Source organism: Molothrus ater, chromosome 1 (assembly GCF_012460135.2).
Source record: "Molothrus ater isolate BHLD 08-10-18 breed brown headed cowbird chromosome 1, BPBGC_Mater_1.1, whole genome shotgun sequence".
Classification (NCBI taxonomy): domain Eukaryota; kingdom Metazoa; phylum Chordata; class Aves; order Passeriformes; family Icteridae; genus Molothrus; species Molothrus ater.
This window is the reverse complement of record NC_050478.2, coordinates 124,190,625-124,262,049: the sequence shown is the minus strand read 5'-3', so window position 1 is coordinate 124,262,049 and position 71,425 is coordinate 124,190,625. Positions and strand designations below refer to the sequence as shown.

At 42.2% G+C, this 71,425-nt stretch overlaps 1 protein-coding gene across 5 annotated transcripts; it reads left to right on the top strand.

Moving 5' to 3' along the window:
* Positions 1 to 16,147: 16,147 nt before the first annotated feature.
* TPD52 (tumor protein D52) lies at positions 16,148 to 57,035 on the top strand. 5 transcript variants are annotated; one of them, XM_036406091.2, is made up of 9 exons: positions 16,194 to 16,268; positions 24,619 to 24,700; positions 44,800 to 44,915; positions 46,525 to 46,673; positions 47,567 to 47,668; positions 48,699 to 48,725; positions 52,993 to 53,034; positions 54,383 to 54,431; positions 55,579 to 57,035. In XM_036406091.2, exons 2-9 carry the CDS (start codon positions 24,694 to 24,696, stop codon positions 55,693 to 55,695), a joined length of 609 nt encoding a protein of 202 aa, XP_036261984.1. In that variant the 5' UTR covers positions 16,194 to 16,268; positions 24,619 to 24,693; the 3' UTR covers positions 55,696 to 57,035. The 5 variants fall into 5 exon arrangements, with proteins under 5 accessions (XP_036261977.1, XP_036261984.1, XP_054371214.1 ...); XM_036406084.2 differs by lacking the exon at positions 24,619 to 24,700 and having other exon boundaries at positions 16,148 to 16,268; XM_054515239.1 differs by lacking the exons at positions 16,194 to 16,268; positions 24,619 to 24,700 and adding an exon at positions 39,699 to 39,822.
* Positions 57,036 to 71,425: the final 14,390 nt, after the last annotated feature.

Here is a 71,425-nt window from a genome sequence, read left to right as displayed (position 1 = left end):
CCCACGCACTTTGTCCCTGCTGCTTTCACTGATGTGAAGCAAAGCCTTCTCATCAGATGAGCGCAGTTGCTGTGGTTGAGATATGCCCAGAGCAATTCATCATTTATTGATTGGTACCTCTGTGAAATAGTTCCTTTGTGCACACTGTGTTGCAGGAGCTCCTGTGTTCACCTTCCCCAGAGGAGGAGGAAAGCCTTTTAAAGATGCATGGTAGTTTGTCCAGCCTGGGCACCATGTGGGAAGCTGATCTGTCCTCCTCCAGGTGGACACAGCCTACACCCTACACAAACTGAAATAAATTCTGTACGTTTATCTTGTACTTGCACAAAGATGATTGCTGCTCTCAGTGTTTTCTTCTGATTCCTCACATATTGCAGGAAACATCCAGGAACAGTTCTCAGAGCAAGGCAGTGTTTTCTGACAGTATAATTCTGTCTGAAGACCCAGTCACTTACTTACATGTTGCCTTGTCATAGCACAGTTCCAGAATCTGAGCAGGCATCTAGAAGAACAGGTTTTGCACACTTTTCTGAGATCCTCACGTGATCTCTGGGCCAGTTTGCCATGTCTGTAGATACACCTTGCTTGAAATCAGAGGGAAAACAAACTCCTGTTCAAGACATGAAAAGTATGAATCCTCACAGAAAGTACCTAACCTAAATAGGGAACAACTCAAGGATAATTCACATTGCCTAAATGTAAATGTTTAATGCTCCTAGAGGGGTGAGCCAACTGATACATGGCAGAAAACTAATCCAGGAAGAAACAAAACTCCTGATAAAAATGCTGGTTTCTGGCCATTTGTGTGTTGAATGGCAAAGGGAAGGCTTAATCACTCTGCATACCAATGCAGCATAGATTTATACAAACCAAAACCAATCAAACAAAATATGCTTTCTCTTTTTGACTCAGTGTTATCACTTACAAAGGGGCTGGCCAAAGATTCTGAACCACTTCCTTTATCTCATCCTGATAAATTCTTAGAGAATAGATACTTAAAATAGTTTATTTACCAAACTTCCTCTCTCTCAATTTTGTTCCTACCTTTTCTCTGAAAGACTGCTAGTGGGCTGACATGATATTTTAACATGGAAAATGTGTGAGCTTTTTAAACCAGCATGTAAAAGTTCTTTCATATTTGAACCTCCTGATCTAACTCTGCTTGCTTGCTAGGACAGAGCAATCTACAGCTGTTGCTACACACTTGCCTTTGTCATGATTTATACACCAGATTAAGGTGAGGGATATAAATTAACAAAGTGTAGCTCCATAGTGCATGATCCTCGGTGGTTTAAATTAGAACTGTCTCTGGTGGGTACAAGAGTGATCAGAGCAGAATTTTGCCCTACAGGCATATTTTTCACCACCTCATCTGTTGCCCCAGATACTAGGGATAGAAATGCCCATTTTGTTAATTTTTCTTATCTTTTCTTTCTTGAGACTGTTCCAAATGACATAGGAAAACAAACAACATTTAAACCAGGACACAGCAGTGGAATGCATGCTACAAGCCAGAACAGCATAAAATATTCAGAGAAGGAATACATGTGTATTCAGGTCAAGTAAAGAGAGGGATTCCTGCAGTCAGGAATCATTTCAGTGGCTTGAACAAATTAGTAATCATTTGCCAAGGATGCCCCCTTCTTTTAGCTCTCTTCAACTGAAGAGCTGGTGGCCTGACATTTGGTCCCTGGAGCCTTTCCATGAGATTTGCCTTCATCCCATGTCAATCCTCTTTTCAAGAGCTTGAAGAAGCAACTTTATCTTCCTGTAACCCAGAGTAGGGAATGCAGGACACCCAGAATAGAAGAGGTCAAGTTCAAAGCATGAGATTATCCCCCTGAATTTAATCAAGAGCTGGTTTCTTTGGGATTCCTCATGAGTTAGTCAAAGTGAACTCTTAGCCAGATTAGCTCTGAGAGTTTTGGAGAGAAGTATACACCTGCAAGCCAGAGCAGTATCTACATCAGCTTTGCTTTTCTCTTTACCTTTTTTCTCACTTCAGGACCATTATTTCCTGCTATGAGCTAGAAAAACATCTGTTCTGAGTGAAGATGGAAACATGAGACACTATTATTGTGAATTATTTGCCTTTTACTAAATCCATTTGGTTCTCCATTTTGGCAAATTCAGGGCCAATAGTCTATTTCAAGGTCTCCTAATTGTGAAAAATTCCCTCCACACATTCTTTTGCCTTTTTTTTTTCTTCACATATTCTGTATGTGATATTGCAGCAGTGACAAGCTTCTTTGCCATACTTGGATCTTGCTTAGAGTAACCAATATGTGGGAGTTCAGAAAAGTTCAAGCTGCTCATTTCCCACAGCAATTTAGCAATTAATGGGATGAAAATTGCTAGATCAATAAATAAACATAGTCAGATTTTTAGGCTTTGCACATAGAAATACAGGCCTAATTCTGTAAGTGTTCAAAGCTGAATGATTGGACACTCTTGCATTCATAATTTCACATAACTTTCCAAATATTTATTCCTGGAATACTCCTGAGCTGTATTACTTTACAGCTAAAACTTTGTAGTTCCCTCCTGCACCATGGAAAAAGCCAGCATGTTCCAAATACTCATCTTGACTGACAGAGATCAGTCAAGGATCCCTGGAGGTGCTGAACACTGACCAGCAGCATCCAGGCTTCAGGTTGTACCAGCTGCTGCTGAGAAAGAGCTTCTTTGGGGGTCTCTTGTTAGATCTTTGCAATTTGTTGAATGAAGATGGGGTAAAATATCCCTGGTTTTTGTGATCTCCCATTTCATCACAAATGATATCTTCACTGCTGTCTCTAGAAAAGAAGAGCCCTGGACATTCAGTCATTTCTAGTCCAAGTTATCTGACAGTGGTTGCTTCAACACTGCTGCTTTCTGGTGGGATCTGGTCCCTGTAAATGTCTCTTTCCATCCTCAGAAGCAGATAAGTGATAGCATATTCCTGTGGTCCAGCAGGGAATTGCTGGCTGCCACAAGCAGCTCCCTCTTCCCAAGGCAGACACTGGGGAGTTACTCCACCAGTGAGGAGTCCTATGAAACATCAGAATTAACCTCTGGGTCAGGATTTCCCTGTCTGATTCTGCACACTCTCTAATTTTCCCTTTCTTTAAACCTAACATATGCTCCACCTCCGACATGTGACTGCTCACCTCCAAATATTTAAGCAATATGACAAGCACTGAAAAGTTTGTGTATATAATACTGTAATTGGTCCACATGTCCCCTCTCTGGCTCTCCATGTGCTTGTTGCCTTCTCCATTGCTGCTTCTTATCACCACACATATCTGTGCCTGTACATTGCATGAAATTAATAAAATGAAAGCAACCACACTGATCAGACTTTTCTCTTTCAGAGGCATCAGCATTTGTATAGAAGAATGAGGAAGGAGAGCTTGCTCCATGTGCACTTTTGTCTGCTGTTGCTGGGTCCAGACCCAGAACTGCTGTGCAGAGCTGTTCCTGGCAAGGGAAGCTGCCAGGCTGCCCATCTGCTTCAAGCCTAATAGACATTAATAGACATTAATAGACATTTAATAGACATTAAAGCCACATTTACAGCATGATCTCCCCAAGTGGTAGATGTGCTTAGTAGTGGGAGCATGAGTAGCAATAACATGTATTTAGTGTGGCTTTTCACCAGGGATGGACCAGTTCCTCTAAATGGATTATTTTATTTACAGGGATAACTTCCCCTAATTTTCATACTCCCTGCAAAGAGCAAGCAGTATGTTAAGAAGCTCTTCCTCTATCTAAACCTGTCTTCTAATCCCCCAGATGTATTCTTAAAATGAAAATACACTTGCTTTCTTCTTTTATTGTGAAGTCACTCAACAATTAGCCTGCTGAAGATTTTTTAATTTTGTGAAATTTTTAATTCATACTAATGAGATGCAGTTTTGACTGACATCTATCAAAGAGAGTAGGAGAAGGTGGAGAAAATTATATTCCTAAACAGGGATGGAAAAATGGAACCTCCTTGCCAAGATCCTGGGCAAATCCCTTCTGGAGCATAGCTGGCTATATCCAAGGCCAGCCAAGCTCCACTGATTAGGGCTGTTGTGAAGACACACAGAAGCACAGGCCTGCCCTCCTGGGAGCTGTTTTTAGCTGAGGTTTTTACCCCTGGCCCCACCTGTGCTGCTGTGCTGCAGTGGTGCCTGTGCCCTGGGTGGTGCTGTTGTGATTGTGACCCTGGCCCAGCTCCTCCAGATCAGCTTCCTGACCTGCCCTGGTTGTTAAAGACTTGCTTGGTGAGCACCCACCTGTGTCTGATGCCTGTTGCTGCCCTGGAGCTGATCCTGTCCTGGCTTCTCAGCACCCCAGCTCCTTGTTGGGGAGGGCTCAGCTTTGCTGGCTGTGCTGCCAGGGAGCAGCACTGTGCTCCTCACAGCACCCTGACTTGTTTTTGGGCTTTCCAGAGAACAATTTAACCACATTCTCTAAAATTGCCTTCAATTAAAAATCCAAGTGAAACTGAATTGCCTTGTGCTGCTACATGCTGAAGCTGTTTCTGCCCAACTCATTATTTCCAATGAATAATAGCAGATTTGTCAATATTTATATTGTATCCTCAGTAGAAGTCAGCTTGTCTAAGCTGAAGTCAATATCAACTATGCTGATTCATGCTGGTTGAAAAATCTGTTCACATTTTCTAAACACTTCAGTTGAGTTAAAACCCTTGCACCTTTAGAACAAGAAATATCTTGTGTTAATATCTCCATGTTAATGTTTTCCCATTATGTAGATCACAGGCTTGAGGAATGACATTAGCACTTTCCTTCAGCACATTTATAGCTTTTGACAGCTTCCTGACATTGATAAAGAGTGTTATGAAAAGCAGAGTCAGCAGGCTGAAGACACTGACTGGGTTATGTTTTTATTAAAAGCATTATTCAGCTGTCACATAATGTCACATGTAAATTTCCTCATGACATTCCAGCAAAGCAATGTCATAATAGCAAAAGGTCTCTGTTTCCCCTGTTGTCTCTGCTGGAAGAATATCACACCAGCTGTAAGAGAAGGGAATGGGGGCCCTGAAGCTCAAATCCACCCCTCCTGGTTTGTGGGCATTCCTGAGTGCCTGGGCACAGGACACATGAATTCTCAAGCTATATGAGAGAGGTGTTACCTTCCAGATAGATACCTCACAATCTAAAGAAATATTTACAACCACCATTTTAACTCCATTTTTCATGTGAACAAGTGCTGTCAGATTGATCTGCATTATAAACTCAGCTCTGAACTCAATCGTGATGTACTCTGTGGAGATTATCACCTCTGAACTCAGCTGTAATATACCCTGTGGAGATTATTTGGACTACTCCCACTGCAGTGTGTACCCTAGGACAAGCAAAGACCCCTCTTTGCATACTGGACTCATCACTAAAGCCATGTCTTGTGGACTATACCCTGACTAGTTCAGGACCTGATTATGTAGCTGGGTAAGCCCAGGGCTCACCTGCAGTCCATATTTCTGCTGCCCACAGCTAGATTACAACCTGCAATTCAATTTCTTGCTCTAGAGCTGCATTACTGAAAATCCCAGGGTAAGGTACTGCAGAGCTGGCCTGGAGTGGCTGCAGTGGTTGGCACAGCAGGTCCTTCTGCCTGCCTTGACACAACAGGGTGAGGGACAGCAAGAGAGTTCCACAGAACCATGGAACAGGATCACAGAATCATTTAGATTGGAAAAGACCCTTAAGATCATCACCAATAATTAACCTAACATCACCAAGCTCACCACTAAATCCTGTCCTCAAGTGCTACATCTGTGCATCTTTTAAATACCTCCAGGGATAATGAATCAGTCACTTTCCTGGGCAGCCTGCTCCAATGCTTTATTTCCCTTTCAGTGAAGCAATTTTTCCTAACAACTAATCCAAACCTCTCCAGGTGCATCTTGAGGCCACTTCCTACTCTCCTGTCACTTGTTACTTGGGAGAAGACACTCACTACCACCTCCTTTCTAGCAGTGAGAGTAGAGAGTGATAAGATCCTTTCTGAGCCTCCTTTTCTCCAGGCTAAACAACCTCAGTTTCCTCAGCTGCTCCTCATGAGAGCTTTATGTAAGAATATATACATATACTAATAAAAATTAACAATAAGCAAATACGCCTCTGTTTATTACAGCCTCACAACTAAAGATGCAATGCAATTGACTGGGCCCACAAAATCCATTTCTGTTTGAATTTGGCATTGTTTTGCAAGTAATAAGCTTGTAGGAGTGATATAAAAATAGTAACTAGTGGTTTGGAAAATGACTTCTGAGCACAAGACACCAGATTTGTGGTGAGCAAGTCTTGCAGCTTGATGTAAGCATAATATTTGGGGTTTTTTGCCCAAGTTTCATTGTCTCCCAGTTCTTGATTATGTATGGCATTCACCTCCATTTTTCTTCTTTTCTTTATGGAGTAGCATTAATTAAGCTGTTTTGACCCAAATTTGCACATGACCTAGATGAAGGCGTGCACTGTGTTAGAACTGCCCAGAAGGCAGAGAGATGAGTCTGAGGGCATGAAGATCCCTCAAGGCTCTTGATGGGAAAAGAAAGTTAAAATAACCAGAATTATATCAAATGCCATTTTAAAACCATTTTCATGATTTTGAAGACTTTATCTTGTCTTCAGCAGTGGCAATAAGGAGGCTGGAGTCTGGCCACTTACCACTGCTTACATGTCCAGCACACATACCTCATTAAGGCTGTAAAAGGGTACATTCCTGCCCAATCCTTTTAGTATTTCTATTTCTGTTGACTATAAATAAGAAAAGACAAGGTAAATAAGGACAAGCAATGTAAGAAGTTTCATGAGAAAGGAGGGCTGTTGGAGCTTTGTCTTTTTTTTGTCTCTGGCAATGCCTCCTAGGAATGTCTTCCTCCAGCTGCTGTCTTAAGGGCTGTTTTTGCTCTTTGGCCTGCTGGTCTCTCCTTTCCTCCTGTTTTGATGGGGGTGGGGGAATCCATGGGGCTTACAGGCTGGGAAGCTGCAAGCAATGCATGGAGAAGCAAGGAGGGAATTCACTGTCAGCAGACCAGACTGCTGAACTCCAGCCCCTGTAAAAATGCATCGCACAGAGCCTGGAGGTGCTCTGGGGGAAGCTCATAAACATCACATGGGGGGTGCTGGCATTTTCCCTGGCCTGATAAATAATTACAGGCACCTTCCAAATGTTGTCTGAGGACAGTGAGACAGTGCAGTGGCAGTGAGGTGGCAGCTGCCACAGAAATGGGTCGCTGGAAGAGTCACGCAGCTAAGGCAAGTAAAAGCCAAGAAATCATCCATGTGAAAATGATTTAAACATCCCCACCTTCTCTTATTGTGTGCATGTTTGTGCAGAGAGATGGAGCATGTGAATAGGTGGAGTACTTATCATCAGCCAGTTTAGGAGGATTGTTGCTCTGGTTTTATTTGGAGCGGGGGTGGTGGGCAGGGCTGAGTGGAAGTAGTGTACATCTTCTTTAAATATGAAAGAAATGACCACTTAGAGCTTTTCTAAAAGCTCTGTCTTCCCCTGCCCTTATTTATTATTTAGTTCTTCAGCTAACATATTTAATACTGCAAGGCACTTGGAGACTCTAGGTTGACAGAAATACTCTGCACAAAATCAAGCTTCCTCACAGGAGCAGGATACATCCTCAAATGTTAATTATGTTTTCACCATTAGTCAAACCTCTTTTTTACTGCTTTACTCAATAAGGAAAAAGAATGTGCAGCATGTCTTTAATTTCTTCAGGGTGCATGCTAAACTCCCCTTCCATTTTCTGTTTTGATAACAGTGAAAACTGCACACCAGTGAGTTGACTCTGACTGTGTCTTGGTACACAGAAGAGAATTAGCTGTATTATCTGTGATATTTCCTCTTAATGCTGAAACTGGCTGGAGACACAGAGCCACATAGTGATTTACTTTATTAACCCTAAGGATAAACCATATAAGAGCTGCAAAAGAAACTATGGGCCTTGTCATAGGCTGCTTTATGTTGACAGCAGTAGATAAAACATTAAGTCAAATGCACACTGAAGATACCATCATGTACCATTTTCACAAGAGAAATAAAAATAGAGAGTTCAGTGTTCTGAGACAACAGCCACAAATATTAGTTTTTCACACAGAAAAGAAGGGTCTGGCTCCAGGCTGAGCAACAAAACCCTTCACACGCTTGTTTCCTTCAGCAAACCAACATATTGTTCATAAAACTTCTCTGAATCCCTTGATTAAATGATTAATTATCATGAACCTGTGAATTGCAGGACATGCTGCCTTACAGCATTTGAACTTACACACTCTTTTTGCCTTTGAACTACAGCACCTAGAGATGTCTGTGGGTGTAGGGGGGCTGTCATGCATTGATTTCTGGTTTTGAGTGAAAGGGAATACATTCAAGTACTTTCAGCATAAGAAGAAAGAACAGGCAATCAGCTGTTTCCTCAGACCCCCTCTTGTGTTTTGCATTCTCCCAGGGCTTTACAGAATGGGTTAGGAGTTTACCCTTGTAGCACCCCTGATTGCAGTGCAAAGTGAGTGTCATTATTTGTAGCATGTCCCTACTTCGAGGCAGGAGCTCAATGGACCCACCTGTAGGAGATTTAAAAGCACAAGGCTGTGACCAAAACTCTGGGTTGCTTTGTGGGGTCCTGCCCTGCAGTGGGGTAGGTACATCCACGTGCTTGGAATGACTTTCCCCCAAAGTAACAAAGGAAAGCTGCCTTGCCAAGTGCACAGTCAACAGCCTCTGCTGCCATGAAGGAAACAGAATCTGTACTGAAACCAAGTCTAGCTGTTAGTCAAATTCATATGAGAAACTCAGACTATTTATCTAGTGAAGTAATGGGAATGAAGAATGTGAAATGAAAAAATACAGTTTTGAGAGAGTAGGGGGAATTTCTCTGACACAGGAGCTTCACAGTCATTCACCCAGTTCACGTCTATATATTGATCTGGAGAGTTGCTGCTGCTGCAGTGAGGACTGAGACTGAAAGTCTCAAAGCATGAACTGAGGACAACCTGAGGCCAAGAAGGAGCTGAGAGATACAAATTCAGAATGAAGGGAAAAACATCCATATGTGGCCCAGCTAGTGCTGTAGGAGGGCAGGGTACTGCTTTAAGAGACATAAATTCTCCTTTGGCTTAGTGGGCAGGTGACTGCATGTGCACTGCTTGCCATTAGCCTGCAGTGTGGCTTTGTCACTGCTTACAAGCACAAACCTCAGTGAACGCACAGACAAACAAGAATGCCTTCCTGCTTGCATTTAGCACATGCAGCAATGTATAATTCAGACACAAAACCTACAGGCTATTGCAAATTAAATGAGTATTGTCATTTTCTCTTTGAAGGGGAAAAAATAAAACCGGAACCTGCTTGGGCTGGGGGCTGACTGGTGGCTGACTTCGCAGAACCACCTCTGTGCCTCCTTGCTGCTGATGGGCAGGGAAGTGGCTGCCCCATTTTTGAAAAGTTCTGGGGGTGGTTTAGGCTCTCTGGGAAACTGGATAAACTCTGTGCTTCTTTTAAACAAATAGATATGGTGTGGGAAAAGAAGGGAGGAGACTTGCTTTATCTGTTTTGTTGTGACTGAAATTGGAAGTATGATCTGTCTTTCGGGAAATTTCAAGGCATGATTCTTGCAAGGAGTTTCAAAGCGAGCTTTATAAGATCAGGTAGTAACTATGTTAAGACATGTAGCATAGTTGGCTTCACAACAGTCTGGAGGAAAGACTGACTTATATGAGTTATATCTGATTTGTGCATCTCTTACTGGAAGCATTTCAAAGTGAGACTGTGATGGAGCTGCCTACTCACTATAATAATGGCAGCAGGGAGTAGACAGTGTTACTAGTAAAATATTAATGAGATGAATGAAAGTTTAATCTCAGTGTTTATAGTCTAATTTGTTGCTCTTATTTTCACTTTACATTATCTAGCTTAATGGTATGCCTGTCAATGAAAACAGCTATGTACTTAGAAGCCTGAAACACAGATTTTGTCTCTTCAACAGGCTAGATGTTACATTATCGAGGAGCTATGAGCCTTGACTTCTTGTTTGTAAAACGGATAAGGAAAAAATGTCTGAAGGAATTCAAAATGCCGGAGTCCTACAGCTTCTGTTATGTAAGCAAGCAGGCTTTCCCGTTAGTCTTCTTCTGCCTGTAAAATACATAAACAATTTTCAGCAATTTTAGTTAATTGGATCATTGCTTTTTTTCTCCCTTGTAACCTTGTAATTACACTCCTACATATTTCTTCTGGCCCCAGTTCTGCTTTTTTTTTTTGTCTGCTTCTAAAAAATATTAAATAATACTTGTGTTTTGGCTTGCCAGTAGTAAAGTGGCCCTGGTAGTACATAGTTATCTCACAAGAGCATACTGAAAGTTAACTACAATTTAAACCTAGATCCTCTGGTTCTTAATTATCATGTTGTCACTGTACAAAACTGCAACCTTAAAAATAATTAGTAATGAGTTACTGAAGATGTGACCTCATTTTATTCCCAGTATCAATTTTAGAATGATAAAATGTTCCATTTCATCTATTTTCTGAAATAGAATAATTGTGTCTAACTAATTAGCAGCAGTTAATTGACATGGATTTAGTTTAGCTAAGGCTTTACCTACAGGATATTTACTACAGCAATAAAGCTTGCTGTAGATGATGACACATGGTGAAAAGACAAGACTGTGCTCTCCAATCAATATATTTATGTCATAACTGGAAACAGCTAGAAGGCTTGAGAACAGTTTATCACATCATTCCTGGAGCTATAATTGAGCAAATGCTATCAAAGACAGTTGTGGTACAAGATAAATAGGTAATAAGAAGTTAGAAACATTTCTTCTGCTCACAAGATAAAGTAGCAGGGGTGGGGAGAGGGAGGAAAGAGAAATATGAGGTATTCCTAGATACACATTTACAGCATTCATGCATCTGTGTGCTCATCTATGCTCAATTTCTTGTATGGATCTCATGGAAAATAAGATCTGTGTGGAGATTTGGGCACTTAATTAAAATAGACATATAGGTACTCTTCCTTTGTTGGGAAATAATGAAATAACCAGGAGACACGCAAATTCCAAACTCATGCGGTGCTCTAGCCCTCCCTCTAGTGCCCCTGTAGCAGATTTAACACAGGATTAGAATTGTTTACTTATTTATTTATTTAAAATGTTTACTTCCCACCCCAAGCCCTTTTACCCCACATCTGCTAGCAGCTGTACACAGAGGGTGCCAAAAGCAGCTATAGGCAGGGGGTGCAAACTCCCAGTTAACAGCCTTTTGCATGCACCCAGTCAGATTAGTTCCAGGAAACAAGCTCATGTAGGCACTTGAAGCTTGGTCCTTTGATGGAAGGCTTAGTTCCTGTAAGGATTTTGGGATTTGGCCCTGACAATAACAGTCTCACAGCCAGCTGACCGCTGTGCAGTGCTCGTGGAGGCTTCTCTATGGTGGTCTACTCAGCTGAAGACCTTTAAGATCTTTTGGAGGCATCTCCAACAGCCCCGGCCTCAATGTGTTCTCACTCAAATGCTAAGAACTGCAGGGTGTTCAGCATTTAACCAGTTCAGTAGTGGTTTCAAAAGAGCCTTGGACTTGGAGACACTTGGCCATTTAAAGAGGTGGAAAGGCACCCACAGATATTTTCAGCAACATGAAGCACTTTGCTTGTGGTGAGGTGGGAGCCTATGGGATTTTAGAATCCTACCAGGCATCTGCTTATCTATCCCAGTGGGTACCATGGTATGATCTTGACCTGTAGTCACTAAGAGGTATGAAGAATTTATTTTCCACAAAAGAGTTTTAGCAAGACAAACATAATTAAAAACTATAAACTCTTTGACTTGTGAGTCAGATGATACCAGCCTAAAAAGGCTCTTACACATTCAATTTTTTTTTTTTGATTGTAGAGTTGGTTTGGCATAGGCAGATCTGATTTTAGGGACTTTAAATGCTTCCTCAGGAGGGACATATTGCATAGCATTTCTGATCCAATGTATGCCCCTCTTTGGCTGCCAGGACCTTGATCCAGTTAAGTGCTTTCAGGGTTCTGCTTGGTGCATCAGGCAATAATGTAGAGGGAGTGTGCTTGCTTGTCTGTTTTCCTTCCACTAATATCCCAGTGATATTCACCTGGCATATGGTAAATACAGGATCCTTACAGTTTTTATTTACCTGTTATACTGGTGGTTCAGAATGTACATGTGTCCTCTGCTACAGGGGTTTTGAATTTTTATTTTGCAAGAGAGTGCCCAAGCCAGAGGTTATGAGGAAGGGGCTACGAGGTGAGCCAGAAATTGTTGTGCTTAGCTACATCACAATGAATATTTATAAATGTCCTTAGCAGAACACAGCTGAGCAACAAGGTTCTTCTCTCACTAAAACTGAATGTCACACTCTTTTGGTGCTGTGAACTTTTTTTATATGCACTGGAACCATTTCCATTGGAGGTTCTGAACATGACCCTAAACATGAACCCTGGATGTTCTGCCACATGATCCTGAGGCAGAGTACTTCCTCTTGAGCCTGGGACAGGTTTAAGGGAGCTAAGGGCGTCATTCTCTACCTAGAAGAGGTAGTTGAACAGAGGTTTAGCTTAATAAAATCATTCCAGGCTTTGAAAGAAGCTAAGCCAATGGTGCCCTTTTGCTGCATTTTGAAACAAAATGTAAGTAAGTTGTGGCTGTCAAGGCAGTCACAACACAAAGCAGAAGACCACAAGCAGTCTCAGTTGGCAACACTTTATTATTGAACATGGCTGACTTTTATACACTTTCCAATTGTTTATGCTTCTTTTATCTTTACTATTGGCCACAATAAGTCAACATAATACTATTGGTGAGAAGTTATAGTGACTTCAACTAACTTTCTAAAAATGCTTCGTCCAGCTGCATGGTTCTCTTATCTTTCTTCTCTCGGGTCTCCTTGGTTACAGCCTTGGAGAGAGCTCCTTATCAGCTTCTTCTTACTTCTCAGCTTCTTCTCACTCCTTTAGCTAACAGGCCTGCTGTTAGCCTCTTCCACAGTAAGTTACTCTTAAATGTATATTCTTCAATATACATTCACTTTAGCAGTATTAATTCTTTGACACCTTGGTCTTTATTCACTTCTGACTGCCTTGCCAGTTATTTTCAATAAACAGCTGATCTAGGGGGAATATATTTTAAAACTGGGCTCTGACACCACCACCAGTGGTGACACTGACACTCACCAGTGGGAGACCAAGCCTATCAGTAGGGCAGAATGCTGGGAAGGCTCCAGAGTCGTGAGTGGGAAATGAAATGTGACATGCAGCCATAATGTCAGGTGTTTCTGTGTTTGCTGCTCTACTCATATTCCCTGGCAATAAACATTCCTTGCACGGGACAGGCCCAATACCACTCAGGACTAAGTATTTTCAAGTCCTGTATTTAGGTGATTCAAAGTTCTAATAGGCTTGCCTTCTAGAGAATCCTAAAACAGCTTGGCATGGAAGGGACCTTAAAGATCATCTAGTTCCAACCCCACTAAAGCAGACAAGGACACCTTCCACTAGACCAGGCTGCTATACATGCATGTGTTTGTTTTTATTTGTTATAAGTGATTGGAGAAAACAAGAAACTGAGCTCGGTACACCCCCAGTCCCATTGTCCTACACCTCTGTCCTTTTTCATAGACACAACAGAACCTTCAGGACAGATGCAGTCTTTTCTTCTAAGTTCATGGGTTTATGTCCTGTGCTCATAATTGGAGCCTGTAGGCAACATTCATATACCTTCTAACAGGCTTCAGTTTGAGTAATAGATGCTTGTTACAATTCCATCTCCTTGCTACTCAGGACAATGAGTAAAAAGGCAATACATCATTGTATTTGCAGATGGTGGGTTTGACTGTGTCTCTTGTATCTAAATTTTTTCTGGGCAGGACAGCTGGGGACCTACTTAGGATCTAGTATCACATGTAGTCCCATTGCTACTGTGAGAGGGCCACAGCTGCTGGGGAAATTGAGCAGCACAGTATCCAGCAGGACTGGGAAGAGAATATTTCTAAGCTTAGACACTGAGTTCAGCCAACTGGGAGCAAAACCATTCGTTCAGGCTGCACTTGCATTGAACAGGGTGTTCCTCAGCTGGGTGGGTGGTGAGTGACTCAGCAGTGCTCTGCTCTACCCAGACTGAGGTGGGATGGTGGGAGTGCCACTACCAGAGGGTACTGAATCAGCTCTCCAGGTAGCAGTCCTTTCCTGATGGCTAGCTCTTGCTTTTATGGACATGCTAATGAAATGTCCCTTCCCCTACAAGAGGCAGTGAGATGCTGACAGCTTCACTGCTCTGCAAGTTGGTTCTTCATAGGCATTTCAGAGCTGCCAAGCCTGCTGATAGTGAAAGTCCCTGCAAAGGAGGGCAAATTTTATTTGTACTGATATTCTTCCATTGTGATTACAGATAATGTATCACATATCAGCTGGTCAGTGGGAAAGCTTAGGACTTCAAGTGGAGTACTGTAGGGGAAAAACATCTGGGTTTTTTGTTTGTTTTGTTTTGTTTTGTTTTTTTTAATAGAAGCAGATGTAGTCTCTCAAATATCTATTTGAATTTATTTTTTGAAACTGCCATAAAACATATCTGAGATATGTGGGATGAATTTCTGTTGAGTCATATATCTGGGGAAAAAATATAAACATGCAGGGTACATTCTGAATGACTCCCTATTTTCACAGCATCACTCTAACAACCTCCTGCTGCAACTATGCATATCCTAGAATATAAACATGCTTTCCTTTTCCCTAGGAAAAGCTCACATTCCTCAGCTGCCTTGTGGATCGAAAACTACCTGGATTTGCTGCCGCTGTTTGTTATCCAAAGCAAGGACATTCTGAGTTGGCACCTCATGACTCTCTATTGTGCTCTGCTTTAGCATGTGACTGTGCTTGCTGAACCGCTGGGGACAATTTGGCTATTCACACAGCCCTGCCATGGAGGCCTTGCTGCTCATTCTGCACAAACATTGATCTTTTAAAGCAATCAAATCCATAGATGTCAAGGCCAGGGATTTGAAAAGGGTGAAGCAAAGATCTATTTGGTAGCTTAATATTCTCAGTAAGGCAGCCTGCTGGTCAAAATGCATAATGAAAACTCTGCACTTAATGATATTTTAATAGAAAGAGCTGTGATTGCAGCTAGGATTGCAGCTGGAGCAGTTGTTGGTTTTCTCTTCAGCTGCTGAAGTCTCTTTAAGGCAGCCACAGCTATTAGCTTGCCTAGTGTAAATGCTAGTGAGTCTTGCAAGGCAATCTCTAAAGTGAGAATAAAATCACAGTTTAACTTCTGTAATGCAACAATTTGTGTGGGTGGGTATATTTTGATATACAACCAGAAGGAAGATTCCACAGCCACACAAAGGTGCTGGGGCATGTCCAGGGAAGGACAAAAGCTGGAGAAGGGTCTGGAGCACAAGTCTTGTGAGGAATGGCTGAGGAAGCTGGGGTTGTTTAGCCTGAAGAAAGGGAGGCTCAGGGGTGATTTGATCACTCTCTATGACCACCTGAAAGTAGTTTGTGGCCGGGTGGAAATCTGCCTCTTGTGCCAGGCAATAAGCAGCAGGACAAGATGAGACAGTCTTAAGCTTAGGGTGGTTTAGGTTGGACATTAGGAAGAACTCTCTCACTGAAAGGGAGATTACACATGGGAATGGGCTGCTCAGGGAGGTGATGGAGTCCCTGTCTCTGGAGGTGTTTAAGCAAAGACTGGATTTGGCACTTGGTGGTATGGTCTGGTTGACAAGCGGGTGTTTGGTCATAGGTTGGACTCGTTGACCTCAGAGATCTTATCTAACCTAACTAATTCTGTGAACTGGATCTCTTCGGTGGCAGCTTCCTCCTGCCCGTCTCACCAGCTGCGGGCAGCAGGTTGGTTGTGCCTCTCCGCACCGAGCCGGTGCCACGCGGTGTCAGCCCGCACACGCCGAGGTGCAGCAGCACTGCAGAGCCAGGCGCTGCCCTGGAGCCAGGGTACAGCCGCTGAGGGTCTGACCAGGGGCAGGCTCGGGGCGGCTCCCCCGTGCGGGCCGCGCCGCGCTCACCTGTGCGGGGCGGGGCGGGGCGGGGCGGGGCGGGCGGCGCTCGCTCACCTGGGCGGGCCGCGCCGCTGAGTGACGGGCGGGCCCCGCCCCGCGGGCACGGGCGGTGCCTCCGCTGCCACCCAGGCGGGGGCGGGCGTCGAGCCGAGCCGAGCCGGGCTGGGGCAGCCGCGACGGGCACCGGGACGGGCGCGGGGCCGCCATGGAGCCCCCGAGGGACCAAGGTAGGGCGGGGGTGGGGCGCTGCCGGCGCGGCGGGGCCGGCGGTGGCTCTCGCAGCCCTCGCTGCTCGGCCCGGACCTGCCCTGCTCAGCCCTGTCCAGCCGGGCCGGGCAGCGCTGCGGCCGGGGCGGTGCGGAAGGCGCTGCCCGCGGCCTGGGCAAGGCTGTGCCGGCCATCGGCTCGGGAAATGCGGAACCGGGGCCGGGCGGCGGAGCGCGGGGCGGCTGCCGGCCGCCCCCAGCCGCGGATGCACGGGCAGCGCGTCCCGGCCTTCCCGCGGCGCTTCGCGGGCACAATAAACTTTCTGCTTTCACCCTGCAGTAAAAGTAAAGCTCTTCCATTATACGAGTGTGCAACTTTCGATTGACCAGCGCTGTGCGCAGGGTTTGTTCCCTTTTAATTCTCTCGAGCCGGGGTTGTTCCACAGCTGGCAGCTGTTTGGGCAGCTGTCCCTCGGCCGCTGAGCGGCAGCAGGGCCGGCGCCTCTGTGGTGCTTCACTGGTGTGCATTTTGCCCGGGAAGACTGGTGTCCTGCCTGCCTTCCTAAAACTTCATGGTTTATTGGAACCCAAAAACCTTGGGACTGCTTGCCCAAGACAATAGTTGGTGCCCTGATGGAAACTGCCATGAACGCAAGCAAAGCACGTTCTCTTGGTGTATAGGCTTATCCCACAGAAGTGTGTTACATTTATGAATGTAATACCATTCATGAATCAGTTGGAGCCTTTTATATGGTGTGGTACTGACAGGCCAGCTGCTCTCCTCTAGACGAGGTAGGGCAGGCTGGGGTCACTAAGTTACCTGCGGTAAGCTGGCAGGGCTGCTTGGCCCAGCTCGGTGTCTGTGCCCTTGGGCTGATTTCATTCAGGGTTTTCCTGCTTGGCATGCTGGGGATAGCAGGAAGCCTGCACTTGTGGCAGCTGGGATGTTGGAAGTGCAGGAGCTGCTGGGAATGTACCCCATACTCTGCCATGGTCAAGCTCTGTGCTCTGCCAGCTGAGCAGGTGCCAGCCTTGATTTGCTCCCAGTTAAGGGTTTTGAGGATTGTGTAGTACACTTGTACAATTAACAATGCCTTCTGAGTTTCTCTGTATTTACAGAAAAGGTCAGGCTATCTCTGCCTGAGCAGAAGGTAATCTGGTGAGGGGCTGAATCACCTCAGAGAGGTTCCTTCAACCATTTTGAAGTGATGTGTCTGTCTTCAATATAAGTATAAATTAAAAACAAAACAAACAAAAAAACCCACCAAACTTCCCCAAAAAAGGAAAGAAAACAGCCCCCAAACCCTATTCTTGGGCACCAACTAACAGAATTGTGCCAGAAAATAGCACAACTGTCAGTTGCTTCAGAATTTTAATTCCAGCTGCAGGAGCATTAAAACTGATTTCAGTAGTTGTCTCAAAGCTCTTGAGGGTCTCCTATAAAAAAGGCAGAGGTCTTTATTGCAACTGCAGGGTTTTAAACAACTAATGATGGGCAAGAAGGGTAAAATAACATGATCTTCTGAAAAACTTTAGTGACAGTCCTGACACTTACTAGAGGCTTGTTTTGCTGTTGTACTCATTTCTGTTATAAATTGCTTTGTACAAAGAGGGTATTACACCTCAGGATGTTTGTCAGAATAGTGTACCTAGTGTGATGTAAGGGACTGTTACAGAGCAAACATGGTGCAACACCTTCTTCCTCTGCCTTCTTTTTGGAGTGATTATGCTGTTTTCTCTTCATGGAGATCTGCAGGTATGGTGGGAAAGTCTTGAATAGTCAACACACTTGTGCCAGTTAATTAAAGGCTTCTAATACCCTGCCAGTTAGACGTCAAGGACCACCTTTCTTGGCAAACTGGAGTGCTTACATTGGAAACTGCTTGATGATAAAATATTATTACTCACTAAAGCCAACATATATGGTTAAAGTCCAGGCCATCAGGTCCTGTCTCTGGTGCCTGCATAAACATTCTGGATTACCACTCCCAAACAGAAATTATTTGTTTAAAATTGCGAGCCAGAGGTTGCACTCTGTTGTTATGGTGACAGCTTTCTCAGATAGTGGTAATTAGGAGGTAGGAAGAAAATCTAGGTTATGGTCAAGACTGCAGCCAAACTAGACAAGGGTAATGCTCCAGCTGTAGAACCTTGCTTAAGTCTCTCCTTTCTCTTGAGCAGTCATGTTTGGTAGCAGTACTTAAAATGTTGTTCCTAGCCTAGCATCAGAATCAATGAGCAACTTTTCACTTGAAGTGTCTTTGTTTTCAGTGAAGGGATATTTGGACTGGCTGGATGGCTCCATGTGATTCTCAGTGCACTCCAACAGCTCTGGAAATGGGTCTCCAAACACTCAGAGTCTCTTGCTCTGTGATTACGGGCACCAAAGCGGTAGTGTCAGCTCAAGCCAAATGGATATAATATTATCCTGAGATGAGGAGTCCCTTGTTCTGTTGCTTTAACTTGTCATGAACAAAAATCTGATTCACTGTATGGACTTAGTTGCTGAATAGATTAATAACTGCAGTTGTGCTTTCACAAAGATGCTGCTGACCCCTCTTCCTCCCTACTCTCCCCCACCAAAAGAAAGCAAAACAACCAAACCACAACCACACCTGATTTTCCTTGCAAAATGAGTCTCTCTCTGACTTGCCACTGTTACTGTTGGTGCTGGTACAGTTTACCAGTGGAAAAATAAGGATGAAGCTGCCCCTGCAGTGGAAGCAGTGTTCTGAATGAGGAGACTGTGCCACTGAGCAGTCTCACAAACACATGCACCACAGCACAGTTATCTGGTAACTGATGATCCATCTCCAGTCTTGTGTTCAGGGGTTCCTCTTATGCTTCAGCAACACTTCACTTATGTAATCTGGTGTCTTTCAAAATCTTCAGGCTTTTGTGGTACTTAAAAGGAGTCCCAAAACACTACATGTGATTTCTTGAGAGACTATGTAAGCCTTTCTTTTCCTGTAGCCTTGACTTGCACTGTTGGGGCTGACAAAATGGACTTTAAAATTCTTTTTTGTGCAGAAAGAACTTGTTGCTGGCAGTAGGACAAGGTTTCCCCCATTGTCCTATTGGACAAAGCTGCACCTTTTCCTACTGCTTTATTTGTTTTCTTATCACTAGGTACTTGCAGTACTGTAGGTAGGATTTTTTTTTTCACTTAATGTTCAATTGTGAAATCAAACACTTGTAAGTAAATACAAGTGGGCAGCTGTTGTGGGAACTGCAAAGAAAGAATGATTTCACTGAGCTGAGTGTCTGTAACAGTGACTTGAAGATAGTAGAAATATCAGAAGAGTTACATGAGTAAGGTCCCTTGAACAGCAGCAGGCTTTCATTTCTTTTGCAAGAAAAACTGTATTGGTGGGGAAAACCTGTTCTGTCTCAGGCTGAGGATCCTGATGCAGTGAGGTGGCATTACATAGATTGATGGCATTGCTGTCCTCCTCTCTCAGCCAGTGCATGAATGAGGTACAGAAATGTGGGGGATCAGTGTGCTGTGTTGGAGGGACGCTGCAGCAGCTGATGCACAGCTGTTGGGTGGGCAGCTGGAGGCTGGAGCAGTGTCAGCTGTTCCTGCCCTCTGCAGTGCTGTAGCATTGCAGGGTAACTTGAGCTCTTCATTCATACTCACACCCACTTCAGGAGGGTATGGGGAAGGGGCCAGCCCAGTGCTCCAACTGTGGAAAGAGTCTCTTGCTTGTGGTATACAGGGATCTTTTTCCCTATTCCCTACAATGACTGCTATCCCAAGCAATCAATACAGTCCTTCACTCAGGCAGAATAAGGTCTGCTCTCACCCTTTTGGTACAGGGAAAGCTTAGCAAAGGAGGATCCTTTGATCCTCCAATGAGGCCAAGCTGTAACTGCTTGGGGCTTTTAAAATCCAACATGAAACTGATGCAATTCCTTTTTATTCCAGTTTCCCACACTTTGAAGCAGCCCACGAGTTCCCCCTTTCTCCCACTGTGAATGCCCACCAAAGCAATGGGAGGCCTCGGAGGCTCAGGCTGACATTTCTGGCCTAAAATTAAGCACTGCAACTTGGCTTTGGTTTAACAATGTGCTGGTGGAGGCTGAAGAAGTGCCTTGCTCTGCTTGATCTGGATGTTTTGTGGGTGAAGTGGGAACAGCTGGTTTTCATGGCTGAAAGTTGACTGCCATATGTTAGCACCTCTCCTGGCCTGGGCATGAGTGCTGTTGAGCTGCTATGAACTGTGCTTGGAGGCTGCAGAGCACAGCCCCTTCCATCTGCAGGGGCTGTCAGTAACCACATACTCTGCTACTCAGCCTTGGGAATGTTATCTCTATTCATTTTTAATTCATTCATATCTCTATTCATGCTCCTGTCTATCTTGTATGTACATTTTTTCCCCGTGTCTTCTACAGCTGCTGAATACAGCAGCCTTTGACTAACAACTTCTGCTTTGTGAGCCAGATGTCAGTATAGTGCCAGGAGGAGCTGGGTGATAAAGGAAGTGGGTCTTGGGGCTTCTGATGCTTTCTGCCATGCACTGACCCTACTGGGTAAGGACATCCAAAAAACTGCTTTGGCTACCTGAGAATTGTAAAGGCTTTGTCCTTTACAATTTTCTTCACAACTGTTTCTTCACAACTGTTTGCTCCTTTAACAGGAAGATATTCTGCCAGTTTTTATTGGCAGGAAGTCCCTCAGCCAGTACAGAGAAGTCTTGTAGGAAAACAAGGGCCTAGATTTGCCATGTAAAATCAGTGAGCTGTTTGTGGATTGCTGATTCCTGAGGGTGCTGGACATTGCTGCAGGTAAGAGAGGATATGTGCTATATCTCTTCAAAAAGTGATGTTTCCATGGCAGCAGATACAGTGCAGGGAGTGTTTTTGAAAGTCAATGTTTCTTGACCAATTTTCAAAAGAAAATAATCCTCCTTCTTAATTTAATAGCAGAGAGCAACAGTTTCGTTTGCTGAGCCCTGTGCAGCAGACACCTGATAGGTGTGGGGTTTTTGTGCTTTTTAAAGATGCTCCAGGTAGGAGAATGATGGCCCCACTGTTGCCTTCACTGGAGTCTTTGTAATATGGGCACTTCTAATTTGAGATTTCCTGTATGGAGGAAGGGAGGTGTTTAGCCTTGTTCTTTTAATATCCTGCAGTGAGTAAGCAGAAAAATGTCAAACAAAGGGTGACTGAAAGGGAAAGCAAGCATTAAGTGAGATTAAGCACTAAATTGAAATGCTCTTGTTCAGCCAACACAGTCACTCTGTATCAGCTTCAATTTAAGTCTCCAGAGGGACAGCTTTCTCTCCTGTTAAAGGTGGAGAGTGTCTTCAGAATTGCTCATATTTGGGTGTGTTAGCCAGAGTGACTGGGAACCTTCACTCAAAAACCTTGTATTGGAGGACAGGCTTCCTACTGCAAGCCTTCTCTTTTGAAAAGGGCTGCAGTAACAGTTCAGCTACGCAGAACTTTCTAATCTGGATCTCTCCTGAAGGTTCAGTGGCACTCCTGCCTTTTCCTCTTACTTGTCTTCCTCCTTTTCCTCTGCCTCCAGTTAAGGGAGCAGAAGTGAAAGAATATATAGCTGTGTGTTGGCTTTGGCTGTTTGGCAGGATGATACCATGAGTCAGGCTAACTGGTCTGGGGTATCCTTGCTGTGCTGTGAAAACACTTCTTTCTGGCAGAGGTGTAGATGGCTGTATGGATTTTCTGCTAGTGCTAGTTCACGTACCCCTGCAGGAGTCTGCAGCCACTTGTCCCTGGGTGGGGTAGGGGAAGCAGCACAGCACTGGCTGCTAGCGAATGCTGGTGTGTGGAAAAATGCTCACTGTGCTGTTGGTTGCTCCTGAGCAGAAAGGGGTGGATTGATGCTATCTGGAGAGAAGCCAGCACTACTGCTGTGGTGTGAATGCTGTCACTGAAAGAGGCAGCTTTCCTGTTTCGCAAGCTGACTTCTCTATTCCAGAGTGTGAGAGCAGAGCAGTGAGTGTCCTTGGATGCTGACTGACATGGAGTGGCCCAGCAAATGCTGCCTTGGCCAAGCCTGGAATGCTCCCTTTTCTGCAGAACTGAGGTCTGACAGACGTGCTTTGACACATGTGGTTTGGAGTGACAGGCTTCTAAACTGCCCCTCTCCTGCTTGTAGCCTCCCAGAAGAACAACAAATGTGTACTGTGCTTAAAAACTTCATAGGTAAAGAGTAAGCACACTTTTTGTGTGTGTACATGGAAAGAAAACCTGTTTATTGTTAGTGTGATTGAAATTTTAGCAGCCTAATTCAATAATTAGTTTAGAAAAAGACTATTATGCAGATGAAGTCTTAGTAATAATAAAGCTAACATACAAACTTAGTTTCTGCACCTTTTTCTTGGTGGTTTACTCATCCTTCCCCTGGCTTCTGAGACTGTTAGTATCATTTTGGCGGTGGCAGGGGTATTAGAGCAAGTTGTCATATTGTGACTCCTTTTCTCGGAGGAATAGGATGGTGGTGGTTTCTTCCTCACTGCAGGGTCCACTAGAATCCTTCTGTTATGTTTGCTTTTTACATATCTGCTGTTTCTTTCATGGCTTTGCAAGCTCTGTGTTTCATCCAAAGCTATTACAGAAAGTGCCTTTTATATATGCTAGATATCATTCCTTTGTTCTCTGTTATCTCTAAAATAGTTTTGTCCAACTGCACATTTCCACCAGGTGACTGATGACTTTCTTACAGCCATGGGATTTCCACTGTCAGCTCTGTGCTCCCTTACTTGTTCCATGCCTGTATTCTCGCATTCTGTGTCTGTACTCTGAGACACACCAAGAAAAACAAACCCACAGGCAAATTAAGAAGGGTAGAAACAGAGCAAGCCTGACAAGTCTCTAGTCCTGGGGCCTTGCAAGCTTGGCTCAAAGCTGATGTCCTGTCACTAGCAATGCCTGTGTTGTACTGTGGAGTAACAAAGAGGCTGGGGAGCACCTGCAGCTTGCTGGGGGTGATGTGTTAGGCAAGCAGAGGCAGAAGAACAGGTATTTTTCCTGTTTAGCTTTCCCTTGTCTAGCAGCTAGAGGGAAGTGCAGACAGAGATGAAAAGATGTGCCAAGGGGGGCAACCTGGGCTGGAGTTGGTGTTTTCAGACAGGTGCTCCTCCTGTGCTTCGCTAGGATTGGACTCCATGTATGGCAGTGATGTTGGTTCATGAGAAAAAACTCAAAAAGATTGAAAACAAAGCTTTGTAAGTAATGTTTTTTAACTGCTCCTTAGCCTGGCAAAGCTGTGTGTTTCAGTTCTGAGCACTGGGGATGTTGCTTGTGTCTCTTTTGCATTGTTTACTTTTTGCCTAAAATATTTTAATTAAACTACTACCAAGATGAGCAATAAGTGATCTTACTCATGTCTCTTTGTCTGTTCTCTCCTAAATATTTATCACATCATGACATTAGAAACTCTTGATTAATTTGATCAGGATAGCAGAATTTGAAAGAAACTCCCCTTATGCTTCTACTCGAGTCATCTCTGTCTGATGTTGATTGCTGTTCTACAGCAATCCAGTCCCTGGGAATAACATAGTGATGGACATTTGCAGCTGCTGCCAGGACAGGCTGCCTTTGAAGAAGACCATTTCATTGAACCTGCATCTACTGATACCCTGTAGTCCCTGCAGGAGTACATCAGAGTTTTGATGTCCCTTGCTTTTCCTCACACAGGTTCCCAGGAATGGGGCTGTACAAGGACTTGCCTAGAAGCATCTTTAAAGAAGCTGTCCTTTAAGTAGGAACCAGTACTTCCTACTCAAAAGAAGGGTGTGGGTTATGAAATGAGCACAGCTCCCACTGGCTGGAGTGCACCCTTCTCTCTAGTGTCTGTACTGTTACACAGAAGAGAAATCCCTTCAGCACATCTCAAAAGTGTTTTGCCTACATCTCTACATCTGTGGAGTCTTGAAAAGCAGGAGAAGGCAGAGGAGAAAGCCCCCAGATCAGTCCCTGTTTTTACCCTGCTGACTGCTGAGAGCTGCTTTGATTACTGCTGCAGAGGTTAGCTCTGTGCCTGCACACACACAGGCTCGGTGTGTGTGAGCAGATCACACACTGCTGTGCAGGCTGTTTCCATAGCACCAAAAATCTGCACCAGGCAGTCCCTGAAGAGGCTTTGCTGAGCAGCTGACGTGCATTCAGCATCAGAAGTAGTACCAGCCTAGGCATGGGGTGGGAATGGAGCCTGATTTAAATATTGACTTTCCTCTTGCCAGATGTCACTGTCTTGGCAGCAGGAAAACAGGCAGTTTTACTGCAATGTGCTTTGCTTTGAGCTATGAGCTCATAAAAGCACCATTCATGCTCTGTTTCGTCTCCTCAGCAAGCTACTTGCAAGTGTTGTGTTCCAAAACTGTTTTTTTTTTTTTTTTAACAGGGAGTTTGTTCTTGAGTAAAAGGAAAGACCTGAAATGACTTCTTGTCTTTCTCTTAAGACTGCTCTGGTGCCTGCATGGCAGGTATGTTTTACCTTCTTCTGCTCTGAATTGTGAGAAGTCTTTTGTCTGTTGCCTGGGCAGACTGTCTAGGTGCTGTGCAGCTCTGGTATCCCAAGTATGACATGTAGGGGCCCCTGTGCAGCTCTGGCATCCCAAGTATGTCATGGGCCCTCAAGAAAGGGATGGGTCCACCTGCTGTGTTCAGAGCATTGTGGTGTGGTGTGTCACCACCTCTGGAGACGCTTGAAGCAACAGGGAACAGAAGTTCCCGCAGAGGACCCCAAGGAGAGCTCTCTGGACATCTGAAGAAGGTCACAACCTCAGCTTCTTGTTGTCTGAAATGGCAAACTGGTGCTGTGCTGCTGTTGGCCAAGCAGGTGTTCATCCCTGGTCTTCTTGTTGAACAAGACTGAGCACATTGTGGGTCTGGCTCTCTACTTCTTCCAGGGCTCAGGCATGGTTGGATCCCTGCACAGTACCTTTTTCCACTAGCTCCTGGTTCAGGGTGCGTGAGGACTTCAGCCCCAAGCTTGTTGGGGGGATCCTGTCAATCATGGAAATTGTTGTTTAGGTAGTTTAACTGCCAAAAACTCTACTGCACTTCTAGCTGGCTGCTACTGTCATATGATTTAAGTGCAATAATTTGGAAGGAGGGGAAGACTGAAACATTGCTGTTATTTTCTCCAATAAAGCAGTCCTTAACTGCAGTAAAGATGTGTTTTAGATACCCACTCTAAACTTCCTTGCCTGAAAACTCTGGTGAAGGAATAAACAGTTGCTGCTACCATTTAAATAACTGTTTAGAGCAATCAATCTTAAATATTAGCCTTCCTAAAATACATTTGAATTTCTTAGTGCACTTCTAGTAAATGATGAGGTACAACAGAGACACCTGTCTGTACTTTATGAACTGCTACTTGAGCTTTCTATATTGAACTTGTTAAAACTTGATATAGCAGAACTAGTGTAGACACTAAGCAGGTAGTAGTATCCTTCTTGGGAAAAGTGAAATGCAGTGACTGAATTTGAATATAGTGCAGTGCTCTTTTTTGAATATAGTCTTGATTTTTAAATGCAAACAAATTTTGCTTTCCTGCCCTTCAGGTTAATCTCAGTCAACTTAGTTCCTTTTGTTTTTCTGGAGGAGTCTCTGATTAGTGTAGGGAGAAGAATTTTGTTTTGGATTGTGGTGTCTCCAACAGTTGACTTTTTCTGCAGAAATTGGTCTACTGCAAATACAGTCTTGATTATTCATTTCCAGCAGTGCTGACCTTCAATATAAACTTGTTTAATATCAAAGGAGGACAAAGCCAGCTGCTCACCAGGCACATAACAAGGCCCAGAGAGTTGCTGCATGTATTGCAGGACGTGGCCTCTGTGTGCTGGGCTGCACTAACTGCCCACTGATTGGGTTGGTTGGACAATACAGAGTAGGCACTTCTGTAAAGAAGCAGGAGTTTCATGGTTTTGCTGGTGTATGTATGGGGATCCTTCAGGTTCAAATATGGTTTTGAGGACTTGGTTTTAACAGTCCATCAATGCTGCAGGGAAGGTGGTTGGTGCTCTCAGAGCACAGCTGCAATGGTAGGTGAGCCTTCTGCTTAATGCTCCCCTCTGGGTGCATTGCTTAAAACACCAACTTCTGAGCTGCAAGTTGTTCTCACTCTTAGGTGTGTAATTTGTTCCTGTAAATTATTCTGGGTTATGGCAACCTGTGGTATCAGTGCAGGCAGGGGAATGAAGGGATTGAGAGCACCTGCAGAGAGAGCTGGTGCTGGTGTGTGAAAAGCTGGACATGAGTCAACAGTGTGTACTTGCAGCCCAGAAAGCCATAACACATCCTGGGCCTTATCAAAAGCAGCAGTGGCCAGCTGGTCAAGGGAGAGGATTCTGTTCCTCTTCTTGGATCTCATGGGATCCCACCTGGAGTGTTGTGTCCAGTTCTGTGCTCCCTAGAACAGGAAAAACTTGGACCTGTTGAAGCAAGTTCAAAGGAGGGCCATAAAAATCATTGGAGGCGTGGAACACCTATTATATGAGGAAAGGCTGAGAGAGATGAGCTTGTTCAGCCTGGAGAAAAGAAGGCTCCAGGGAAATCTTACTGCAGCCTTTCAGTAGTTGAAGGAGGTTTATAAGAAAGATGGCAACAGACTTTTTAGCAGCACCTGTTGTGATAGGACAAGAGGTAGTTGTTTTAAGCTGAAGGAGAGGGTAGCTTCAGACTAGATATAGAGAAATTTTTTATGATGAGGGTGGTGAAACACTGGAAAAGATTGTCCAGAGAGGTGGTGGATGCTTGATTCCTCAAAACATTGGAAGTTTTTGGTGGTCCACTGGACGTTTGAAAGGTCCAATGGAAACACTGTACGGGGCTCTGAGCAACCTGATCTAGTTTAAGATGTCCCTAGCAGGGGAACTGGAGTTGCCTTCCAACCCAAACCATTCTATGGTAAAACACAGATACTGACCAAATCTTTAACTGGGAAATATACACCACCCTTAAAGGATATTTGGCGCATCCCGCTTTGCTGCCTTTGTGTGTGAATTGCAGATGAACATGAGTACTATGGTTCATGAGCAGTGGTGAGCAGGGAGAATTAGTTTCTGCACATTTCTGAACAGTAGCAGGTGAAACCTGTTGGAGTTCCTGCTTTGAAGCTGAGTGGTTTCGATTGGCTTCTGTGCCTGTCACTGTGCAGGTTTTTTGGCATGACAGATTTCTGGAGATTGTGTAAGAAGGAAAACAACTTGTGTCAACGGAATTAGCAGAGTGACGTGCTGAGTACTTTCTCTGTGGTGAGGAAGTGTTTTTGGGATAAATGGCAAAAGGGAGAGCTTTACTGGAATGAATGTACAGACTTTCATTCTGTGTTAGCACACTGATACATGAAGTCTTTAGTATGCTTCTGTTTCTTATTTACAATTCAAGACTAAGCTTCACCTTGGTGAATCCCAAAAACATACTTCCCTCCCATCCCCAGTGAAGAGTGTTTTCCTATTCATACTTCTGAGAAAGTGAAAATACAAGAAGACGGATACAAAAGTCAAAGCAAGACCTCTGTGTTTTGTCAAGAGGAGCTGAGAAAACTTTTAATATTTTTAGAAGGGAAAACTGATGAATTAAGGATAGAGCAAGTGCAAAGTAAAATAACTTCTCTAGTCTTCCTGTTCCAAGGTGATATTACTGGAGTGGCCTTCGTTGCCCTTCATGCAAGGTGGTGCCAGCAGCATTTCTGAGGGATGTGATGGCTTCTTAGTAATAATGCTGTATCACAGCTCCCTGCTGCAGGGCACACTTGTGGATTGACAACTGAGGACTAGCAGTATATATTCATAGCTATTTAAGCTCTGAGTTATTTTGAGTTGTTTTTGTGCTGATAGTCGAGCTGTGATGTGCCAAATCTGATGTAACAATAACCTGGGTACCAGCTAGAGCAGTCCTTAGCCATAAAGCTTGAAAAGTTTACCAGAGTAATCTTTTAAACACAGTGGATCCATTAAGCTAGGGCATGACCAGTACTCAAATGGCTATGAATATATGTATTTTTTTTGCTTGACATTTACAGTTGTGAAATGAGTTGTGTCGTGAATTAGCTTGTGCAATAGCGCGTGATGCTAAACTTAGATTTCACATAACAGTGTAAAGCTTTGTTCTTGGAGTTTGCACTGATGTTCTGTTTCAGGTCAAATACTGGGAGGAGGCAACTTGTGGAAGAGTGCAGTTCTGGAGCAGCTGGTTACTAAAATCAGTGGAGGTGTTCTTTCTTTACAAAAAAAAAAAAAAATACGCAACCACAAATCCCAACATAAAAAACCCACAAACAACCAAACCCACATAAAACTAAAAATAACCCCAGTCACCTCCTCCCCTTCCTTTCTTTCATTTCCTGTCTACTTTTAGTGACGAAGCTCAATATCTTTCAAACTTTTCTCCTTTAAACTTGCACTTCTTTCCTCCCCCTGTAGTTTTCATCACATCAACTGCACCGGAATCAGGAAAACTGCCTGCCTGACTTTCTGTGCATTAGATAGGTCTTTCCAGTTTTGTCCACTATCATATATTTCAGTAAAATGAATGGTTAAACTCATTCTACTTACTTTGCTGTGAAGTATAAATGAGGAGGCTGGACACTTATCTAAGCATGCTGATATTTAGGAAAACTTCCCTTTGTATGGAATAGGCTGGAACACAACTAGATGGTGCATAAATATATTAATATTGCTTGGAAATCTTGAGAGATTAGTACTTTCATGATCTGGACCTGTGTAGGTTGTTAAAAAGGAAATACAGGTTGCCTGGTAATGTCACCCAGCAGCAAAAAGTAGCATTTCATGTCCGAAGTCTGATCTCATAGAGGCAGGTATGCTTAAATCTTCTAGGACCTGGGAGTCCTTTAAAGCTTTATGTCTTTTTGTGGAATCATCACTGGACAAACTTGCTTGACCCTTATCTTTGCCACCTTCAGCTTTTGGAGTGATTAGTGTTTTATGACTGCCTGTTGATTTATGTGACAGCAGTATCTCTCTAGGCTAACAGTTTCATTTAATTTACTGTCCTAGTGTGACTTGAAGTAGGGGCAAATGTCTCTTAACAGGATTTACTCAGCTCAAGCAGCATTAAAAGTCAGTCAAGGACATATCAATTGGATAAAATCTCAGAGTACTTATTAATATAATGGCAACTTCAGTGGTCATAATAATCTAAAGGTTGATGCATTATCTGCATTATATTAGAAAGAAAAGCTGGTCAGTGCAGTTGGTTTGTTAGTGAATTGCTGCTGGTTGCTGCATGCACAGCTGAAGGATTCTCTCTCTTATCTGTTAAATGAGATTAAGAGCAGTGCAGAAGTATTCAAGCCCACATCCTGAGTTTGTCCAATTTGCAAGCCTGGCAGGATGTGTCCAAGATCCTTTAAGTAGTGATAGCTATTGCTCCAAATCTGTTTGGAAGCACTGTAGGAATTGGTGCCTCCCAGCTGGATGTGGAATTTAGCAGTAGGGGCAAGCAGCAGGCACACTCCATCTGGAACAGGACACTTCAAGCACTGCACAGTTGAATGGGTGACTGGTAAAGTGCTGGACTGTAAAGGAGTAGGTAATGTGTCTTGTTTGGTGCTGCACGGAAAACAACACAGCTTATTCTGGGTTTTCAAGTGAGAGATTCCCAGTAATAGTGATCTGCTGCACAAGTACTTTATATCAGCAGTCTGGTGGTGTGCCATTAGCACTGCTTTGTTAGGTTGTACTTCCTTAAGTTTAGGAGGGTGCACTGAAACTCTGCAGTGTGAGAAATGTAGATGAATAATAAGGGCTTGTCTTCATTATGGGCTTATCTGCTTGGATAAGCTGTAACTGGCTCAGTGTCCATTGTCAGCTTTTAGGTACCTCATGAACAGGCTGATTCTCTGAAGGGTTTGTAGCAAAGCCCGTTACTGGTCTAAAGGTGTGAATTGACTGGTTGAAGAAGGGGGATCAGGAGCAGGTTCTTATGAGCTGAAACATTTCTGGGGCTAAATGTCTGTGAATTTATCATACTAGTGCACTTTGCTGCTGACTAGGCAGAGTTTTACAGTTTCACAGATATTTCATGCTATGCTCTCAGATAAGCCAAGAGCAGAAATGTTAATAGGATTTCTATACAGCTTGCTACTTGCAGTTGCTTGCCTTTGAGAAATTGTGCTTTAAGTTTTATGTAATTACACTTGTTTGACAATACAAGTCAAAATCGTAAACTTACTTAGTAAAGTCCTGAGAAGGGAAAAAATCTGGTGGTTTGCCATTATTGCTAAGCAAAAAGCTGATCTTTATTATCGATAGCAGAATAAGATGCCAGGCTACAGCAGGAGTGCACCTTAACCATGCAACCAGTGACTTGTGTGTGGTAAAATTAGCAGTACTTCTAGAAAATGTCACTCCTTTTGGTGTTATGTGTGATCCTTTGTGGAAGCTCACGTGAAGATTAGTGTGCTCTGACTATTTTGGGGAGATTTGTGTGCTTGTGCTAAAAATTACTGTGTCCTGAGCGCAGAAGTGACTCTCCTAGTGCTTCTGAAGGGCAAGGTGACATCTCTAGATGAACTGACATGTGTTTGGAAGCTTTTGTATCAGCTTTTTTCTGGGCTGAGGAGCTTTGCTTGGGGAACCTGAGAGCATGCAGTAGAGAGAGTTACTGGAGGAGTAAAGGAAACTGCACTGGAATGGATGAAAAATAAATTGAGGGGTCTGAGAAGGGAATTCAAAGGCTTAACTTGAGCCTAGTTTCCTTGGTCTCTGTACAATTGATAAAGGGTAAAAGGAGGAGAGGCTCCTGCTGAAAGGCAGCCTTAGCTCAGTGACATGGGTAGTTTATTTGTCTATTGCAACTTTTTCTTTCTGTACAAAAGTGAACTCTTCCTGCTGCAGAAGCATACATTCACTTCCCTCCTGGAGAAGGGGTGTCAGAGGGAAGTAGATGGCTTTTGTACTTGCCAAGAGCTGCTTCTGTGTCTGGAGTCACATGTCAGGCCCAAAACGTTGCTTGCTCATTCATTAAGTGAGTGAAGTGTAAGCTTGTCCCTTTTTTGAAAATACAGGAGACTTTTCCCCTCCCAGAATCTTTCAGCTATTTCCTGCAGCCTCATAAGAGAAACCAGTGTAGTCTCTACTGCTGCAATGCTTTGCTTGTCAGCTGTCATGATACTCCTGTGCACTGAGTAGAAGTAAAGAAGTGAAAAGTCTCCCATGAAGTCTCTGTCTATATCTCAGTTTAGAAAGTGTGGGAGAAAATGGAACTTTATTCTGTCAGCAGTTAGGTATTTGTAAATCTACTTCACAGGATGAAGGGTAGGCCACAGACCTGCCCTAAGGCAGGCTGCCAGGACCCCTTGTGTTCCTGAAGAAGAGAGGTCCCTGGAGGATCCTTGGAGAATCTGGAGGAGCAGCCTGTGACTTGTTACAGCCATTGTGTTAATCACAGGATTGTTAAGGTGGGAAGGACCTCTAGAGGTTCAACCCCTCTGTTAGGGCAGAGCCACCTGGAGCTGGTTGCCCACCAGAACCATATCACAGAATGGTTTGAGTTGGAAGGGACCTTAGTGCTCATCAGTTCAACCCCCAGGCATGGGCAGGGGGGGCAGCCACCCACTAACTAGATCAGGTTGCTCAGGGCTCATCTAACCTGGCCTCGAACACTTCCAGGGATGGGGCATCTACCACTTCTGAGCAACCTGTTCCAGTGTATGACCACCCTCTGAGAAACTAATTTCTTACTGATGTCTAATGTAAACTTCTCCTCTTTTAGTTTGACACTGTTCTCCCTTGTCCTGTCACTGTCTACCTACAAAGTAAGAAGTTGTTCTTCCTCTTTTACAAGTCCCTTTTAGGTACTGGAAGGTCACAATGAGGCCTCCCTGGAGTCCTCTTCAGGCTGAAAAACCCCAACTTCCTCAGCCTGTCTTTGTAGGATCTTTCATAGAGAGATCGTATTTGTGACCTTTCTCTGGATCAGCTTTAGCAGGTCAATGCCCTTCTTTGCTGAGAACTTCAGAGCTGGGTGCTGTGCTTTAGGTGGTGTCTCACTAGGGCAGTGTAGAGGTGAAGAATCACCTCCTTTGACCTGCTGGTCAGTCTGCTTTCAATGCAGCCCAGGATGTGTTTGGCTCTCTGGGCTGTAAGCACACACTGGTGGCTCATGTCCAGCTTTTTATCCACCCAAATCCTTCTCTGCAGGGCTGCTCTCAAGGACTTCTCACAGCCTGTACTTATATCTGGCATTGCCCTGACTCAGGTGCAGCACCTTGCACTTGCACCTGTTGAACTTGATGAGGTTCTCATGGGCGCACTTCTTGACTTTCTCCAGGTCCTTCTGGATGGTGCCTTGTCCTTCTGTTCTGTCACCTACACAGTGCAGCTTTGGATCATCTACAAACTTGCTGAATGTGCAGTTGATGCCATTATCTGTGTCATCAGTAAAGATATTAAAGACTACTGGTCCTTGATATCTATGTCCACCTTGATGATCACGTCCAGATGGCTTTTGAATATCTTCAAAAATGGATTTTGTGAAGTACTTACCCTAAACTCTTGTTGCTTGCATCAAATTGTGTGCTGCTTGGTTGCTTCTGTACCTCTGCCCTTGATAGTAAATGATGGAATTTCTGTCCTACATCAAATTCAGGCATCAACTTGGGAATTATATGGTGGGAGCTACTGAGTCCCACAAGCAATGAAGATTTTGTTGGTATTATTAAGGTACTGCTAAGACTACAGAGGGTGCTTTTTTGGTGGTTTTAATTTTAGATATATAATATGTAATTCAGCCTAATGTGTAATTGAATTCGCTTTGTTCTTAGAACCTCAGTGTCAATTTCATGGTGGGACCTGGTAACATAGATTGAGGATGGTGGACTTTTCTGGAGCTGCTTTTCAGAAATGGAGGCTCTGGGATGCTGATGCTGTGTTAAAAGAGGGAGGTTTGCTTTAAGAGTGCAGAAAAGTAGTCTTGTCTTCTGAGGGAGGCTGGAAGTTACTCCAGAGTCACTCAAGTAAAACTTTTAATTGCAAGGTTACATACTGAAACTTTGCTTGAGACAATCCCATTTCTGCACTGCAGTGTTCCTAATCTTTTCCAGCTATCATCTAGCTGCAGCTCAGCACTGTTTCTTTCCATTTTTGACAGGGTCAGTCTCTTGCCTGAGGGATCAGAGTCTATAGAGAATGGCAGCATGACTGGGATAAGTGGCTGAAGTGAAATAACTAAACACATTCCTCTAAAATCTACCTGACAGTGTTTTGACTCTCTTAATCTCACTTGGAAATGTTCTTCTGTGTTTGCAGGTTTTGATCTGACTTCTCCAAAGTCAGTGCAAACTCCGATCACTGGTTCTGGGGTGGTACTCTGTCCTTTGGCCTGGTCCTTTTCCATAGATCGGAAAGCTTTTCACCTGTTACTGTTGGAGCTGACAAACATGAGCTTTGAGCACTGTTTGAGACACACAACTTTGTCATAAATCTGGGATTTCTGCCTAATCTTCTAAATGCTGAAACCCTTGCAAGGCAGTAGAGAATATGTGCAACTATAGAGAATTTTGTCTGACATGAATAGGTTAAGTATTTTACTGTAGTATCAGCTTGTCTAGTCGTAGGATATGCTGGAGCGTGGATGTACTCCCTCACAAGAGCTCAGGAAATGAGTCTGAGTTTATAATTGGATTGAGAGGAGAGACAAGAACTGCTGCCTTCACCAAGACGTGCGTCAGCTGTCTGAAATACCGCGGGCTGAGACTCTGGTTTAAGAGAAGAGCAGCACTGGCAACCCCTAATCCCTACCTGTAACATTTGCAAGTGTTTCTGTTGCAGGGAGATACATCTTCAAAGAGGTGGTGGTTGTTGGTGGGGCTTTTTCTTTGGGTTTTTTGTTTGTTTTAATAAGAGTGACTGAAGGCAGCACTTAGGCTAAAGAAGGTGCTGGAGAAGATATTTCTGTACAAAGAACTGTACTGAATGATGTAGTTGTATCAGGCAGAGCTTGTCCAGAGAAAGCATGTGGGGGAGGCTGAAGTACTGAGATTAATATCATGGTGTTGTGTTGATCTGCTAGAAGACAGCAGACACTTAACCCCTTCAGCCACATTCTGCTGACCATAACTAACAGGGTTGCAGAAGCCTGTGCTTGTACTGTTCAGAATTGCTGTAGCTGTGCAGCTCCATTCATGTCATGCACAAATCTCAGGGGACTGAAAGAAGTGTCTGCTGTTAAAGGAAGGGAAGAGAGCGCAATGTGAAAATAGGAGCACTAATGTACAAATTTCAGGCTTGTTTAGTCTTTGGGCTTCTGTCCTCTTGCTTCACAGCATCTTTTTCTCTTAATACAGTTTTAAGGCCTCAGATCGGGTGCTGAAAGGCTTTACTTGTCTGTAAACTGGTAAGACTTTTAAGATCAAATTGATGCTACAGAATCTAGATTGGCTTAAGATGCTTAAGTAGATTTATGGCTCTTAAAATGGCTTATGCCATATAAAACTCTGTTGGAGTGAGGAGAGGAGCCTGACTGTTGCTGCCTGATTGGGATCTACCGAGGAAAGATGGGGGTGGTGGAAGATCACCTGTCTGGGATGTCTTTGCCCCAGACAGACTTAATGGAAGGCCTCTTATCAATCTTGCCTCTTAGCAGACAGAAGTTGAAATTCAAACCAAGTATAGGCTGAGAAGGCAATTGAATCTTCACAGGCAACCTTGAAATAAGAGACTGAATCTTTTTGCTATGCCCCCACAGAGCAAATGCTTCTTGCACCTCTTCCTCCTCTTTATCAACAAAGGCTTCTTATCATTTTCCCCCATTTTCTTTTGCTTGCTTGATTAAGTGCTGGAGTCATGATAGCCTGGCCAAAAGTATGAGCTGTGGTGCACAAGTTTGGCAGCTCGGGTATAATCAGAACACAAACACAGGATGTTCAATGTGGTGAAGGTGCCTGTGTAACAGCAGAACTCAGAGCAGATCTTGTGGATTGGTTATTTGGATAGCTTTGTCCAAAATATTGTTTATATCATGTCCTAGGGTAGCTTCTGCATTCCTCCAATCCTGAGGCATGAGTGGTAGCCTTTCCTGAGTTTAACTGTTTGTATTAAACACTACTGAATACGGTAGTGTTTAATACAAATTGAATACATAGCTCAGTTTCTTCAAAGCCCAGATGTGGTACTCATTCATACTTACTCAGGAAACTTCATCCTACTTCTGTAGGGAAAGAGAGATATAAAGTTTCCATGTATAAACAAACTATTTTTCTGCTAGACATATATGTGGGAAAAGCAGCTTCTCCACAAGGCTACCATAGCATCCTATCCTTGCTCAGCTGCTATCAAGGTAGAAGTGCTTCAATACTACATTGCATTGCTTAAATTGTTGCTAGAGCCTTAGGTTAAGGTGGAAGCTGCAGACCTGGGTAGCAGGTGCTAGCTGAAGAAAGAACCACGCCTGAGACTAAGCAGGCAAATATCTGGCGAACGGTGTTGGCTCAAACTTAACAGCTTTTCTAGCTGTGGAGGGAGTTCCCTTCCTTATGATTCATGAGGTGCACAATCTGTACTGACTGTTAATGCTAAATAGTTACATGGGAAAGCTTTAAGTACACTCTGTAACCTTAGCAGGAGATTACACCTCTGTAGCCTTAAGAGGAGATTACAACATGGTTAATGGTAGGAATTGTGATAGTAATGCTTTGCTGAGGCTTGCCAAGCCTTCCTCAGACACTTTGTGACATTCAGTTGAACTTGTCAGTGATTGGTTCAAGCATCCTTGACAGAAGGTATCTACCTTTGTGCCACTCTCTCAGACAGCTTCTGAATGCCATAGATGACTTAAGTACTTACCTCTAAGTTATCCTGAGGTGTTAAGGGCAAATGAATGCTTGTTCTGGAATGGCAAAATCTTGGGTTTTAATCTCTTGCATAGTAAGTAAAAAACCACTGCTACTTGGCTCTGGAACAGTTCCTTCCTTAGGCTCCAAGATCATTGCAGGTACTGCCTTGCAGCTATTATCTGCAGTAACAGCCAAGGTACACAGTAAAACTGAATTTGCAATGCAGGGCAAAGGACAGAGATACTTGAGGATTCATGGTTAATTACTCTAAGCCATGTAACAGAAGCCTAAACTTAAACTTCAGCACTGAAATGTGTGTGATTTGCCCTGGGAAGGCAGCATCCATCTATTAGGGTATGGCTCTACAGCCTCAGTTCCACCTCCAGCCAGCTGCAAGTGCTCTGAATTATTGTGAAGGAGAGAAAGCCCATCCAGCAGGATATTTTGGTCATGGGAGGGCCCTTTAGAAGGGCCTCATAATGTGCCTGTTTTCATAGTGTACAGAAATCTTGATTGCTGTGACTGTCAAGAGCTGCTGAAGTGGTCAGAAAACTTCAAACTGCAGAGAAAGACGTTGCTTTTTGGTTCTGTGCAACTGCTGTTTGTCATCCCTATCCTGCTTTGTTTCCTTAGGCCATCACTTGAATTTAGAAAATCTCTTGGAGAGGGATTCATTCACCCTCTAAATGCACCACAGGGAGCAGAACCTATCTTCTTTAGACTGGCTCTGGGCAGTATGGGGGATTCCTGCCTTGCTCTGCCCTGAATCCCTGGATGTGCTAAGAAACTTCTGGGGAAGAAGCAGATAAAATGATTGTTATGGCTGGCAGGGGATCTCTTAAAACTAGAGGTTGTCTTCTCTGAAGTGGATGAGTTTGGAATGACAGCCTAGAAGTTGTCCTACAGTAGATTTGGAAGGGTGGACTGCAGTCCTTTCTTTCTACAGAGAGATTGACTTATACTTCAGTTTGAAGACCATCAGATTTCCCTAAGTGATGAGGAAGGAGCTTGTTCAGCAAAACAGCTTCCTTCATCACCAGGTAGGATTTGTACCTGAGAAAAGTGAGGAGCAACACTCTGTAAACTCCAGCAGGTAAGAGAGCAGGAGGCTGATGTGTTTAGGTGATGTGTTTGGTAGGTGCTGTAGCAACCCATCTGTATGGCCACTATAATTGAGCAAAGAGAGGAACTTGAAGTAAGGACCGCTTGCATGGTGTCCCTCTCTGGGCAATGACCTTAGAACAGTAATATTTCTGTAATATTTCTAAAAACTAGAGATTGTCTTGGGTGACTTGGGCTTGTGCTCAGGCTATGCATAAGGACGAACAAAAGCAGAATTCCGCCTCTCAGGTGGAGGCTCAGATTTGTAATTCAGCAAATCTTCCCTGAAAGCCAAATGTATGTTCCAGCAGTGGGCCACATCCTGTGTGTGTATGTGACTACAATGAAGAGGTGTTGAAGAGTTTGGCCCATACAGATTTCTGTCAGTAGGGGTGGCAGGCCAGGTCAGTGGTTGAGACTGGCAACCTAGATGTCTCTAGGGACATGAAACCAACTTGTGCACTACAAAGATATAGGAGGAGTACCAGATTTTTTTGAATGGTGGGTAAATCTGAATATAGGGAATTTTTGTAATGCTTGCTTCAGGAAATGCCTAGGAAACTGTATTCTTGATTGTTAGCAGGGATCAACAGATTTTCATAAGGGGTTCTTTTTCCTAGAATAGCTACTTGCAGTTGTAGCCAGCTAGCACTGACCAGTGTTAAAGTGAATGATTATCTAGGGTTAGGAAAAAGTCCTAGGGTGTAGCCTCCCCTTCTCTCTCTCTCTATCTCTGTTTTGGGAGAGTGATGGTAGAAAACACCCAGCTCTTTGTGTGCCACATCTGATAACTTGTCATTTTGCCTAACCTAGTTAGCACAACTGCTGCCCGAGCCTTTTGCATAGAAGGCAGCCCCTGACTGCTGAGTTATTCAAGGGGAAGCTGCAAAGTACAATCTGTAGCTGTTCATATTAACAAACTTCGTTAATAGAGTATCTTATTACTGTAGCTGTGTTACAGTTCTCTGCTGCCTCTGGATGCCTTAACTACAATCTGTGGCCAAATCTTTGACCTTTGCCAGGTGAACTTTGCAGTATTTCTGGCAGATGTCACAGCCACGTGTCAGAAATGCAGGAGGGCATTCTATTTTCTTCTTTTCAGTGGGTTTAGAAAATAGCAGAGACCTGTGTTTCAGGCTCCAGCACTCTCATTGTTATGAGCCTGCAGGTACTCTGCACCTGCAGAAGTGAATGTAGGTCTTTAGCCTAAAGGATCTGCTTTTTAATTAGCTGGAAGGTCTGTTCCTGTGGCAACTGACTGACTGCAGTGGAAATAGGAAGTTAAAATTCCAGAAGGGATGTGCTTTCTTCTCATATGCCCAGGGATTACTTTGCTTGGACTTGATTTCGGAATGCTGCAAGGCTCCTTCACTTCTTTGGAATAATGCCTGATCGGCTCTGTCCTTACTGTGCAGGAAAATATTAACTCCCATTTGATTATGCTCCTCTGCGTGCAGGCTGCAGTGAGGATCCTGGGTGAAGGTGTGGGGTTTGGGAGGAAATTGTTGCTCAGCTCTAAAGGTGATCCACATTGCTAATAGCCTTGTGTTTTTTCAATGAAGGAAGCTGACCTTGAAATAAAAATAAAACAATGTGGTGAAGTGCTGCAAGACTGTGCTGAGTGCCTCTTTTAGGTAAGAAGCATTTCTGCTTCCCAGAGTTGAATCTTAAAGGCCTGGCATGAAGTCAGATGGCTTATGTAAGTTGATCTTTCTTTATGGGGTGTGTGTCAAAACATAAATACATTTCAGGCAATGCATTACTGCTGTTACTGGCTGCTCTAAACAATGCTGGTTGAAGCACCAAGGACGTAGGACAGTGTACTTCGTAAATATTTAACAACCCCCTCCCCCAAACAAAACCCCCTCAGACCCAGATATGTTTAGCCTCATGAGCGAAAGTCATAATGCACATTAGAAGGTTCATCAATAAACCTAGGTGGTGTTTATAGGCCAGCCTTCAGAGAGGAGTGCTGCTCTCTCCTATTCTCAACTTGCACTATGGTGTGATACCTGGGCAGCAGAGACTGAGTTCTCACTAGTGGTTATTACACTGATGGAAGCAGCTGGAGAAATAGCTATGCACACAGAATTTTCCATTAATCAGAGGAAAAAGTCCAACACAGATGGTATATAGGATAGATTACGGCTGGTAATCCTTTTGTGTCCTAGAAGATTAAGGATATCCTGGTGTAGCTGCAGTCAGCTGACCTTTTTCTATTTAAACGATTGAACACAGTTGATGCAGTTCTGCAGAGTACCAAGGCTCTTCCAGAAGCCATGAGTGGTGCACTGTGAATGTTTGTTAAAGGAACGGTCTGTTTAAGTCCAGTCTCAGTTACAAATTTACAGGAGCTTAACTTTGTGCCATGTAAACAGCAGCAGCTCCAGGATGGCTAAGAAGTCCCTTGCTAGGCAACTCTATCATATGTAGCAGAGCTGAATTCTCCAAGGAGGCACAGGGAGTGTCATGTGGAGGAATGGAGGGTTTCTGAATGCTGCTGTCTGGGTCGCCCCAGAGAGCGAAGATGAATGCTTCAGTGGAAGAGGAGGATGGCTGCACGCACTGAACTGTCTGGCATGGATCTCTATGAGGATTACAAATCACCCTTCGATTTCAATGCTGGAGTGAACAGAAATTATCTTTACTTGTCGCCTGGCATAAACCTTTCTCCACCCGGATCACCTACACTGGCCAAGTCTGGTAACTGCCTTCTCTTCCTTCCTTAAAATCTCTTCATGAAATGCTTAGCAGTTAATACCTGTAAAACTTCTCAAATTAAAAATCTATAAAAGTTGGCCACATGTTAATTCTGGTAGTGTGTTAGCTTCAGTGTGTCATGTAGATAATGTCTTATGTGTTATACATTTACCAGCTTTACATTATTTGTTATTTATTCAGCCGAAATGCAGTTTGAGTAAAAATGAAATGGCAAGAACAATTAGGAACAAAACTTCTGCAAGATTGGAATAATTTGCCTAGTTTGACTATTAGATTTTTTTTGGGGGGGAGGAGGTAGAAATTGCATTTTTAGTAGGACTTCAGAGCTCCGGATAGTCTAAAATCTGCTTTTGCCTTAATACTGAAAATCTCACTGATTAACAAAAATGCCCTCTAAAACCTTTACTCCATTCCACCTAGCATTTAAAATGCTGCAAACCTTCCACCTGCAGATAGGAACTGCACTGGGATTGCCCTGTGCTGTGCTGCAGTGGCATCCATTTAATGCTTAACCCTAGGAGTTTCTTGCTGGTAGCCTGTTGTACAGAACACCTATAGCTGTGCCTCCCAATACATCCTAGTCTGGTTTTACTGTCGTCATTCCTTTCCATTTCTTGCTGCCAGATGTAATCTTTCAAAGTAATTTTAAATATAGAAAGCTTAGACCTACTTCAGGTGTAGCAAAGCAGAGTTACACAGGTGTTAACTTTTTTTAAATGGGCGTGTTACTTAAAATTTTAAAGAAACATGCATCCCTTGGGGAACCTCTGTGTGAACTATAACAACCCTCTCTGTGAAGTTGATGAGCCAGGAGCTATTGAGAAACAGTGGTCAGCATTCACTTCTGCAATTACTGCTTCTCCCAGCTCTTCTAAAGGAGAGGGGAAGCAGCTCTCAGTGTCAGGTGATGATGCATCACCATTACCACTGCCTTTTCTGGGCTTTATTTTCTTTTTCATTTGCTTTGAATGAATGTCTAATCAGCATTTGGGAGAAGCCCAAGAATTTCTCCCCAGGTTGAAGAAGTATGTCTCACTTTGGCTTCTTCACTGAGATAAGTGGGAAGCACTTAAATCTGATCTTTCTTATGTACTGCAGAGTAAATATGCTCTGTAGTACTGTATGTTACTCAAATGTTAGAGTGGTCTTATAACAACTTTGCAACAGCTTGCTCTCCTGAACTCTAACAAGCACCTTTTTTCTTTAGCTTTGCCAACTGTGTAGTGATAACCACAATGCTCATTCTGAGTGTCACATGCAGAACATGTCAGTGTAAAAAAAAGCTTTGTGGAGGTTAACCCACCCCACCCTGAGGCTGCTCATCCAAAACGAAAAGTACTTCTTAAAACTGCTCCTGTTTGTTGCTGATCTCTGAATTCAGGCTGGGGAGGTAGGGATTTCTGGTCAAAATGGAGCATGAACTTGGATTGAAACTGGCCAAAGCAAACCACAAATCAGAAAAACTTGAGTGTTAATTGAATTACTCTAATGCTTTGCCTACCCTGGCAGAATAATAGGAACTTAAATGCCATTTCCCTGAATGTGATCCATGGAGTCCTAATCAACTGACTTGCTCATGTCTTTATTTGGTTCATTTAAGTAGCTCTAATAAAGTGCTGGGAAAATATGTTAATCTTGGAAATACAGACCTAAAACCTAACCTTAAAGCTAGGTATGTTTTCTCAATACTGTCTAAGTCTTTATGATTTTTTCCTCCCAAACAGATTTTTATTCTGTTTGAGAGACATGAAATGTTCAGTTAAACTTGGTTATAACAGAGTACCAAATGACTGAATTTTAAGTCCTTCACAATCCAATGATGCGAGAGAACTAACATAACGAAGGGTAACAAGTTGAAAGCTGTAGTAATAATTTTACATAGCAATATAAAATAATAATAGCAACAGTTCTGTTGGCAAAAAAAGACCACAAGTGAGAAATGCTCTCTTAGTAGTAGTTTGAGCCAAAGCTTTCCATCTGTTGGCTGATTGCTGATTTCCTGGTTTCTTGCCCCATAGAGAGATCTAAGGTGGGCTGTGCATTTTTCCTGATGAAGTTTTTTCAAAGCCAGGCTCTTACTGGCTGTCAGCCCTAGTTTATGGGATGCATTTGGATTGTAGGCACACCATTGTGGAGGTCTGTGGGTTGTTAGCTGTGTAGAAAACTGCTCCTTGGCCAGATGGCTCAGCATAGCCTAGCCCATAGTATGGATGATCCCTGTGTCCTGCAGGTATTGAACTGGAGAATGGGAACAAAGGGAACAGAGGGGTGACAGGAGAGAGAGCAGAGGTGCCAGAGTGAAGATTGATGGGAAGATGTCAGTATGCTTCATGTGAAGCTCAAAAAAGTAATAAATGGGAGGGGCTCCGCAGGCAACAAGAGGAAGGCATGGTCACTTGTACAGGGTGAGATATGGAGGACTCTGAATAGCAGTGATTTCCTGTTTCCCTAACAACTCAGGGAATGTGAAGGGGAGGAGAGATCATTCCCTTGCTTCTTAGCATTGTGCCTTAAATTCTGTTTGGTAGGCAAGAAGCAAAACAGTCTTAAAAATGAATTTTTCAAAGAGAAGCTACATTCCCCAAATGGAAGCTGTTGCTGCAGGAGACAATCTGGCATGTTTTCTTACTGGTTGATTCACTTGATCTATTTTTGGTGATTTAATCCAGATGACTCCTCATAATCAGATTGAACAGACTTTCAGCTGGTTGTGCTAATGCTCTTGGAGTCAGGGTGGTTTTGGTACTTGCAAACTTTCTGAAATGGTTTTGTAATGGCAAGCAGGTGGTCCCGGAAGGGCTGCAGGTGAGAGCAAGGAGAGGAGTCACAGTAGAACACACTGAGGGGGTGTAGGGTGTGGAGGAGAAATGCAGTTCAAATGTTTTCCTTCAGGGTAGGTTTATGTAATTAATAGGTTAAATAGCAATTTAACAAAAAGGTGTGGCATTCTTAACTGTTAAGGAAATATGTTGATGCATAAAACAAAAATTATCTGATTGTGAGACATAATCCTTTGTTTTAGGTGCCATAGTGCTGTGCTTTGGTTTGGGCATTAGACTTTGAAGTTCTCACTGCCCTAGATTTTTGACACAAAATAGTGTATTGGGAAACCCACAGGGCCTACATGTTTGTGTAGAAAACACATGTAAATCTCTGGGAAAACGTGGCACAGATCTCAAGAATAAATACAGAATTAGGTTTAATTTTCTTCCTGTAGGCTTCCTTCTCAGTGCACTTGGTAGTAACAGCATTCACAAAAAATCCTGTCCATGTAGCAGTGTGCTTCTAGAGGACAAGTGTTTTGGACACAGATACAGACAGACAACATAGCCTTTTGGAAAGAATTTGTGGAATTGAGTTTTACCTGCGTTCAGTAATTTGATTCAAGAACAAGGTTTCTTCTTTGTTTGGCTTGACAGCTGCTAGGACTGTGTTCCATAGAATGTGCACAGCTACTTAGAGACTCGCAGAATCTTTTTTTTCCCCTGATTTTTCAGTTGATTGTGATGTAGGTGTTTGATATGAAACCTCACAGCAAAATCATAGTGGTGATTAATGAGTTTTTGATTCCCAGAGGATAGTATAGAGTGCCATCAGAAGCTGCTGAAATGAGAATGGAATTTCATTGGCTGGATGGTTAATTTCTATAGTGATTAATAGGAAATGTAACTTAATGCCTCTTCACCTTAGATCAATGATATATTTATGTGCATACACACACACACACATATTTGTACACATACACACTCTTCCTCGCTCCTTATTAACAGACAATCCTGATCTCTTTCCTCTTGTATTTTAATATTTTTATTTGGCTTCTTTTTTTTTATCTGTAAGGCTGTTTTATGTCTTGAATAAAGAATTACTCCTGGGAATCCACAAGCATTCTGGCATGCAGTCTCCCTGAAAACTAGTCTCTCTGCAATTAGAACAGAATTCCTTGATTTTGGCAAACTTTATGTTTAAGTGTCAGCTACAAAGACTCAAAATGGGAAATCTTTTGGTGGAAATCTTGTTGCATAAAAGTTGTTTAAAATGACCTTACTGCAAGTAGTAAGGAGTAAAAAACCTAATCATTACAGTTATTACATCGTAGTAATACAAATAATATCATCCTCCTTCCTTTCCCTGAAGCTGTGAAAGCAAAAGTTGAGGAAGACCATGGGGATGTTTGTGTTTTATGTAGGAAAATTAGGCAGAGTTTTGGTTTCTGGATTTAGAAGAGGCAGCAGTTTGAGTGGATGCACATTCTTATCAATCCCTTCTCAGTACTCTCCTGCTTTGAAGCGAGAGCCTTTCATTCCTGAGCTCTGTCTCTGGACTTCCCATCTGTCTTAAGGTCCAGGTGCAAACCAGCAGCCTACTTCAGTTCCATGATACCTGCAACCTTCTAGGCACTGTGGTCCCAGTTACTAGGGACAGAGAGATCAAGCAGGGTACAGAGTTCATACTTGTAGTGCAGTAGTTTTCTCCAGGGTTGTTAACCTTGCTTGTGGCTGCACCCAGTGTGCACTTTATAATCTGATCCAGAGAGTAGTAAGGGAGGGACCCTCTGCATTGGCCTTCAGCATCTCCAGCAATTCCAGAGTTTCTGTGCCAGATGAATGAGAGACTAGAGTGTGCACAGACTCCTGGGCAAGGTTGTGTAGGAAACACTGGTCAGGACATAGCGTTCTGCATCTTGGTTTCTCTCACAGAGCAGTGGGATGTGTTGTTCTCAACAGGTTTCCAGTCTCCTATTACAGCAGCAGCTGCCATTATATTGAGCTTTAATACAGCTTGATAGAATGAAATATAAAATGCCTTTGGTTTCCTTCCTGTAGTTGGGGAGCATGACTTTGGTGTCCTCTCATCAGGTTTTTTTTTGTGTGCTGGGACAAAAGAGCTGTGTGCTAATGTTAGCTGCTGTTTGGCAGTCTTGTGGTAATCTCACTTTTAATGCTTTTTATTAATCTGAAGGGCTGCTGAGGAGTGACTCTATACCTGAGGTTGGAGAGGATGCTGCTGCTACAGTCAGTATGGCAGAAACACTCACAGAAGAAGAACGGGATGAGCTAAGAAAAGAGCTTGCCAAGGTAATTCTTTTGCAAATAGCTCTTAAACTTATTTTGATAATGAAAATCTGGAGTAATGTTATCTTTAAACATACAGTTAATGCTTTGCATAGTTATTCTGTGAGTGTCTAAAGCTGGCACTCCTATGCATTGCACAGATAGGAAGGAAGGGGTGTCAAGGAGAAAAGAACAGCCAGTTCTACTGGTGGGGAATTAAGCTGGAAGTGCTGAATACACAGATTTTAAACTAAGATACATAAATACCTAACTCTTTTTTTTAACTTGAGTTAGAAGGGGGTAAATCAGCAAAAAGAACACGGTTGGAAGCCAAAACCCAAGTATTGTCTGAACTGGTGTGGAGTAGCTAAAGCTGTTTCCTTCATGAAGAATGCTTTGTAGTAGTATTTGTGTAGGCACTGTATTGCTAATGTCTAACCATGTTACTGTTCTTGTTCATAACAGAATATTTTTAAGAGTGAGAAAAAGTAGCATTCTTTGAAGAGCAGGCAGGCAAATATTCAAGCCTGATACATGCCAAAGTCAACCTTTATTAAGCAGTCTTTTTTCTTTAGTAGCTGTATGGGACTTTAGGACCCTTATGAAAGACACTAGCTTAGGCCTAAGGTTAGCAAACAAACATTAGTTTTATATTAAGCATATTTAATACATTCTTGTATTTGGCAGTCCTGAGTATCATTTCATGCCAAAGATAGTGAGGGTGGGCTGGTCCTGCTAGGATATGTCATGCTGGGCTTCAGACAGATATCTAAAACAGAGGTACATCGAAGATACTGTAAGGAGTACAGTAAGGAGCTGTACTCTTGTAAGGAGCTTAAATGAGTGGGCAGCCTGCTGCTCTAAACTGGGGTGATTTTGTCTGGATGAGGAAGTAGGATGGGAGGGATGCCCTTGCCTTTATATGTATGGCCTTAGTGCCTCTGTCACTTCTATAAAGCTCACAGAATGGCACTTTAGCACTGTGCTGGCATCTCTGGTCATGTTTCCAGGAGAGGCTTAAGTGACCATCTGAGTAAAGAAGGAAGTACACCAACAATATAGTTTTCTAGTTACAGAGCAGGTGCTGTGTGTTGTGTGTCTGGGTTTTGACTGCTCAGTCTGCCACCATTTCCACACCTGCTCTGGGGAAGAGGTGGCTGATCCAGTCTACAGGTGCTGGCTTAAGCCACGAAAGGACCTTCTGTTGAAGCAAGGAGAGAAAATTTGTGTATGACAGACATGCTCTGAGCTTCCTGTTACTGGTCACACATTGGTATATCTTCTGATGTGGAAGCAGAATACAGGGTTGGCAGTTGTCCCAGGTTTGACTAATCTTCAACCTTTACATATCATAGGTACTAATTTCTAGCTATGCAGTCTTTTCGTTACCAACTTCCTTGTACATATTCAGTAACAGAGCTAGCTGCAAGTACATTACTTTCTCACTAGCTCTTATAGTATCTGTTGGATTTCCCTTTTAGTATTTAGGAATGACTGTGAGGCAATGTTAAAAACCTCTTTTAGCCCTCCCATTACTGATCTCTGGTGGATGCTTTAAAGAAATACATAGTTAAATGGTTGGGTATATTTCTTGTTAACTGTTAACCACTTGTTAACAACTCTTGTGCCACAGGTGGAAGAGGAAATCCAGACGCTCTCACAAGTGCTAGCTGCCAAAGAGAAGCATCTAGCAGAAATCAAGAGAAAGCTGGGAATTAACTCACTACAGGAACTAAAGCAGAACATTACCAAAAGCTGGCAAGATGTTACATCAACCACAGCGTATGTACCAGCTCATGATGATTGTTTAGACTGCTGAAGTGAAATCTGTTTAGATCTTGTGTCATGTCTAAACACTCTGTTCTTGTGAAATAAGTATATATAACACAAAGTTAAGTTGTATTAATACTTCTCTGGGTAACATAGACTTTTTAAAAAGAAGAACCCTGCAAGCCATATCTCATGCAAAAGAAGAATGATTAATCAAAATATGGGCTATTCTAACACACTTTTTTGTGTCTGATACATCTGAGATACCAAGGTGTCCTAAGTCCAACAGAATACCCTTCTTTTCCACACTGAAAAATTGTTGCCAACTGAGCCCATGCAGGAAGAGCGTGAAGTCACAGTTACTGTTCTTTCCAAACACAATTGTTAGCTTAAGGTCTAGAGCAAGCTGCCTTCTGCAGTTAATAAACACAGAATGTCACAAGATGTACATCAAACTTTTTATGGTGAATTTTATTGACAGAACTGTGCGGTGCAAGAATTTAGATGCTTGGCACAAAAAAATAGACCTTTTTCAGTGTGTGTGTGCATAATTTTATTTATTTGTGGTTTGTTTTCTTTTGTATTTTTTGAGGTTTTTTTTCCTTGATTGGGGTGTTTGATGTGTGAGTTTATTTTGTATTTTAATAAATCCTACGAAAGCAGATAGCATCTGTTCTAGGGGTGGGGTAGTAGGTGCATGTCGGTGAACTGCGTCTGGTCAGAGCTGGCAGAGATGCTGTAGCCAGAAGGGACTGCAGAGGCTCAAAATAATGTCTTAAGCAGGTTTTCCATATGACTCCAAAGCTGAAGTGTACCTCTGCATTTAATGCAAATAGACACACCCTAAAAGTTTCCTTATGTGTTCATTAAAAAAATCTAAAACTTAAATGTTTTTTTGAACACAGATACAAGAGAACATCAGAAACCCTGTCTCAGGCTGGTCAGAAGGCTTCTGCTGCTTTTTCTTCTGTTGGTTCAGTCATAACTAAGAAATTTGAAGATGTCAGGTAGGTTTATTTACCTTTTCCCAAGTAACTGCATTTTTTATTTACGCGGTTGATTACTGCAGTAAATTTATGCTGTTAACGTACCTAGTGCTTCTAAAAGCTAATCTATCCAGAGCCTTCAGCAACTGTTTTAGGGGAGGTAAGAGACTTGCTGCAGAATCTGCTTGTATGTCTTCACTGGTGCTGAGGAGTTCTGTGATGTGTGTTTTATGTAGGCAAGAGAAGCAATGTGTGCTGCCACCTCCACTGCTGCTCTTACTTTTCTGGTGTGATTCCAGGCGGCACTGTCTGCCTGCCTCTGTGGGGTACACATAGCACTGTCATTTCTGCTCTCTTTCTCAGCTTGTGGAATATTACATTTAAACAACTAATATCTTTCACTGTGTTTTGTTGTTTTTCTCTTTTTTGTTGTTGTTGTTGTTGTTGGTTTTTGTTTGGGTTTTTGTTTGTTTGTTTTTGTTTTGTGTGTCGATTCCTTCCAAGTCTGTTTTATTTCTGTCTAAGCTGTTCTGCCTCATAGAAGTGGCTTGATTTTATTACATTTTTAAGAGACTATTGGCACTTTTTAATTCTTAAATATTGTTGGCATGCAACATATTTTGACTTTGTGCCAAATGACACAGCCCTTCATACACATTAGGTAAGTCTGCCAAGTCATTTTTGGAACTATTTTGAGCTGCTTGCAAAAATCCTGCTGGATGCAATACAATCAGATGCTTGGCTGACAATTCCTTGATTATGTAATTCTTAGTACTGGAACCTATACAATTACTCATCTCCACAGGTAATTTGTTATTGTTAAACTTATTTTTCAGTTATTGGGCAAATAAAAATTCACACATTCTCACAGAATATTGCTGCTTTGGCAGCAGTGTAATAAAATCAGCCATTTTAAAGTGCTGCCATTAACTTCTTGCTTTTTGAAGTCTAGTGAGAAAATGCTTTGAGTACAACTACACAGTTACAGATTTTTCTTCAGATTTATCAGAAGTTCATTTCTCTCTTTAATGCTTACTCTGGCATTGTGCAGACTACAGGCATTTTCACATTCCTTTAGGTAAGGTGGGCACAAGAATTGCTTCTCAAACTAAGCATGTAGTCAGACTGTCTCCATTACAGTTTTTCATTTAAGTTTTCTCTGTAAAAGGTAATTTCTTCTTTTCTTCAGTGTTAGTAAGGGTAAAATTGAAGCCCTTTTAATGTCAGGGAAGATGTTTCTTCATGTTCACCTGGTAACTATCTCAAAACACAAAATCTTGAGTATACATAATAATTAATAAGTCTCTCTTCCTTGTTAGAAGTAAACCCACTAAAATGATGCTGCAAGGTTTTTTATCAGGAGACAGAATATGGTGTTGAGGTCAATGGCATGCAAGATTCCTCCTTCTTTGTCTGTACAGTGTTTGTGCTGTGGCAGAACAGAGATTTCCCCCTTTTTGTGTCTATTACAATGGCTGTTTAGCATTGTGAATCTAACTAAATTACTAGAGTCTAAATGTAAAATAGTTTATACATTCTTTGTTCATAGGTTGTCCAGTGAAACAATCCTTGAGTTGATTACTTTAGCAATGCCAGTATCTTAGTTACTTCATCTACATTACCTTTGATCTAAGCAAATACTCAGTGTTTTCAGCAGTTACAACTTCTGTCCATTGCCTCTCAGCCCATCTATCTGAGCCTGACTTTATCTTTTCTGTACTCCCCCAGTAAGGAGCTAAAGACAGCACTAGGTTCTCTATAAAGATGTTGGCATTTGGCTCCTGGAGTACTAACTGGGAGCTGTTGTCCCAGGGGAGGAGATGTTGTCCAGGGGAGGAGATGAGCAGAGGCACAGGATGCTATGAGAACTCAGACTCTAAAGTGAACTCAGTTTGATCAGGTATAATAATAGCAGCCAGTCTCAAATATGTCCTGTTCAGCAATCAGTGGGACAGGGGGAACCTGGAAGACTCTACTCTGTTCCTTCTGGATGCAGAGCTCAGCTGCTCACTTAACAGGAGTCACTTTTCTACCTTAAGGCTGTGGTGTTCCCCAATTAGCATTGGAGTATTTCACTGGACAAGGACAAGCACAGACATAGAGCTGTCTTCTACTTCAGGAATGCCTTAGGAGTGTCTTAATTATTCCAGTTAGTGGCTCTGTTAGTGTTGAGTACTCTATTAGAAACTGGGCCACTGGGAGAGAATGTTAACAGTATCAGAGAAGTCTGCTCTGTTGGTGTGCTTCTCAGGGAGAATCATCATGATGGAAATGCAAGGTATTGTTATAAATTCAGGGGCAGCTGTGTTTAGAAAACAAAAGAAAAGTGTGAAGAATTACTGCTGTTAAAGATCTTAGTTGCACTTGAAACAGAATAGTAATGTTTTTCATGAGAACCAAATTCATCTGAATTCAGGTCTGAGGGTTATATAACTACTCAAGGGCAAGTCTGAGCTTCAGAAAGGTTTAGATGCTTAAATTCTTTCCTGGAAGTGAGAGTTGATGGGCCTGATACTTGAACTTGTACTGAATATGCAGGTTCATTTTTGTTCTTAAACTCTTGCATTGGCTTCATTGTGGCTCACTTTCCCTTCTATTGTTTTGGTTGAGGGACTTCTCAGCTGTAGTGGTGTGATTTCTTCCCTGTTGGACTATATTATGGACATATGCCATGCAGCAAACATCACACACAGATCTTTATTTGGGCACTGCAAAGTGATGTAATAGGGAGTTGCAAAAGGGAATGAGGCAGCTGCTGGAGCTGTGATTTTGGAAACAACTGAAATGGAGAGGAAGAGTGGACTGGTAGTGCAATGCCAGTGCATTTTTTGCTTCCTTTTTGTATTTGTTTTCTCTGCCCTTTGTTATGATGAAAATGAACTCTGTTCCATCTTAGGTTTTTCTTAATACCTTTATTCTCTTTATAAGAATTTGTTGAAGTTTTGATAAGCTAACCTTCCTTCTGTAGGCAACAACAGTATTCTGTGCAAAGTAGTAGTACCAAGATGTAGCTTTTGAGCAGTCATGACTTTGCACTTGGCCCTTCTTGCACTGCATCCCTATAATGGAGCAAAGTCCATCTTTGCCTTGCTCTGAGATTACAGAATAACTTTCTTTGCTTGCTTTAGAAGTCTGATCTCTGATCATGGATTCCTAAATACCGTAACATATCAGCTGGAAATTTAACTACAAAGTAACTAGCTACTGTGTATGTTGAGCTGTGTTTTCTAGGCTGGGACTCTGGCATACCTCCTTGTGCCTTTTCAAAATGTGAGGCAATGGAGTAGCTTTAAAAAAATTATTGTGTAGAGGATAAGAAAGCTTTAATACAATACAAAATGCATGGAAGACTGGAGAGCAGCTTACTGTGCCTTTTTATTTATTGTCTTTTTTAAGCTAGGGGTTTGCTTTTGAGCATTGCAAAGAGGGCTTGTCTTTCAAATTGCCCAAGCTGATGGCCTAGTTGAGTGAGTGTTTTAGTGTGGCATTCTGTGCTTTGGGAAAGAAATACAAGTTCTTTTCATAAAGCTGTTCAAGGCTTAATTGTGCCTCTTGCATTACCTGAAGAATAGGTGGTTTATATTAAAAAAATCAACTGCATTTATCTAATTCAGTTCTCCTGCAAACCAGATCATTGTATGATAAAACTATGCAATATGGTGGTTTTTTGCAAACTGGATACTGAGGGTATACAGAAGTGTATTGTCCAGCAGCAAGTAAATTCTTCGTGAATACATGAATAGTTCTTGTATTAAATGATGTCTGAGATGAAACTAAACTTTTGTAGACGCCTGTTAAAACATCTGTGATACACTATAGCTTGTTGTTTTTCAGTGTGAGCAGTTCTACAGTTTGTAAATATATGTATTTAATCCTCTTTAGCCTTAAACTTCTTGCAGGGAGAAACTTCTTGCAGCATGAGGGGAATTGGCTGAGCATTGACTGAAACTAGTTAGTGTCAGTGTAGCTCTGTAATAAAACCTGCCATGTAGCAAGCCCAGAACTTGTAGTAATCCACATCACAGTGAAGGATATATATTACAGTCCAGAAGACAATCAGCTTGTCTGTGATCTGGAAAAGCCTGTGGAAGCCAGGCCATCCATAAGAATGAAACACAGGAGAAATGGGCTTGGGTAAATAGATGAAACATAGCTGTGCATTACTGAAGTGTCAGGAAAGCATCTGGCCTTGTGTATCTGATTCCCAGTACACTGTAACTACAAATCAAACCATAGTTGTGCATCTGCCTTAAGGGATCCCAACCTTTTTCTATCATTTACTAATGAGCCCTCATAAAGGATCTCCTAAAACTTTTTCTGCAATAAACATAGAACTTTTTGTCTTCTGTGCATGTATCTTCTATCGACTGTGCTGAGATGCTAATTGTAAGTTTGGAGGTACATTTTATGAGAGTTGTTTCCCTTCCCTCCTCTCCTTCCCCAATAACTGCCTGGAAAGTATTCTCTTGAAAGGCATCATAAAGCCCAGACAAATTTTGACATTCCATATGTAGTTATGAAAACCTGAGATCATCACTTGTAATAATTCTAAGTTACTGTTGTGGTATTTGGTAAGAATTATTTAACATATAAGGCTTGTTTGTATCTGCAGTAAACAGGGATTTCTTGTATGGAACTAAATTAGGTGTGTGGTAGTGGTGTTAAAGCTGTGCAGGAGCTCCTTCATCTATACCCAATTACCTTCGAGGAGTGGATGTGTTTTCTTGCTAGACAAACAGTAACTTTATAGCAACACTGGCAGGTTATAGAAATCCTCCATGAATTTCAGAGCACAGGACTTTATCCTGCTCCCAGCATAAATCCAACCTTGAATACTGACTGATGTGACTGCTTTTGTTGATTGATGAGTAGATAATTTGTATTGATGAGTGTAAAAAACTTAACTGAATGTAAATGGAAGCCTTCTGGATGTAGAGATAATTTTTTCAGTAGGAAGATTAGCTGATTTATAAGACTCTCAAGTGTTTGCTACTCGCTATTGCCAAAACTGTAAATGCAGCATGACTCCTGTTGCTTGAGAAACTTAAGGAGCAGACAGACTGTTGCAGCTAAGCAGAGCAAGTACTAACAAGCATGGCACTTGAATCTTTCTAAAAGAGAAAAAGGTTGCTGCAGCTTTTGCTCTGATGTACTTGTGTGTGTGTGTGTGTGTGCATGGCTAAGCAATTTAAGAAAGCAAACCCAAGCAGTTACTAAGACTGTGTAAGACTGTTTGGCTGTTTACCAAAGATAGTTTACAGAAGTCAGCTCTCTAAGCCAATTTCTTCTCAATGTAATCCTTAAACTAACTTTTTGCTTTCTTTTCTCTTAATGCTGGCATGTAGTATACGCTCCATACAACATTCAATTAGTATGCCTATTATGAGGTAATGTATGCATAATCCAGCTCTTTGGTTTATTTATTTTCACATGTGGAATCAAGTCAAATTGAACTTAAGTCAACTAATGTAGTTTTATAAAAAAGCAAAAAACCCACCCAGCTTTGTAATGGAGTTCCTGTACTAACATATAGGATAAAATTTGTTTTATTTCTGGTTAACGGAGGTGGTTATCAAACATCTGGAAAGTCACATTTCCCTACTGTTTGGAAAACTATGACAGCTTTTCCCTGTCTGTTAGAGTGTAATGTTACTAAGTGATTCCAAGTTTTAAGGCAGTAGCTTGGCATATATTTTTGAAAATGAAAGTGAGTAAAAAAACCCTGTGGTTTCACAAGAAGTCTCTTGGTGATCTGGGGTGCTTGCCTTTTCTCTCCACTTGCCTGGCACCGTGTCCCTCTGAGAGTCTGGTTTGACACGTGTCACTGTGTGCTCTCCCAAGAGAAAAGTGTGCAGCTAAGTGTGGCTGACCCACACAAATGCCAAGCAAAGCAAGAAGGGAAGCTGTAGGCTTCTTTTGAAAAACACCCTTGTCTGCAATATTTATATAATACATTTTTGAGTAATCCTTAGTCCTGGTCCAATGAAGGCAAGCATTTTCCATCCTACATAAAGGCAGAAAAAGTGTTGCACAGATTTGCACATAGCAGTGACAGCTACTTGGAGCATTAAGCCACTTTTCTGACCCTAATGAATTATACACCAGCCTTCAGCACTGGAAGTCCCAAGCTGTCCTGCTTTTTGTATGCATAACTTACTATTTGTAATTACAGCTGCCTTTGGCACTTAAAGGCAAGGGAGAGTCTCACTTAAATGTAACATGTTAGCAGAAAATGCCACTGTGAACCATGTTTTATTTATTGAACATGTAGCAAAATAAACTGAATTGGTTTTCCTGTAAAAAGTAAAAAAACTGATGAGCTCTCTTCAGCAATAATACATTAGGCTAGCCAGAAGTGATGACTAAGATTTTCTGAACAAATGCTTTAAGCCAGAAACATGTTTGAAAAGACTGGGAATAATATAAGTTAAACCTAAAATACTTGCCAGTTCTCCCTTGCATGTTGATAGGAAGGATCCTGTTGTGGACCTGGCAATGTTTTGTTGCCAAGCTGAAAGTGAGCCTGCAATTCGCGTATGTTTGAATTTTAGTTTTGTAGTACTTGGGAGGATCAAGATGTAAACTATTTTTAGGCTATCTTTAAAACAGGGAAAGAGCCCCAAACAAATCTCTTGTTACTGTTGGGTAAAAGGAACCTGTCTGCTTGGTTTGTGATGTTTATAGGTTAACTAGATGTAATTTTAATTCTGTGGATCCTTTTTTTTATTTTTGTAGAAATTCTCCTACTTTCAAATCCTTTGAGGAGAAAGTTGAAAACTTCAAGGTAAGAATTTCTAAAACACATTATTGATTGTGCAGCTGTGGATGTGGAAAAAAGACTCAAGTCCTTTTGGGCAGCCTATTTTTTAGTTACTGGTAAACTGTTGAAGAGGTGCTTGGAATAACATCTTTTTAAGTCCTGTGGAAACAGTTTCTCTGCCTAATGATTTGCAAATAAAGTAATGGGCTGCCTGCACCTCCTACAGGAGGATGCCTTTAGAAGAACTGACAGCCAGCTAACCTGCACAAACAGCTAGTATTAGGTATGCAAAATAATTAATACCTGATGCTAGGTATCCAGAATTGTCTAGGCTTTTATTTCATACCTTTCTAGGGACTAGTATCCTACACAGGAGAATACCTTGGGATACATCTCTCATTTCTGGCATAAAAGATAAAAGGTCTTTGCACCTTAATTTTAACTTCACTCCTGAAAGCCTCAAGTGTCAGAAACAATCATTAATAACTTCTCCAGGTAAAAACTGGTAACATTAATAACTTCTCCAAGTAAAAACAAAAATTACTAATCTGTGTAATCAGAACCAGATTTGACTTCTCCTGGGGACACTGGGCTGAATGAGAAGCATGCAAGTGATAGCAAGGGGAATTGGGCCTTCTTTTCTTGCAACTAATTGACCTTAACACCCCTGCAGTCCCACAGAGCGTATGGGCGGAGGGAAATCAAAAGGTAAACATGTTACATGGAGAAAGTAACATAGTTGCTCTGCTCCTCTGAAGATCTCAGGACTTGCTCTTAGGACTCAAAACTGTCCAAAGTTCTTTCTTGAGAAATAAAGTAACGAGTTTTAACTCTGAATCTCTTAAAGACTTCTTGATTTGAAAGGCTTCATACCTTTATCCACTTGAAACTGAGGTTGTATCAACCTTTGGACTCTGGAATCAGCCCTGGAATAAGGGCTGCTTCGTGTATCTCAAAGTCAAAGGGAGATTGCTGTGTTAATCTGCTGGTGAGTGTTTCCTGCCAGATATGTACAGATTTGTTTCAAGAATATTGTGGAGGTCTCCTCAACCTGGAAAAGCTGCTTTGTTGAAAAGAGTTATTAAACCAGACATACTGGTTTTGTACAGTTAAGCGTGTTTGGCATGCCAACTAACTACTATGCTTTGTTGGGGATCTCTCTGTGTTCTAGTCTAAAGTTGGAGGAAGCAAACCTGCTGGAGGAGACTTTGGAGAAGTTCTCAACTCTGCTGCTAATGCCAGTGCCACAGAAACTATTGCAGAACAGACAGAGGAAGAGACCCACTGAGATTTCTGCTTCTGTCCTGCTACCCACTGCCAGATCCTGCAAGGAAAACCAAGCACACTTGTAACATTCTCTGCGCTCTTTCCACCAGATGTGCTTTTATTTAGCACGTAGTTATTTTACCCGATTAACTGATACCAAGCTTGTTTGTGGGTTCAAAATATTTTTGAAACTAAAATACATTGTTTGGGATTTTGTGTGGGAAGGGGAATTTCTATGCCTTTCAAGCATTTAAAGGACTTACCTGTAATTTGAAGACAACCTTTAAAATATAGCAATGAAAAAAACCTCTTTTGAGAAGTTAATTATATTGTACAGATACTGTGGATACCTATTTTCTTTTCAATCTGTAATTACTGCTCAACTTAATCCTTATGAATCTACTGCTGCTGCCAAACTGAAGCTTGTTACTTCGCTCCCTTGTGATTGTTTCAGTTGAGTGTTGCCTGCAAGAGACACTGGACAGGAGGCTGGACAAGGAGGAAGGATCACTCCCAGCTAAAGAAAGGACTTCAGTTTCAGCAGGCTTTACACAAGTTATAGCAGGATCACACATGAGTAGGAATGTACTGTCTTTTGAGCGTGTTCCTCATCCAGCAGGTGTGGATAGGTGATAGAACATGTAAAACTTAACCCATCTGTCTGTGCACTGTCCACCTCAGAAACTTCTGACCAATGCAGATGGAAGCAGGATGCCTCATAGTGCTGGTTTGGTTCAGTCACCATAGCATTTTCAGTCTTGTTTCTTGTACAGGATATCACTGTGGTAAGATAACACTCTTCTGAACATTGGACCAGTCACAAATAGATTCATTCACACGTGGTGGTGTCATATTCACACTAACAAAGCATGGACTAGAAGAATAAGCTTGACCCCAGAAGTGGTTCTTTTGTAGTCATCAAGAGAATTGCTCCTATAGCCTAATGTTGTTTCTCTTGTAGGCTGAGCCCTGAAAACATCTGCTACACCATTTTACTCTTTTTAAATGTATTTAAGCCAACACCCCTGTTGCCAGCCCCAGAAGTCTGTTTAGAGAGGTGCACAGTGTCACTGCTCAGCATAGCTCTCCTAAAAGATGTGTCCTCCTACATCTTGTTTTGTCTGCTGTACTCCTCAAATTTCTTGTGTTTTATGTGTTTCTGCCACATGGTTAGAACATTTTATCACCCTGCTTAGAACTGGAAACAAGTTTTGCTACATTTGCGTGAAATCCATGAAACTTCAACTGCCACAGGTGTCTGGAGGAAAAAAAGTTGGCTCCTGACAACCTTGCTAGCATGTCAGATGTAGAATGTGTGCTTAATTACAATGTGAGAAGCTTAATAAAAGTGTATGTGAGGAATGTATTGTCCTGTGAACATGGAGGATAATGTAAATAAGTAAGGAGATTTCATTTCTATTTGAAGCAGTCCTTTAAGTTTGGTTCAGAGCAGTGCTGGTACATACTACTGTACTGCTGGGACTCCTCATGGCTGAGCTTGGCATTTCTAGAGAACACTGAGCCTAGGTTGCCTTCTAGTGGCTTACATAAAATTACAAATCACAGCATTGTTAGGGTTGTAAGGGACCTCTGGAGTTCATCTAGCCCAAACTCCCTGTCTCTGAGGCAGGCTCACCTCTGGAGCAGGTTCTACAGGACTGTGCCCAGGTGGGTTTGGAATGTCTTCAGAGAGTGAGAATCCAGGACCTTCTTCAGCAGCCTGTTCCAGTGCTCTGCCACTATATAAAATTTAACTGCCCTGGTTACGGTGTGAAATTCAGAAAACAGAAAACAGGTTGACCTGTTCCCTCGGCCTCTGACAGCTCCAACTTAACAAAGGAACAGAGAATTGAATGGTTAGAGAGAAAGGAGCTCTTCCTCCTTTGGGTCAATACCATGTAGGGCAGGTTCTTCTGGAACATGACCGTTATTGGATGGGTCTTTTATTTATTTATCTAACTGGCAAAGAGAAAGGTCATCTAGTCCAGAGTTGAGCTTTCTGTTTGCTGAAAGAAAGCTTTTTTTTTTTAAGGCCACACTCCAGGAGCTTTTGCTGCATCTTCCTCTGCCCACAGCTTCCTTTCCTCATGTGCAGCTGGCTTTGGGGCTGCTGTGAGCACTGAAGCTTTGCTTTCAGGGCTCGTGTAGTAATCACAGAATCAATTAGGCTGGAAAATACCTCTGAGAGCAGGGAGTCCAGCCTACGAGCAAACAGCACTTTGTCAGCCAGACCATGGCACTAAGTGGGGCTCCAGAGGGGGCGGCAGAAAGTTGTGCCCGGCAATGTTCAGGCCGGGTATTACAAGAAGGTTTTTCCCGCAGAGGGTGTTTGGGCACTGGAACAGGCTCCGCAGGGAAGTGGTCACTGCACCAAGCTTGACAGAATTCAGGAACTGTTTGGACAATGATCTCAGGCCCATGGTGTGACTCTTGGGGTGTCCTGTGCAGGATCAAGTGTTGAACTCCATGATCCTTATGGGTCCCGTCCAACTCAGGTTATTCAAGTCCAGTCGTTCCTTAAACCCCTCCAGGAACGGTGACTCCAGCCCCTCCCTAGGCACTACAATACGTACTTACCTTTTCCGTGAAGAAGCTCCTCAGGTGTCCATCCCGCCCGTTCCCTGGCGCGGCTTCAGCTCCGTGCCCGCTCCCGCTGCTGCCGCCGGGGGGCAGCGCGGCGCCGCCGTCCCGCACCCAAGATGGCGCCGCCCGCCTCAGCCCCGCGCGCTGCGCCTGCGCGCGGAGCGCCGGCCCCGCCCCCGGTCAGTGATGGCGGCGGCGCTGTGGGGCCGCGCGGCCCGGCCATGGCGGGCGCTGCTGCCCACGCTCCGCCGGGCCAGCGGCGCCGCGTCGGGAGCCGCCGAGACTCCCCCGCAGCGAACGGAGCAGCGCCCGGGCGGCGGCACCGCGGGCTCCGCTCCCCGGCAGGTGAGGGCGCGAGGGGATCGAGCCGGGGCAGCGTGCTCGGCCCTAATGCGGCAACAGCCGGAGCGCTGTGTCCGGTTCTGGTCTCGGCGGTACAAAAGAGAGGAGGCGCTGCTGGAGAGGGAGCAGCGGAGGGCCAGAAACATGAGGAGGGGTCTGGAGCATCTCTCGTACGAGGGGAGGCTGCGGGAGCTGGGTGTGTTCAGTCTGGAGAAGACAAGACTGAGAGGGGATCTCATCAATATATAAGTATAAATACCTAAAAGGCAGGTGCCAGCAAGATGGTGCCAGAGTGTTTTCAGTGGTGCCCAGCGACACCACTAGGGTAGGGAGCAGTGGCCATAAACTAAAGTACAAGGAGTTTCATCTCAACACGAGGAAGAACTTTTTTGCACTGAGGGTGGCAGAGCACTGGACCAGGCTGCCTGGGGAGGTTGTGGAGTCTCCCTCTCTGGAGACAATCAAAACCCAGAAACCCACACACTCCAGTGTCACCTGCTCCAGGTGACCCTGCCTTGCCAGCAGGGCTGGCCTGGATGATGTCCAGAGGTCCTATCCAACCCTAACAACTCTGATTCTCTCTTCTCACCACTTCACCCTGCCTAATAAGTAACCTGCAGAAACGTGGACAGCTCATATTTCTTTTTAAGATGCTCCTACAAAAATGTAACGTAGAAAGCATGCAAGGTACTGCTGTATGGACAAAGCTGTGTTCAGGCTTTTTACAAGCTGACAGGGAGGATGTAGAAAATCTCTTGATGATTTTATTGGGTCAGATCAAAGATCTGTTAAACCAGTATGCCAGAGACTTTTAGTGGAAATATAAAGGCCTTTATGAATGAAACACCTGTAGAATTGTATGTGTGTGAAGCCAGCATAAGAAACATGAAGACAAGGGTTGAAAGGATGCTGGATGTAACTTTGAAAACCCACAGTTCTCTGGGAAGCTGTCCTTGGCTGTAAAATTAGGATGGTGTGCTTGGCAAGGCCTGCACTCTGGTGAGCTGCAGCATGAATGATTCATCAGGAACAGACCCTGCTCCTGAAATGCACAAGGAGGGTTACAGGATTGTGTCCCATATCTTACATGTCATTTGTTTTCCTGTGACTCCACCATGAATCAGTCATGGAGAGGGAGATGATGAGCAGCAGTCTGCTATTTATTGAGGCTGCAGTAAGTAGAATTCTGGAGCAAAGGACCACCCCATCAACAGCTGTTGACTCCTGAAGGGTGTAAAAGATTTGTCCAAAACCTAGTTCACCATTGCCAAACCAGGAATTCCACCAGGAATAATGTCAGAGGTGAGGCTTTGATAGCTGGCAACCTTCATCCTCGGTGTTGTACCCAAACGGGTTTTCCCCAGGTGCTTGTTGGGAATCCGGGGATATGGGAATGTGAGTGGATGGGACTTGGGAGAGAGTGAGTGGTAAAATAAACACAGAGATTTTGTGAATAACCATCACTTTCTCTAGCAATGCACTGAGTTTTGTCATGCTGGTTTTTCTCACTGATTGTTACAGTGCCCATTAGCAGACAGGTAGGGAAACAGAAGACAGTTCTGTGTGTGTACTGACATTCCAAAATATCTCTTCTAAACTGAAAACCCCTGACCTCTGCTTATTCCTCAGGTGGAAGTGATTCCATGCTGGTGTTTATCCTTGACAGTCATCTTTTTGTAATGTTTTTCAGTTCTGTATATGAGACTGCTTGAAATGTGCTCAGTAGGATATGGAGATTAAGGCTGTGAATTATGACAGGACTTGTTTGGTATTGCAGGTGTAGAACTGGAAATGCCTATCACTGAATCCAAGACCTGATATCCCAAATTACTGCATAATCTATAATATTCCGTTTTCTATTGAAGATCCACACTTGCAAGGCTGGCTGTGCTAAGATCAAAGGTTTGCCAAACCTGGGGCTCAGGTGGTGTCTAACAGAGGAGTTTAGGAAAAGAATCACTTGATGTAGCTGTAGCAGATGCTGAATGGTACTTTGGGGATTTTAATTTTTCCCCCTTTTTCTGTTGAAGTGAGTAGCTGGAAACATTATTTTCTATCTACATAATCTCTTTCTATCTGTAAATGAATTGTTATCAAGCCTTAAAGCTTCTTAACTAACTCAAATGTTACATTTTATTCACAACATGTGAATTGCATACACAAATACAAATATTCATTAGTAGAAGTCAAACTAGGGTTTTAAAATGAATATCTGGACCACAACTCTGAATTTCTGTACACTTTGCTGAGCTACTTTTTCACTTGAACCAGAGGAAGGAAAGTAGCTTGCTTTGCAGTGCCTAGTGGTGTTGAAAGCATAATAATGAGGTGAAGATTATCATGAGTCTACTTTCATGCTGTTCTCAGCCCAGGTAGTGCTCAGTGAGTCTGAGTGTGATTAATGTTTATTAATCTTGAATTAACAGATTGCTCTTTGAATAGTTTACTGGAGAGGGAGTGGGTGTTGGTGAGAATGAGTTAGCAGTGGAAGGTGGCATGAAACAAGAGGGAAATGAAAGGGATCTGACTGCAGTGTAATCTGTTCATTTTGTGTAGCTTTCTTGAAATGCCATTATCACCACTTTCAGCTGATATTTGATTGCTAGACAGTATATAAACTTTCCATAGATGGGAGCAACCCTGATGCTACTTCGGTAAAGCCTGGGTAATACTTATGGTAGGATGCACTGGATGCTGGTGGTGAAACTCAAATATTTAGAAGACCTTTTGATAAGATCCTTCTAAGAGAAGCACCCGACTTCCCTTGGGAGAGGCTGTGATGGCTCTACTTGCAGTTCCTTCCTGTGGTCCCAGCAGCTGCAGGACCTGCTCTTTGAAGAAGGAGGAATGTGGTCTTGCTCATCCCTTACCTGAGCTAAGGTCAGAGCAAAACTTGTGTTCCTTATCTCAGCTGACAAGTGCTGCCTGTCTTTTGCTGTGCTTCATCCTGTAAGAGCCAGAGCTGGTGTTTGGATTCTTTGTGTTTCTCTTTCTTTTGGGAAGAGGCTTGATAACAGCTCCTGCATGGGTTCCCTATGTCAGCTGTTCCTCCAATTTGGAAGCTGTATGAACTGGCTGACATTTGGGTGGCAGTGGCTTAGTTTAGGCAAATATAAATAAACTTGATAAATGGGCATGTTGACATGTGTTTGTCTTCAGATGATTTAAAAAGCACAGGGATGATATTTTGGCTATGTAGCTCTTTAAGTTTTTTTGCAGCAATGTGTGCTGCTGCCCTTACCTCAGAACTGCCTGGTGGTGTCTCTGCTGTGTTGGTAATTTTAGAGGGGTTCAGGTTTGTGTTTTAGCTTTCACCTTGAGTTTACAGTTCTGTTGTTACTGTTTTGTTAATAGTGAAACTTACAGACAGGGCACCTAAATGTTGATTAAAACTGTTGAAAAGGTAGCAACTTGGTAAGCCAAATATCCTGATAAACCCATATGACATTTTTCTACAGCAGGCAACTCATTTCTTGCTGCATTTGCCTCTGCACTTTTATATTTAAGTTTTGCATTATAAACAACAAAGAAAAAAAGATAGGTTTAAAGTTCTTATTTTTTCTTTATGGAATTGCTTAATGAAATCTTTTAGAAGGACCAAATGCTTTAGGTGTTACCTTCATTAATGGTTTAAAGCTGCTTGCCTAGTAAAACAGAAAACCTTGTCTTTAGGAAGGATGAGATGGGTTTTGATACAGGTAGAGAAATGTTTTTTGAGCTGTGTTGTTAGCTCACTTACCAAAGTTTGAAGAAAATGTAAGAATAAACTCACTAATAAGGAACAAATGGACATTTTTTTCTTCACTGTGAACTAAGCAGTCTAAAAATGTTTCAAATGCGAGTGGTGAAGTTTGTCAAGCGTCCTTTTAGGTAGAAATGGGTTCCTTAAGTGAACTTTGCCGCTAATCCGCTCTGTGTGTCACAGTGTGATGGAGCTGCTCTGTCGGGACGTTTTCATTTGAGAATAGCAGGGTGCGAGCATCAGCCGCCGTGTCAGGGGCTGGTTCCACGAGCAGAAGGTTGTCCTGGTCAAAGGAGGGACCTGCAGCCCCTGGCTCGGCCTGCAGGGCCCAGCGGGGCAGGGATGCTGCTCCGGGGCTGGGTGAGCATCCCCGCCCGGCACAGCAGAGGGCACTGCTCGTTTCCAGATGTCTCAGCAAGAGCAGCACGTTTGAGGGGTTTCCTATTGAATTCCTTGAATGCCGTGTTTGAAGGGAAAGCATCTGTTAAGAAGAAACGTAACTAATTTCGTCTAAAGTTCAGATAGAAGGGATTGGATTGGTATCAGTACATGATAATCTCTAATTTCTGCAAGAGAGAGATCAGAAATTACTCTTCTAGGCACAGACGTGTTTTAAATTAACTTAGCCATGGGTTCTTTGCTGAAAGGATTAGTAAATTTGAGGAAGATGTCTGTGTATTTAAATGTCACTATTTAAAAAATAAAATATCAGTATTCATTAAGAAAGAAAATGAAAAAATATTTTCATAGGTCATATAAAGAGCCCTTTCATCTGTTTATATATTAAGAGAGAAATTAAAAACTAAAACACAAAAGTGACAATTTAAAAGGAATGTATTACATTTCTGAAAGCTACATGGATATCTTTATAAAGAATGTGTTGTTGTCTTGCTTGTGCAGTATCTGGGCATCCTCAGGTTAAAATAATGTGTGACACTGGATGTTTTGATATCAAATAGTAAAAAAAAAATTAAAATTATTTTAATCTAATAATTGATGGGAAATATTTCTCTCAATCTGTCTTCCCACCTAAGTTAGCATTTAGAAGGTGATTTTAGTGAAATTGCAGTTATTTGCTGATTAATATTTAGTGCAGTTTTCACCTGTAATTTTCATAGTGTAATATTTCTTAGTATACCTGTAATCTACTTGATAGTGCTAATAAATAACTAATAAATAACATTCTTAGTTTAATTACAGATATAACAGCTATATGCCAAGTGCAGAGGTCATTGTTTTAGGTGGATTATCTTCTGGTCAGCATTCAGGTGCTGTAAGCTGCTCACTAACTGAGAGAGGGGACCATGCCAGTTGTGGGGTTTGTGGGATCTGGAATGAGTAGTCTTTTCCTGGAAGTTTCCCTTGATTTGCTTTGCCAGATTGTAATTCTGTGTTTGAGAAACTTGGGTTCTGTGTGCTTGTGCTATGCTGTGAACACATCCTGGTGCTTACAGGTTTGTGCTGTAAGGACTGTATATAAATATATATACATTCAAGCATATTATGTGTCAGCCTTCTCAGCATCCTCTCAGCTGGATCTGCTTGAAATGCTGGTTTGTATTACAGTAGGAATCAACCTGTTTGTCCTTCTTTTGACCTCTGTGAAGGAGCATCTCTGTCTTGTGAATGCTCTGGCTGAGGCACCAGAACTTGTCTGTTCTGACTTGGGTTTGTCCCAGGTGAAGGCACAGCTGGGTCTGTCAGATGACCTGCTTTGCTTGTGACAGAAGTGCTTGCATGACAGGATTTTGTAAAACTCACTTGGTGTTGGGTGTTGGAGCAGCTCTCTCTGAAAGGAAGTAGGCAGGACTTCTGATGTTGGACAGCAGAGGAATGATGCCTGCTGCCCTTTGGAGGGCTTAATTGTAGTACAGTGACACTGTCACTGCTGCCTATCACAGCCATGTACTCAGGGACACCAATTTGTGTGGGAAGACCTTGGGCCCTTAGTCTTTGTTTGGCTTGAGGAAGATGAAGATCACAGCTCTGGAGGAGTTGTCTGTGGACTCATTCCCTCAGATAGCTCTGGTTGGCGAGTTGGTTCTTTGGCATTGCTGGGGATCCATGAGTGGTGGGTGATATGGCCTTGGTGACTGGCTGTCAGAGTGAAATCCCCAAAATTAAACTGTCTTGGGACTGCCAGTATCATGGAGAAAAGGAGTTGCATGACAGCTGCCTGGATTTGATTGACTGCATGTGAGATACCTGGAAGAAGGTGCCTGTAACCATAATGTGACAGTTAAATAGGAATTGAAATCCTTTCTAGTGGTTACTGTTATCAACAGGATATTTACATCCCCTGCTGCTGTGGGAGAGCTCTGCTGTTCTCCAATTATGACTATTGAAACAGCATCCTGTCCTCCAGGAACCTGGAAAAAGAAAAAAAGTGCCTGGAAGAGCAAGGTAGTGATAAATGGAGAAAGGCAGATAGTGGGCTCAAAACACCATGGGCTGTTCTCAGGACTGTGTGTGCTCATCTGGTTAGATTTTCTTTTTGACTTAATCCATTGCAGTAGGTTCACCCACTTTCTGTGATTTAGATGCTAATGCTCTATTTGTTTGCTATAAAGTTACCCTTGAAAGAAATATATGGATAAATACTTCATGTTTTAAATTCTATATGGAAGTTATTTAATTTCAAGAAAAACAAGCTGCTTTATTGTGACCAAATTCTGTGCTATTTTGTGTTGTGAAATAAAATCTTAGCTCAGCGTTGTTCAGTAAATGATCCACCTGGCTAGTCAACAGCATATTTTCAAAGCTGCATTTGAAATTCTTTATGAAAGTCTTGTTTTGCAGTTTCTTTGCTGTGTATCCAGTCAAAATGTGAAGATAAATGGAAAACCTTCCTTTTACTACAAACATAAAGAAGCTGGTATTGAGTCAACCAGTGCAGCAGATTGTACATTTATAAGACTTGTTGGGTAAGCCTTGGTGGTTTGGGTAGCATTATAGTGTGTTAGCAGTATGACTTTCTGGTTTTAAATGGGCAGCTGATTGATGAAAAGTTTCAAAAAAGGATCTAGAAGTAGCAGATGATTAATTTTTGTGATACAGCTGGGCTGACCTTCCCCTCCCCAGATGTCCTTTAATGTTTTATGCTATTCCTCCTAAGCGCATGCTCAGTTACATAAAGTCACAGGAAAAAAAAAGTATTTTTTTTTATTTTAGTGATGTGTGTCGCTGTTTATAATACCAAAACACCCAGACTCAAACACAATAGTGTAAACCTTTGTCTTTTCTGATAATGAGCAGGGATAGCCGTAATTAACTAAAAAAATAATCACCTTAATTTGCATTTACTCTGATAGCACAATATTTGTTGTAGGACATATGAGATGAGGCTGTTAATTGAAAAAATTGACATTTGTTTTGTGAACAGTACTGCTACACTTGAGTTAGTAGCATGTAGTAAGGCACTGCTAAGTTAAACAAAGTATTCTGAATAATTATGCTCTTCCATGAGTTGAAGGAGAGTTTGTATACTGCATCTCAATGATAAGGTTAAGAAGCACCCATCTTCAAATAGAGAACAAGCTGCAAATAGCTTTAGCAATGGAGATTTCTGGACAACAAAGAAGTTTTGATACTAAAAGTACAGTTCAGGAAAACCTGTTGAGTATTAGGCACAGCACCCAAATCCTATTCCTGTGATTTTTTTTTCTTTTGAGATCTACATGATTCTTCTTGAAAAGTGTAATTGTGAGAGACAAAGGTAGTTTTCACCATAGTATTTTACTGGCTTAGTACTACATGTATTTGGTTCTCTTTTAAAAATGTGCTGAGTTTACAGTATTACATTATTCATTATTATGAGGGCAATATATATACAAATATATACATTCAAGCATATATATACAAATATATACATTCAAGCATATCATGTGTTCTCTGCACAGCTGAGATATTTTTAATTAGAAGTTGTTCTGTATGCAAAAATTAAACTAGGTTTGGAATATGCTGTATTCATCAGTCAGCATTGCAGTGAGTACCAAAATATGGAGCTTGATGGAAGGTTGTTAATGAAGATAAATTTATATCCAGTAGTGTATGACGAAACTTTTGTTGTTTTTAAAATTGAAGTGTAATCCTTTCCTAATCTGCAATCAAAACATGATTTTAAGCACTTTTTAAAAATGTATGATTTCACTATGGGAAGTTGGCTTAACATTTGTGTCTGTAGCCAGGCAAAATCTTGCAGCGGTCTTTGCCAAGTATGACAACCCTTATAACTTCCTATAACTGTGTTTGCTTCCCTTTGGACAATGCTACTAAATATGAATAATCCTGTTCTTGGTAAAACTGAAGTTTAGTACTCTCCATATTTTTTCTTTTTAGGATAGGAAAGGTTGGTAAACAGGAACTGTTACTTGGACAAAATGAAGATACTCTTCTGTGAAAATAATTTATTCCTGCCTTACATGAATTTCAGAATAACCCTGTAGGTATTTTTGTGTAGTAGCCTCTTTCTTAATTAGTTACAGTTCTTCCAGGTGGAAGTCAGTGAAGCAGTACAGTTCTTACATTTTTTCTTTAGGAGTAATGTGCCAGAAGGTTTTATGTCTTGCATGGTATTTGTATTGTTGAAAGTATAATGCGTCCTTATGTAACTGAATCTTAGACTATTGATTTTTAGGCTGGAGATGATCACTGGGGCCATCTAGGCTGACTTGGACTGACATAAGGCACTGAATTTCAGCCAGAGACTTTTGCATTTTCCGTAGCAAACATGTCTTTCAGGTAAATTTGTGCACTTCAAAACTGATGAATACCCTTTGCTCTTGTGAGACCCCACCTGGAGTACTCCATCCAGTTATGGGGTCCCCAGTATATGAAAGATGGAGAAGTCTAGAGGAGGTCATAAAAATGACAGCAGGGCTGGAGCTGCTGTGAAGGAGACAGGCTGAGGGAGTTAGGATTGTCCAGCCTGGAAGGCTCTGGGAAGACCTTTCTGTGTACTTTTAATATAAAGTAAAAAGTCCCTCTCAGTCCTCATTAGTAGGGCCTGTGGTGATGGGGGCAATGGTTTTAAACTGGAAGAGGGTGGATCTAAGTTGGACAAAAGGAAGAATGGTGGTGGTGGTGAGGCACTGGAATAGGAAGCTGTGGATGCCCCATCCCTGGAGTGTTCAAGGCCAGACTGGATGGGGCTCTGAGCAGCCAAGTCGAGTGGGAGATGTCCCTGCCCTGTGGCAGGGGGCATTAGGACTGGGTGACCTTTACAGTCCCTTCCAGCCCAAACCATTCTGTGAAAAAAATACCAGATTGTAATATGTATGTGTAAGAAAGCAACATCCATCCAAGTGTCTATTCCAGTGTTTTCAGCCTTTTGAGGGCAGCTGGATATCCAGTTAATGTAACTATCTAAATGGGATTTCCTAGAGGCTTTTTATTAGTGCTATTGTAGTTTATTTAGCTCTAAATTGATAACTAAGTAGGATTTTCTTCATATTGCAGTGCTTATAGCTTAGCTGATTTCAAATGGAGTGGCAAGAGCAGCTCTAAGTTCACTGGTTTACAACTAAGATTTAAAATACTGTCAGAATGTTCTGTCCAAGCTGCAAAGAAGGCTTATGGAATAGATCATGCTGTGTGAGATGTTCCACAGGAGAGAGGGTGCTCTTCTCCAGAGGGTTCAGTTCAGTATGCTCACAGGTATGCTGAGACTTCCAGCACACATATGTAGCAGACAGTATGAGATTTTACCTCCAAGTTAGCAGTGAGAGTGGAATTCTGTGCTCCTTAAAGCCTAGTCCTGAAGTATGAACAAAAACAAGGACTCAGGGCTTTCATGGGGAGGATTTTACAAAATACTCTTAGGCTTTGACAATAAAATCTAAAATCCACCAAAAAATCTTAATATCTGGAATAAAGTTGGAGTGATGCTTTGCCAGACAGTTACTGTTCCTCATCAGGGGATGGTTACAGGCCTCATTTCAGCTTCTTCCAATCTTTTTGGCTGATGACTTTTGTTTGGTTTGCATTTTAAAATAAAACCGTATTTCTTCACTGTGCTGAGGAGAGTGTATGGATGTTCTTCTTTTGATTGAAGCAGCAGAAGTTTGCTTTGCTTTCTGGCCATTCTTTAGGGATACTTGCTGTTTTAAAATTATGATAAGAAATAACTCTGGACAATTAAAACCTGAAGTAAAGTTTTAGAAAGTTAATAAAAATTTAATTAAGAATGAATATATAGCAGTCAATTTACCTCATTCTCTATAGGCAAAACAGAGCTGTTTCCCTTGCTTTTTCCAATCATAAAATCTGAAAGATTTTTTCCCTCCAAATGCTACAGTTTTGGAGGAGAATCTGGTGCTTACTGTGTTCTTCTTGAATATCACTTTTGTAATACTACATTGTATTAACAAGTGGTTCTGTTTTCTTCTCCCTTCTCCTACTTTTTTCAAAACTTTACTTTAAAACGTTGAGTACAAATACTATCTGTGTTTATTCAAAAACTATGGAATTAGGATTTTTTTACCATTGGTGGTGCAATTCAAATCATTACTCAGGCTGAGAAAAAATGAAGGAATATGGTGTCTGCTGGAACTCTTAGTTACACTGTTATTTCTTCTACTGGCCTGTAGATATTAAATAATTGATAGTAGACTAGAATCCTTATAGCTAAAATAATTGCCTTATAGAATTCAGAATGTGCTAGCTGGTGTGGAAGTGCTGTCTTCATGGAAATTTTGCCTTGTAACAACTGTTCGTTAGGAAGTGATTCATATGAAGCTTTTTATAAATATCTTGTATATATATCTTATATGTATCTGTATATCTTTTCAATATCTAGCAGGGAAGATTCCAGTTTTCTCCTTGACTGCTTTCAAAGCTCTTCTTCATGACTGTGCAGTCATTAATCTTAGATTTTTCCCTAAATTACTGCTTTGAATCACAAATCCTTGTTTAATGTTTTCTGTTTGGACTATTTCCCTTCAGTAGTTTTATTAAATAACACCAATCTTGTTTTGTTTAAGCTTTGTTCAGTATTTAGTCTTCAAAGCCTTTTGTTAACAAGAAGTTTAAATCAGTTCTTCTTCTTCTTTAATATTTTTGTACAGAATAAAGTGGAAAAGTCTCTTGTTTAAAGGAAACTGAAGAGGTCTTCCCTGTTTTTGTGGTTGCCCACTTTGGGTTGTAAATTGAATCTGTGGGGAAACAGCATAAACTTCAGTTTTTTGATTTTTTTTTAAATTGAACAAAACCTCATGCCACTCATTGGGGAGGAAAGAGAGCTGTATTCTTGGGAGGATAAATATAAAACAGACAGTGGACTTTAAAGTATAGACTCTATGTTCATGGTGTCTTTGGTTGTAATTCTGCCTCTGTTGTATGTGGGATGATGTGCTGTTATTTATGAGCATTAGTAGGTGAATTTTGTGGCTTTTATATTTAGTTATTTGTATGCTAGGTAAATTCTGTGTCTCTGTTTATTCTTATACAGCTCTGCCTAATCTGATCTTCCTGTTTTCTACTCTGTAGTTTCACCTGTCTATTTTATCCATAAACATTTGGAGTTTTTAAATAATGGTATTTTAAAATTTTCCTTGGTACATATTGCAGAATTAAATATTGGGCTTCAAAAAATTCTAAAATAGCCTTATACATTTTTAAAGCACTGGCATCATGCTGGTGTTTATTTTATGTGTTGTCTGTGTATATGAGTGGCATATATTAATGAGCAATTTGCAGATTCTCTTCCTTAATACTGCTCAAGATGAATGTCATTGGCAAATAAGAGAATAACAGGTAATTTGGTACTTTTTCCAGTGGTTGTCAAATACTAGAATAGAGATAGAGAAGAGATGGTTCCTGTCTTTACATTACTGTTCACATTCAAGTCCAAAAGATGCTCCTGAGTTATATTTCATCTTAGACTTCTGATTTTGTAGAATCATAGGATGACCTGAGTTGCAAGGAACCCTAAGGATCCTCTAGTTCCAACCCTCCTTCCATGGGCAAGGACACCTTCCACTAGACCAAGTTTCTCAGAGCCCCATCCAACCTGGCCTTAAGCACTTCCAGGGATGGGGCATCCACAGCTTCTCTGTTCTTCCATGTACTACAGAATAAAGGCAAGTCATGTAATGTATATTGCAAGTACAAGTATTTATCAGATTTTGTTCCTCTTTACTGTTTATTGTTATGTCTGTTGATAATAAACAAGTAGGTGAAGCCCTGCAGAACTATAGTTTGTGTTGTTTGGAAAAATAATGGTAGGCACAAATCTTCTCCAAAGGACTAAGTTGTATAATAATGTAGTTAGTGCTGTATACTGAGGTGGTTACTGATGGTGTTTTCTTCATCTCAGGATGTATCTAAGCTGTGGGACAGGGTTTCAAAAATTTGAAGGAAAGGAAAAAAAAACCAATTATGTGTCACCTTGTCTGTTGGGTAGAAGTACAGGTGGTAGAGACCCAAGGTGGGCAGTGCAGGTGTTTTGCTCAGTGCAGAATTACTTTAGAAGAGGAGACAAAATGTCTGTGACTACTCGAGGTGTGGAGGTTTAGAGGGGATGCTGTCTTGGTAGATAATGGCTGTACAGTAAAATGAGCCTGAGTATTCAAAGCTTAGTTGGTTTTTAAGAAATGTAGCTTAGGCACATACTAGAGGTTGGCTGTATTTTTTGAGTAAGTAAGTAATAAATGTTAGTGTCAGTTCTTACTCTTTAAAATATTTTTCCCTAAACTTTTTTTCCTACTAATATGGGAAGCAGAGTTTTTTCTTTGGGAAAGCTCTAGGAATCACTGGTAACTGCTGGGCACAAAGTTGTGAACATGTTCAAAGTTGAAGGTGGAGAAGCTACATGAACTTATTTGGTCAAGGGGAGACTGAGAGCTGTTCATCCCTGAGATGAGTTAAAGGGATGATACCTAAAGTTTGGGTGGTTATAGTCTTAGAGGAGAACAAGATACATGGAGCTTCTCAAGAAGGACTCATCAGCATTAAAACAAATAATTTAATGTATAAAAAGAAGGCAGCACCTAGAGAAAACACTTTGAGATGTAATTGCTTGTTTGCTTATATGTTGAAATTTCAGTCACTGTAGTCATGTCAGTCTTCTTGGTGCTCCTCCTAAGTG

Bases quoted from the DNA above. Each gene is read 5' to 3' on its own strand.
- TPD52 (XM_054515239.1), top strand. From the start codon at position 39,699: ATGGATCTCTATGAGGATTACAAATCACCCTTCGATTTCAATGCTGGA. The intron at 48,726-52,992 runs GTAAGGTGGGCA...GCTGGCATGTAG, and splicing joins GCATTTTCACATTCCTTTAG to TATACGCTCCATACAACATT. The intron at 53,035-54,382 runs GTAATGTATGCA...TTATTTTTGTAG, and splicing joins ATTAGTATGCCTATTATGAG to AAATTCTCCTACTTTCAAAT.